We start from the raw sequence: 72,089 nt of genomic DNA on the forward strand, positions 1-72,089 counted from the left end.
CGAGGACTGTACACCGTCTTGGATCGCTTCGATTTCATGGAAGTAACTGTTTCTTTGCCGCCCGTAATCTTTACAAAACTCCGTGGCAAGCGGTGAGATTATTTTTCACTTTCGTGGCGAGCAGTTAACTTTGATGATTAAAAGTCAGGTTTAAATGGCTCTAAGCACTATGGAACCTAACATCTGAGGTCATCAGTCCCCTAGATTTACAACTACTTAAACCTAACTAACCTAAGGACATGACACAAAAACCATGCCCGAGGCAGGATTCGAACTTGCGACCGCAGCAGCAGCGCGGTTCCGGATTGAAGCGCCTAGAACCGCACGACCACAGCGGCCGGCTAAACGTGAGGGCGACAGACCATTTTACTTGGAACTTACCACTGCCACCTCTGAACTGCTAACAGTGCTCTTCCTGATGAGGACATTATTATTATTAACAGGAATATAATTATGTTTGTGCATGTGAACTTTTACTGAATATATTAATCAGTTGGAACTCAAATGTTTTATTTATAATCATAATTCCTGATCCCGCTGAGTAAATAGCTTGTAGGAACATTTCATTTCAGTGAGAACAAGAAGAATGTGGACTTGAAGACTGAAAATTATGGTCAGTATATTCTCAATCGCTTTCTGGCTGACCGCAAAATTATTTTTAAGCTCTTCTAAATACGGCGGCTATACTCCTTAATTAGAATCCACTAACCGCCCCACAACTGGATTTCCTGTATTGGTTTTCTATCCACAAATCACCCATATTTTACATTACTTGGTGTTTTAAATTAGAATTTACTTTTACGTACAGTACCTCCCCCTCTTTCACGCTTCGCCCTTCAATGAACTAAGCCCAAATTAGCTTTTGTTAGCTTTTCGGATATCACCACCAATGCGGTTTTCCTTATGGCTGCTTGCATAGGCCTCTAGTTAGTTCTGTGTTCCTAACAGCTATGCCCACATAGCTGGCAGTTGATAATATGGTATGTTTCTTCTGGTACTTACGTACATTTTCGCACACTTTGTAGGAGCTATTTTATTAACCCTCCACCAAATACTCGTTTTATTTGGTCTTAGGGAAACTTTCACAGACGTTTGTAGCGGGTTTTAATTTATCAGTAACAGGAAGGACGGCGAGAGGCTTGAGGACAGCATAAAATAATGTTATAGACACTATTTATGTTAGTTCATAATGCACAGGACTTTTCTTCTCCATATAGCAATAATTACTATGCCAGTGAAATAATTGTAAGATTTTTCCTTTCTAATTCCTGTTTAGATCACCTAAGGATGTGCATAGATTGGCGTGATACCGGTTGTGGTTCTACAGCTACGACTTTTTGCCTTCTTATAAAGATGTGGACATTTGGTAATTCATAATAATATGTTGAAACTTTAATTCCGAAGGGGATTGTAAGTAGAGAGTAAAAAAAAAAAAAAGGAAGATTACGAGAAATAGTATGTAAATATAAAGTAGGAGACAGATACTGACAAGGGAAATTTCGGATACAGTTGTATACGGAGCTTGTATCAGTCATAAGAAACAATTGATTTAAGAATGAAATAAGGTCCTGTACGCTCAAGACACCTGGAAAGTGTCATAGAGTGAAAAGTCGTAATATAGAGATTTTAGTGGAAAGTTTGAGTTGCTATGCATTTGCAGAGGTAGATGTCGACACTGACCACACTGTATTAGTTACAAAATGTAGATTAAAATGCTAGAGATTGGAAAGGAAAGTTAGAAATTAACGGTCTGGTACCTGGGCACGCTGAGACAACCTTAAATTGTTAAGAGTGGTTAAATACGCCGTCCTGTGTGTTCAATGATTTTTCACAACGTGCAGTTCCTACCGTGTTATGTATCTTCAACATGTACTCAAGTCCTATAGTATGACAACTGGTCCATGAGACCAGAAGTACGTTTTTCTGTTGGTGACATTTCACAAACAGATCACACATTTTTTAACATTTCAAAATTAACTTTGGAATGAATATAGACCCGAAATAATGACTGTGTAAAGTAAATGAACAATTAACAATCAAATGGGGGAAATTTATTTCAAAAAAAGTTTAGTTGTCCACCCTGAAATTTAATTTCTTCCCCAATTTATTCTTTGGCTTCCTTTACTACTTGCTCAATGTACATGTTGAATAGCATCGGGGATGGGCTACAACACTATCTTACTCCCTTTTTAACTACTAAATCTCTTACATGTCTTTCGACTCTTACAACTAGCGTCTGGTTTCCGTACAAGTTGTATATTAACTTTCGCCCGCTGTATTTAACCGATTCTACCTTCAGAATTACAAAGAGTATATTCGAGTCAACATTGTCAAAATCTGTCTCTAAATCTACACAAGCTGTAAACATTGGTTTGCCTTTCCTTAAGCTACCATCTAAGATAAGTCGAAGAGTCAGTACTGACTCGCATGTTCCAACATTTCTCCGGAACTCAGACTGATCTTACTCTCTGCCAGCTTCTACCAGTTAATTTTCCACTTTTCTGTAAACAATTCGTGTCACTATTTTGCAACCGTGAGTTACTAAACTGACAGCTGGGTAATATTAATACACGTCAGGTTCTGCTTACTTTAGAATTGTAATTATTACATTCTTTTTGAAGTCTGAAGGCATTTCCCCTATCTCATACATCCTGCACACCTGGTGGACCAGTATCGTCATAGCTACCTCCCGCAAGTACACACATCAAAAAAGTTTTGCACCCCGGTTCCGAGAACTCCTGAAGATAGACGTTGACTGTAGATATTGTATCAAAGACATATGCCATTTGACTGTTCAGAGATGTCACTAAACCCGCCCAAAGATGTAAACAACCATGCATGAACAGCGCCTATTAGACGGAGGAGGTCCGACAAGCCGATCAGTTCCAGTCATTCCACCGGGAAGGAGGTATACGGCTAGAGTTGTCTGTAGATCAACCATGAATAGACAGTCAATACCGCGGTTCGATCGCGTCCGCATTGTTACTTTGTGTCAGGAACGGCTCTCAACAAGGGAAGTGGCCAGGCGTCTCGGAGTGAACCAAAGCGATGTGGTTCGGACATGGAGGAGATACAGAGATAGGAACTGTCGATGACATGCCTCACTCAGGCCGCCCAAGAGCTACTACTGCAGTGGATGACCGCTTCCTACGGATTATGGCTCGGAGGAACAGTAACGCCACCATGATGAATAATGTTTCTCGTGCACCCACAGGACGTCGTGTTACGACTCAAACTGTGTGCAATAGGCTGCATGATGCGCAACTTCACTCCTGACGTCCTTAGCGAGGTCCATCTTTGCAACCACGACACCATGCAGCGCGGTACAGATTGGCCCAACAACATGCCGAATGGACCGCTCAGGACTGGCATCAAGTTCTCTTCACCGATGAGTGTCGCGTATACCTTCAAAATGGTTCAATTGACTCTAATCACTATGGGACTTAACATCTGAGGTAATCAGTCCCCTGGGCTTGGAACTACTTAAACCTAACTAACCTACGGACATCACACATATCCGTGCCCGAGGCAGGATTCAAACCTGTGACCGTAGCAGCAGCGCGGTTTCGGACTGAAGCGCCTACCGGTCGCGCGTATATCTTCAACCAGACAATCGCCGGAGACGTGTTTGTTGGCAACACGGTCAGGCTGAACGCCTTAGACACTCCGTCGAGCGAGTGCAGCAAGGTTGAGGTCCCCTGCTGTTTTGGGGTGGCGTTATGTGGGGCCGACGTACACCGCTGGTTGTTCAAATTCAAATGGCTCTGAGCACTATGGGACTTAACATCTATGGTCATCAATCCCCTAGAACTTAGAACTACTTAAACCTAACTAACCTAAGGACAGCACACAACACCCAGCCATCACGAGGCAGAGAAAATCCCTGACCCCGCCGGGAATCGAACCCGGGAACCCGGGCGTGGGAAGCGAGAACGCTACCGCTGGTTGTCTTGGAAGGCGCCGTAACGGCTGTACGATACGTGAATGCCATCCTCAGACCGATATTGAAACCATATCGGCAGCATATTGGCGAGGCATTCGTCTTCATCGACGACAATTCGCACCCCCATCGTAGACATCTTGTGAATGACGTCTTTCAGGATAACGCCATGTTCTCCAGACATGAACCGTATCGAGCATGCCCGGGATAGATTGAAAAGGACTGTTTATGGAAGACGTGACCAACCAATCACTTTGAGGGATCTACGACGAATCGGCTTTGAGGAGTGGGACAATCTGGACCAACAGTACCTTGATGAACTTGCGGATAGTTTGCCACAACGAATACAGGCATGCATCAATGCAAGAGGATGTGCTCCAGGGTGTTAGCGGTACCGATGTGGGCCACCACCTCTGAAGGTCTCGCTGTTTGGTAGTACAACATGCAATGTGTGGTTTTCATGAACCACAAAAAGTGCGGAAATGATTTTTATGTTGCTCTCTATTCCAGTTTTCTGTAAAGGTTCCGGAACTGTCGGAACCGAGGTGATGCAAAACGTTTTTGAAGTGTGTATATCAGCTGCTGTAAGGGGCTTGTTTTCCCTTAGGTCTTGTACCGAGGCCGTATATGAAAGCAAAAGTAATGGATAATTAATATAGACCAAAAAAGTGGAAGTTTTTGAAATGTGATGCTGGAGAATAATGCCGAAGATTATATCGGTTGGTTGAGTAGCTAATGGAGGCGTACTGAATCAAACTGGGCCGAAAAGAGCCGTATGGCCCAATAAGGAAAGTACACGTAAACAGGATACATTTGAGTCATCAAAGAATATTAACTTGGCAGTGAAGGAAAGTTTGGGACGTAAAAGCTATAGAGTTGGACCACTACAGTAAGCAGCTTACGCATGTAGAAAATAGCACACAATGGTTTCCTATGTATCTGAAATTCAATGCTTCCGATCAGCACGTTTTTCCGGTTTATACTTTGATCTGTGACACATAACCTCGTAATCATGAAACCATTCAAATACTGAGCATTATAGAGGGGTAGGTAGAGCGTCTCCTATTGGGAATTCGAAGAGATACAAGGAAGTAAACAAGTAGGTCATAGAACAGACTGGAGTAGAAAACGTAATTTATGACAGCAATGAAAATAAAATGAAGGTGACCTGGAGATTTATATAGAATAATGATTGGCAGATAGTCCAGAGAAGGCCTTTAATTGTTTTCAGAAAATAAGAAAAAAACTAGCGACATCATAATGGAGGTGGGTAGATAAGTTAGAAAAAAAAGCAGAAGTAACATAAATAAATACAGCTAAATGTATGGAAAAGTCTTGATGAGGCATTTATACAGCACTGGATGGGAAATGACAGTGATGATAATCATGATAACTTGCATCTGCACATTCAGTGCAGTAAACCACTTGAAGGCAGATACTTTCTGATATTTAACCAGCAGACAAGTTAGCAGTTGCCATTATTAGGTGATTATTAATATTCTGATTTCTTTTTAACCGGATCCTAGGTAGGTTTCAAGAGTTGAAGTATGTTATGAACTACGTCGTTTCGATAAACTCGAGCAGTAGCGTTCTCGCTTCCGGCGCCCGGGTTCCCGAGTTCGATTCCCGGCGGGGTCAGGGATTTTCTCTGCCTCGTGATGACTGGATGTTGTGTGATGTCCTTAGGTTAGTTAGGTTTAAGTAGTTCTAAGTTCTAGGGGACTGATGACCTCAGAAGTTAAGTCCCATAGTGCTCAGAGCCATTTTTTTTCATAAACTCGAACACGGCATCAGGAAATGAGCGTTGTTTTCTGCGACGTCGCTGAAAACCAGAAGATTTCGCAAATTTAGTCATAATGAATTACGGAAACACATTTTTCTATTGCTTCGTTGAATGTATGTCTGGAATTGTTTACTTTCTTTTAAAAATCATTTATTCGTGAAGCACACCTGCCTGACCTACTCACTCAGACTTGAGACATGCCTGATTTACGTACTCATAATATCAAACGATCGGTTCCGGCTGTGGCCTCTACGGCAACGCTTAATTTAGATTTACAAGCAGTCTATAGAGCAATTATAGCCGCTGTTGCCTGCCCCCATTCACAGAGGTTCTTAATAGCTGTAGCAACTACTGCCGCTGTAGTACGCATAATCCTGTTTCCATCGTTTACCATTCTAGGCTGAGTTTGCACATGTAACATGTCTCCTCAAACAATTACTCATGTTTCGTCTTCCTATGCATATCATCGGAACTTAGTAGCTGGAGCATGTGCAAGTATTACAGCATTTTCTTTAAGCTGGTATTAACTGTTCCCACTATACTGTTTTTCCTGAGAAGCGTCATTATGATGCGAACCTAGTAGTAGTAGTAACCCTATACACCCGTGGTGGATCACTTTCAGAAGGATACTGAACATGTCATGGTATTGCAGTTTAAAATCAAACAAGTTAAAAACGTTGTCAATATACACAGGAATTTACATTTTAAAAGGTCTGGTTTCATAAGGATGCGACTAGTCGTCGGCCATGGCCTTATAGTAGGAACGATCCTGGCATTGGCTTGAAGTAATTTAGGGAAACCGTGGAAGCCCTAAATTAGGATGGCCGGATGCAGATCGAAGACTCCATAATCCTGAATACAAGGCTAGTCTGTTTAAATCTGAGCATCCTCAAATGGTTTATCCACAGTAAACAATATTTTTTTACACAGAAGTTATTTCATAATGTAAAACGTTAGTGCTATCTGGCATTTCATTTCTCATTACCAGACACTGCGAACACTAACATACACAGTACACAAACTATTGCATAATGTGACTTTATACATCAAGACCACAGCGAAACTGTTTTGTTCCCTTTTTCAATCCCGTAGACTCCCATCTTCTTGCCTGAAAGCTGAGTCTCAAAAGCCTGCGCCTAGGGCGTACATTGCCGGCCGAAGTGGCCGTGCGGTTCCAGGCGCTGCAGTCTGGAACCGCGAGACCGCTACGGTCGCAGGTTCGAATCCTGCCTCGGGCATGGATGTGTGTGATGTCCTTAGGTTAGTTAGGTTTAATTAGTTCTAAGTTCTAGGGGACTAATGACCTCAGAAGTTGAGTCCCATGGTGCTCAGAGCCATTTTTAGGGGGTACATTACTCAATCTCGCAACAGCAACAGGAGGCAGCCGCAGTTAAACTGAAAGCCATTGAGCCCCCAAAGGGAGGTCGTGGACCGAGCTGACAGGCAAGAGTGCCGTCAATACCTAGGCATTCTCACCAACCCGTCCGGTGCGCCTCACGCTACCGCCTCCCTCACCCTCCAGCCCTCCTATTGGTGGGCAGAGGGCGCTTCAGTGGGGTCTCGTCGTCAGCGATACTCAATTACGCAACATAGTGGCCCTGTTCAGCTGTACTACCGTGGGATCATGTTCACGTGGAGATAGCGGGGGCGTTATGCAAAACATCCGGTACTATGCCTAGCCAGGCTCAGCCACTGTCCTACCAAAGAGGCACCACCGTATGTCAAATAAAAGACAATTAAAATAGAGAATTCGAAAAAAATTTGGAAACCGGCTTTTCCTCTCAATAAAACTGCTTACCTCGCACATTACCTACCTCTTCCGTGAGAGCTACAAATTATAGAACTGGATCCTAATGTCAATTACTCTCCCAGAAAAATCTGACGACTTCTACGGTAATATGGGACCTTAGAAACTTTTGGGGAATTAAATTATAACAAATCATTTACAAGGGGAATTGTTTACAAGTCACAGAATTGATTAAGTTTATTTGGTTTTGACATTTGTGAAAGTCACGAGTAGAATGGCCACATACAACTTGTTACAAAATCAAATAAAATGAAGCAAACTGAAAGAGAAGTGGTCCTCTGAGCTGAGTTTTGATGCGGGATTGCTCGAGGCGGGCAGACGCACAGTGGCCTTAGAGCGCGCGGCAGGGCTCGGGCGCCGCCGTGTGGGCGTGCAGTCGAAACCGACAGTGGTGGTGCTGCAGTAGCGGGGAAGGGGGGGGGGGCGTCGGCAGCCTCGGTGAGTACGCCTGGCGGATTGTAGGCGGCTTCAATACTCAAGGACGCGGTTCGCATCAGTGGAGGGCCCACGGAAGAATTCAGGGCGCGGAACCATTTAAAAAATAGCATTAGAAGAGTTAGTTGTAACATAAATGCCACGTGATGGCTTTGTTGAAGAAATGAAAATAATGTGACTGTAGTTTACAAAACTGTATAATCATCTACGTTTCTTAATAAAAACTGCAAGATAATCGTTGTCCCTGATACGTAGAACATTTAATGTTCAAATACAAATATTATTCGATACACAATTATCCACTATAGTGACACTGCATGACTCCAAGGTAAGACACAAAACTTAACTAATTAAAAGGAACATCAATGTAATAACACAAAACTTTAATCTCTGCGTCGTAACACAAGGGAGGCGCATTCCTGAAGCGTTCCTAGGTATATACGTGATATTTGCTGTTCGGATATTGGTTGCGTCGGGTTTAAGAAATTCACAATAGCCAAGGGTATAATAGCTCTATTCAATACGGCAAACAAGGATTACAGTTACAAGGAAAGTTTTAGCGCTGGGAATAGTCACTCGGTGCCTGTAATCTGTATCGTTCATTCAATGACACTTGAAACTGCGCGATCAAGAGTGAATTGTCCGTGTTCTTTAGCTAATAATTTGTTAAAGTCGAGTCTTAGAATTGTTGGGTAATACCGGCAATCTGTCTGGGTTTGGTAACACAGTAGGTACTTCAGGCAGGTATAACACAAAAATGTTTAAACAATAACCCACAGCTATATGTGACGAACCGGTAGGTCTGGGACAAGAATGTAGACTGATAGCAAATCAAAACTACTAACATGGGTTATGGCACAAAGTATGACACACTGTTTCCGACAGGGACGAACCAAGGTTCGTGTATCGTACGGACGGTACGAGGGGTAGGAGTGGTTTTAGTATCTTCTAGGAATAGTGTGACTTCACAGTTCCTTACCCCAGTAGTAAATGATAGCGTAGAACACGTTCCTTAATTGGTGTGTGTACAGGACTGAAAGGCATTAAGAGATATCGCCGCATGTTTGTCTGAGGATGTGTTTCTGGGTGGACATTTGCATTAGCGACAATAAATAAAAAGAAATGTTAGTGAGCGTTTGCAAGAACAATTCAGCGGGTAATAAGTTAGGGCTAAGTTTTTGTTGTAAAGTTAGCTGAAGAATAGCATGCAATGTAAGAGCATGTAACCGGGTTGCGAGGGTGTTACACGATTTTGTAGTGCCTTAGTTACCTCTAGGTAGCGGTTAGGTTTGACAGTTCCTGGTGCATAGTAAGCAATTCATGGTGGATTGAATTCCTCAATTCTTCATATTGTATTAGTTCAGTAGCTGCACTACTAATTTGTCTGATGGTAGACACAAGATTGTCATCGATATGTGCAAGCCTCACATGTTGGCGTACAAGGGTTTCATGGTTTTGGGTAGCAAAGGAAGTGACTTGTCGGAGAGTTTTATCCCAACGACCAACATCGGCTTGGTCGGGGGAGCCGAATATTGTTTTCAGAGCACCACCACCCGCGCTGAACCAAGCTCGCTTGGTGTGTTGCAGCGGAAAGGCCTCCGAAATACTTCGCAATTGTTGGGTGGGGGGGGGGGTAATGTCCCATAAGGTACGAGGCGTTCCGCTTCGGTCTGACCTTCACAACAATGTTTCACACGCCATTGATTGATTGGTAATTTTTTTTAGCACTACTTCTTCTTCTTATAAACCGGGTAAATCCAGGTCACCTACTGTACTGACTTGGTGAGACGTGTACAGTACATTATGCAAATGCTCAAACATTAAACCCGATGACAATGGATGGTATTGGAAAGGTGGTGCACTCGCATCACTAGTAAGAAGAGCAAACACATTACAGCACCTCATGGTAAGGATCGGTGGCAACTGATTAGTGCTCGATGGTACTGTGGTACTGAAGTGTCTCGGTGAATGTGGTTATCATTTGTTTGCAAGGCTTTAATAGCAGCGCCATCTAATACTAGCCGAGGTGCCTATAATAATACACATCGTAATTTATTAGGACGAATAAGTTCTAGCACTGTTTCTGTTTATCAGCTAAACTACTGGCCATTACAATTACTACGCCACGAAGATGACGTGCTAGAGACGCGAAAATTAACCGACAGAAAGAAGATGCTATGATATGCAAATGATTAGCTTTTCAGAGCATTCACACAATGTTGGTGCCGGTGGTGACACCTAAAACGTGCTGACATGAAGAAAGTTTCCAACCGATTTCTCATACACAAACAGCAGTTGACCGGCGTTGCCTGATGAAACGTTGTTGGGATGCCTCGTGTAAGGAGGAGAAATGCGTACCGTCACGTTTCCGACTTTGATAAAGATCGGATTGTAGCCTATCGCGATTTCGGTTTATCGTATCGCGACATTGCTGCTCGCGTTGGTCGAGATCCAATAACTGTTAGCAGAATATGGAATTGGTGTGTTCAGGAGGGTAATACGGAACTCCGTGCTGGATCCCAACGGCTTCGTATCACTAGCAGTCGAGATGACAGGCATCTTATCCCCATGGCTGTAACGGATCGTGCAGCCACGTCTCGATCCCTGAGTCAATAGACGGGGACGTTTGGAAGACAACAACCATCTGCACGAATAGTTCGACGACGTTTGCGGCAGCATGGACTATCAGCTCGGAGACCATGACTGCGGTTACCCTTGACGCTGCATCACAGACAGTAGCGCCTGCGATGGTGTACTCAACGACGAACCTGGGTGCACGAATGGCAAAACGTCATTTTTCCGGATGAATACAGGTTCTGTTTACAACATCATGATGGTACCATCCGTATCTGGCGGCATCGCTTTGAACGCACATTGGAAGCGTGTATTGCCGGCCGGAGTGGCCGAGCGGTTCTAGGCACTGCAGTCTGGAACCGAGCGACCGCTACGGTCGCAGGTTCGAATCCTGCCTCGGGCATGGATGTGCGTGATGTCCTTAGGTTAGTTAGGTTAAAGTAGTTCTAAGTTCAATGGTTCTGATGACCTCAGAAGTTAAGTCCCATAGTGCTCAGACCCATTTGAACCATTTTTTGAAGCGTGTATTCGTCATCGCCATGCTGGCGTATCACCCGGCGTGATGGTATGGGGTGCTATTGGTTACACGTCTCGATCACCTCTTGTTCGCTTTGACGGCACTTTGAACTGTGGACGTTACATTTCAGATGTGTTACGACCCGTGGCTCTACTCTTCATTCGATACCTGCGAAACCCTACATTTCAGCAGGATAATGCACGGCCGCATGTTGCAGGTCCTGTACGGGCCTTTCTGGATACAGAAAATATTCGGCTGCTGTCCTGGCCAGCACATTCTCCAGATCTCTCACCAACTGAAAACGTCTGGTCAACGGTGGCCGAGCAACTGGCTCGTCACAATACCCCAGTCACTGCTCTTGATGAACTGTGGTATCGTGTTGAAGCTGCATGGGCTGCTGTACCTGTACACGTCAACTAAGCTCTGTTTGACTCAATACCCAGCCGTATCAAGGCCGTTATAACGGCTAGAGGTGGTTGTTCTGGGTACTGATTTCTCAGGCTCTATGCACCCAGCTTGCCTGAAAATGTAATCACATGTCAGTTGTAGTATAATATATTTGTCCAATGGATACCCGTTTATCATCTGCGTTTCTTATTGGAGTAGCAATTTTAATGGTCAGTAGTGTAATAACGCAAAAGTTATATTCACTTCATAATTGGTAGCAGGAAGCATGTTGGCAGATAGTTCCCTGTATCTCGTTGAACGAAATGATGAAGTATGATATGTGGAATGCGACAGCGTGAAACGTCGAATTTGGACAACAGCCCATGGAATGTGACATGTTCACATGCGTAACGATAATACTTCGCGTCAACACAGAAGTGGAATAAGGGGAAAAATAAGACGAACTGTGCGGTAATTAATGCTTACGAGTCACAAGAGCTGGTGTTCTTGTGGAAACAGGTCCAACCAGGCACCTGGAATCGCTTATCTTACGACCGATGCATTCGGTCACCAAAATCGATCCGGCGGCGAAAAGTGCTGATTCGGAATGGCAAGTAACGGAAGAAATCCAAGCAGGCTCAGCTGCAAGATTGGGTGTACAATCAGACAATAGTGTATATTTCCTAATAGTGGCTAGGAGAGATGAAGCAGGCTAATACATGTAGTTCAGCAAAATGAATACCAGGTGTAGCATGGGAACACACACATAGTGTGAATATTAGGGTTCTAAGTAATAAGGCATAGCCGATAATTGCCGAACGACACTACAAGGTATAGTAGATTAAATTCAAATGGCACTCCCACTTCACACTGCAGTCGGTTTTGCGGAGGGTCTGGCAGAGGTGTAATTTATTGCACGGCAGAACAGTACCAAAATTAGTCAAGAAGGAAAATGTGTGACACCACGTTAACATATAATTGTCCTGAGAAACGGAAAGCACAAAACTGAAGGCACGTGTCGCACCAAAACAATAGAGAAACCTAAGGGGCAAGACTATGAGCGTATGCGAACACATCGAGCCTTGCGCATGAATAGAGGGCGCCTGTATACAGCTGAAGACCGCCTAGCGCATTCCGTATGTAGATAAGAGACACGGCGTGTGTATAGGAGGCCCAGTGTGGGCCACAAAGAAAGGATTTTCTTCCTAGAGCTGCCCGAACACTTAGTGACTGATCATCGATACGTGTTTTGTTCTTTAAAACATCGGTCGTCTGCTTGCTTGACAGACGGAGAGGTCGCCCATGTCTTGCGATAAACAAGGGTGAAACTAAGTATGAAATACCGCTACAAGGGAGGATCAATATCTCGTTGTTGTTGGATCGAAAATATGAGATATATTACGTATTGTCGAAGCGACTCAGTCCATATTATCTTGGCCTGGCTGCTCCTCGACACAAGAAGGCGGTACAGAATAGAATTGGTGGGAGGGTAGGAAATACTGCAGCAGCATGCAGTTACTGGTACCCACCAGCTTTTCACCTGCAGAATGTTCCCCCACATATCGACCAGCAAACGCTGTGTCATCGAAATTGACCATTCACGTAATACCATGCGTCATTGTCACTCAGTGACGTTACAGTAAGTTGATAGATCCCATACGGTGCCTTCAGTGCAGTAATGTTATTAATGGGATCACACTTCATAGACTTCCCTTGTCACAGAAAACTACAGCCAGTTCTTATGGAAATAAACTACACTAACTCATGCTCAGTTTGAATTGTTGCAACAACCCATATGAAAGTGCAACACGGTAATTCGCGTTAGGGTGCGCGTGTTTCATTTCAAATCCAACACCCTAACAAGTAATGTGCTACCACAATGGGAGATAGTAAATCATTGTATCAGTTACAGCAAGGAAAGTGACAAAGTTAGAGGGAAGCTTTTCCCTTACAGTGTTATTTGCAAATGATCAAATAAGAGTTGACACTTTCTACCTACGTTTATCAAAACATGTACACTCGTATTGAGCAATACCTAGCCGCCTTAAGGCAGTTACTGTCATTAATTGTCAGCATACACGTGACACAAAATATACTTAAGTCTATGGCCAAACTTAGAGTGAGGAGAAAACTGTCACTCTTTGTATAACAAAATCATATAATCTAACATACACAAATGCAAAAACAGCAAGGCGGAGCTGAAAAATTTTATACTAAACATAATAATCATTATTAGTAGCCACAGCAGCAGTGGACATAGTCAGCTCTCCCATTATTAATTCTGATGCAATTTCCTCTTACCTGATGCTTCTCAAACAGTCGAACTTGTGAAAGTACTTTGAAAATGTCTGGCTCCCACGAGGGGACTGACTGACAGATTTACATTTCGTGTTATTATTGCTTATCAGTAAAGAAAAACTGTTTCACTGTATCTGTTTAAACGATTACTAGCTCTCTCATACGCTTCCTTATGAAATCTCTTTTTAACGTCAATGTAACTGAGTCAGGTTGCCTCTCTTTCAGACGTTAATAATCGTGTGTTTTCGAAGTTCAATTGATGGTGCTCAACTTACCTGCGATTATAACAAACGGCTGAGCTGAATCAACGACTCTCGTAGGCAGCGTCGACAGTCCTTCGGTGACGCACTTACCTGTATAGATCGGGAATTTCATAGTGGTGCGACGAATAATGGGTTGTGCTGGGTTCATTTGGGGGAAAAGACCAAACAGCGAGGTCATCGGTCTCATCGGATTAGGGAAGGATGGGGAAGGAAGTCGGCCGTGCCCTATCGAAGGAACCATCCCGGCATTTACCTGAAGCGATTTAGGGAAATCTCGGAAAACCTAAATCAGGATCAACGGGCGAGGGATTGAACCGTCGTTCTCCCGAGTGTGAGTCCAGTGTGCTAACCACTGCACCAATAATAGGAACTCAGTAATAAACATAATATGCAATGCGGCTTCTTAAAGTAGTATTATACTGACTTGTTTCATAACGTATAAGTTACATCTACCTTTAGGCGAATAAATCAAAATGAATTGGCTCACAATATCTAGTTCGTGTTCAAGTGTAAAGTGTATCATGATGATAATAATACCATAAAACTCACTATTGGTTTTATGTGTATTACTGAAACATGTGTTTCATCCTCAGTATTTGCAGTAGTTACGTAACTCTTGCGTCATACTGTACGATGTAATAGGACAGAATGTACAAATGCAAAGAGTATCTCCAATGTTGTGGTACACAATACTAATCACCAAAAATTTGCAACAGCTTTGGTACTTTTTTTGATGGTTAAAGGTCGATTATGTCTCCAGATGCATTATTCCAGTGTGTTGTGCAAGTGTTCTTTTCTTCAAAAGGTCGATTTAAACCGGCGTGATTGCCCGGTAGGGATTGCGTAATTGCGGCGTGTAAGAGGCAGGCTCAAAGACTGTAAAATCTCCTTAGTCGTGGTTCTTCCCAGTATATCCGGTGTAGGTACTCCAAGCTGCCTAGGGATAAGCATGTTAAGAGGGAATGTCGCGTCACTTGAGTGTTAAATCGTGTACAATGACTCGTATTGGCGGAGTTTATAAAGTCTATTGCACTGGGTCGCCAGTGTGATTTACAGAGCCTTGCTCGTGGCGCAGTGTGTTGTTCATCGGCGCTCGGTATGTGCGATCTCAGCAGCGTTTGAAGCGGTGCGTCACTGCGGCTCCACAGGCAGCTGTTACGATGAATATTCACAGCTAATAGGCGGCAATATTCCGTCTCATTAGGCGACATCAACACCCATATTGATTCCCAGTACGCGCAGGAGGCGTACATGTAATACCTGTTTATGCTAATATGAAACATATTCAATCAATGGCTTCGTAGAGCCAATACTCAAAACTACTTCTGGAAGTTTAGATTTTCTGAATGAAACTAATAATTACACAATCTATTTCACCTTGGTCTTATGGTGAAATTAAGGACGGTAGTCGGGAATATGTATTGCTCGGATGGCAGCTTGAATAAGATTTCACATAACCGTAATTTTATTTGCAATGCTGTTAAGGGTCCAATATTTCATGCATGAATCGGATGTTGGCTTATCTTCCTCCTAGCTGACGAGTCACGAAGACACACATAGTAGCAGGGCACTTGCTACTGTATAGACCTACGCTACGATGGTAATTAAGACAATCCAAGCCAACTGGAGGAGTGGCATTCAGGTGTCTTAGCCGGGCAGACAAAATTATGTTTAGCCATCAACTAAATTGACCACAGTATCAACGGCGAAATCAAATTATTTGTGGAACCCAATAAAATCTTTCCGAGAATTATGGCTAGTGGACACTATTATGCAAAAGCCCATTCTCAAAAGAATGCTGAACATTGCAAGAAATGGGATACGATACGATACGTCTGGCTCTCGGCACGAGTCGTGCTCATATAGCCAAACTGTAAGGCGACCGCTCGCGATAAGCTCGAAATCTAGGTTCGAGTCCCGGTCCGGCACAAATTATCACTGTCGCCATTCCATTATACAGCTGACGGTTGTCCATATTCGCAACTGCGAATACATTTCACGTATTCCGGGAAATGAGTCAGGAAAAGTTTATTTGGTATATGACAGTGGTAAAAGGTATTGATTTGATGACTGTCTGTCGACTATTGTTCTAAATGCGTGATCAGTTCATCATTAAATCTTGGCATTTTACTGTTTCTTTTCCATTATTGTCGAAGAAGAACCTTACGATGTAACTGTAGTGGGATCGAAGTCATGTTTTTTCCTATTGTATGGCAGTATTAGGAATGAATTGGATGGAATGAGTAAAAGGCTGTGTCGCACTTTGTTTATCTCGTAGTCGCACACGTGCAATTTTAGGACGTGGCAGAACAGACACGCACTGTCTATTGTGCCGCGATTGGCTACGTTCCGCGCGACGTTTACAAGCTTCGCGATGGCCGCGGTGCAATGGAAAAGAGCAGAAGCCGTGCAACACAAATTCGTGCTCGGTGTGACGTATCTGTACGACGTCCCTCAACGATATTTATTTGTATTCTCAGCTTATAACAAGATTGCTGTGGCCTAACGGGATAACATTACTGCGTTTTCTAGGCAATTCATGGAGGCAGAGCGCGAACACATGTTTCTCGTAATATTCCTTATGATACTGTAGTGCATCTCTCGGCACTAGCGAAAATAAACTTACATTGATTTACTCCTTAGTTCAGAAACACGTTCCCGTTATTGCAAGAACACAGATTACTAAGTGTGGAAAATATGATCAAGACTAATTCCGTGCAAAACAACTTGTTAAAAGAGTGTTAAATGGTTGCAGTTGCGTCACCTACTTCAGAATCGATTTCCTAAATAACTTCAACATTGCAATTACTTTATATAGTATTAGTTGTTTCAATGATTGTACTTAAATTAATTGTCAGTGTTCCTGACTGAAGTTGCTATTTAGATGTGGCTGTCAGCTTAATCAATTAATGAAAAATCCTAATTCAGCAGTGTAATCTTATTTTCTCAATGTTCTAGATTTTGCAAGAGGTCATTGCTTAACTGTGCAGTAGATTCACTGAGAATGAATAGCTAAGTGTGCCATGGTATAGTGTCAAGCTTCCTATATATCAGCGGAACCAATGTGAAAGCTCAACATCCTGCCTTCCTGGATGAGTCTTATTCAACCACTTCATTACAATAAATTCGTTGGGTGTCACGGAGAATTGCACAAAAACACAAAGATGGTAGACTTCCTAGCATAAAGTAATTCATATCCTTTCCGTGTACACAGACACTTGAGTGAGGCTGGTATAGAACGTAAGTGTTCTTGTCGAATTATTTACTACTAAGCAGTCGTTAAAGGTCGATTAAATCTCCAAATGCATTATTCCAGTGTGTTGTGCTAGTGTTCTTTTGTTCAAAAGATCGATTTAAGCCGGCGTGATTGCCGATAAGGATTGCATAATTGCGGCGCATAAGGGGCAGGCTCGAAGTCCGTAAAATCTCCTTAGTCGTCGTTTCTCCCAGTGTATCCGGTGTAGGTACTCCACCCCGTGATATTTGAGCAACTTGCTTATATTCATCAACTCTATCTAATATCGGTCTGTCACAAAATTGTATTGTGTTCTATTCAAAGTCATTTAGACCAAGCGGCAAAAACGAAGTTAAACTTGTAAAAACCAATCTCTCTAAGTAGAGAGCTTTGATACACACAATCTACGTTATTCATAGCATTCATAGCATAGCATAGCATTCATAGCATTCATAGCATAGCATTCTTAGCATTCATAACAGTTTCTATCCGTTTGACTCGATAGCTAATGTTCTCATAAGCCTAATAGTACCTTCACAGTTTTTTTCGACTGCTTGATACAAATTGCCACAGTTGTAACAGATTCTACTATTCAGTAGATCATCACTTTACTCATTTTCTCCTTTAAAACAACATAATTCATTTTCCAGTGGTCTACTTACTAATCTCTAACGTAACAACTTATTCTACAGTACAGCACACATGTGTGTAATAAAGTGGCGCAAGCATCTTCTTCCATCATTTTGAGGGGCGGCATGTGTCTCTATTGGAAATAAATCTGTCAATCTGATACTCGTTTATAAAAAAAATTCAAATAACAGTGCAGATTTGTACTCCTGATTTCCTTATACCTGTAAATAATTATTCATCACATTTTTATACTCTACTATAAATCTGACAATGTATTTTCTCCTCTGTTTACAAAACAAACTTAGTCCCTAGACCTTAGGCCATAGGTGCGCCAACACTTTAGAGACCAAATTATTTCCATAAGTTGTAGAGTTTTTATGAACACCTTACTGGGTTAAGGAACCATTCATAAAATCATAGTTTAAATCTTAAAAGTGAGAGTTTAGCCTAAGAGTATAAAAAAATTAGTGGGAACTATTGTTCGCAACGAACTCTGGAGTAACTTCTCTTGATAATTTTAAAAAAAGTGTATATCCGTTTTTTAGTACAAAAAGCATGTTAAACATTACATTTATATTAGTATTTGTTCATATTGTCCTTAGAGTTCACTAAGGTGATGTACTATGGAACTTAGAGAAGCATGGTGCTACACACAAAGGTACCCGACAGTTGCTGCACATTAGTTTTGTTCTTTTCTTTGTTCTTGATGCTTCATTGGCTACATCTTGTGTTTGTTGTACCTTTTGTAGGCAAATGAGTTCCAACTTTCTTCAGACGAACTTCATCTGGCACTCCAGACCTGTCCCCTTTCTGAGGTTTGAAAATGAACAGGCCTTCCTCTTCGCTTATGACCTGAGATTCCAGAGATAAGCTGCCTCGCCAAGTGCAATCTAAATGTTAGTTGGTCAGCTTCTGTCTTCTGTAGCTTCCACATAATGTAGGAATTGACAGCTGCCAAATCTACAAGAAAGAAAAACAGTCTGTGCCACCACTTCCATGAACGATAGCCTACAGCATACCGTTCACGCAGGTGATCAAATCTATCCACTCCTCCCATTATTTTATTATACTCTGCCACAGCCAATGGGCAGAATACTTACTTCACTTCTGCTTCCATCTTTGTTTCTTCTCAAAAGAGTTGTAATGTGTTTGGATTGTGGTAATTTGAAACTATACAAACAGGTTTGCTATCCTGCCACTTCACTGCAGCAACACATGACCTGACAGAAAATTCGAATTCTCCCCTGCTAAGTGTAGAAATTTTTTTCAGCATATCTGTGAAGTATTTGGTGACTCAAAATCAGCATCAGAGTCAGCATCGATATCTGAATCTTCTACATCTTCTGGTAAAGCATACAAAATTCTGAAAACATCTTCTGCCATCAGTCCAGGCATTCTAAACAATAAGAAACAAACAATAACTACGATGCCAATTACGCAGCCATATGCATTGCACTTCACCCAAGTTCAGTGGGAAAAATAATTCCCACTAACTTACCTTGTAATATTTAAGTCATTTTCAGGAAATCCAGCAAATATACACGAATACTATCACCCTCACAAATGTAAAAGTAGATAAATACAACACAAGTCACTTCACACGCAAAAGGAAAGCACACTGTACAAAAAACGCTGTGGCGGTCGAAACAGTGGCTCGTTTTCACATGGAAACTGCGCTTCTGCATTGATTGACTATCAAGGTAGAAATACAACCGCTTTCGCACACCCGTTGACAATTTACATGTAGTTAGCATCCTCTAACAGAGCTGACAGCACAAGTTAGAAGTGGGAACACGGGGTACCACTGAACTTACAGCGAAAACAAATAAGTGGGCCCTATAGTTCCCACTGGTCACTAAAGGGTTGGTGTAGCGAGGAACTTGTGGCTTGTGGCTTCTCCTTCTTTTTCTTTACTTTTTAGACTGCCTTGTAGGAAGCGTACCCAGTTGATTCGTGCATACGGCTGTTTCACGCCGAAGCGACATAACCGACATATTTATATCAGTCTGTATGAGCCTTTCCCACGTAATAAGACAGCGTTCGAAAGATCCTCTCGGGACTAATGACCTCAGCAGTTAAGTCCCATAAGATTTCACACACATTTGAACATTTTTTGAAAGATCCTCTTATGGACGCGTTCGAGGCAGTCGTTACCTTGCGGATGAAAGGGTGTTGTGCGCCATTTCTTAACTGTTGACAGTTTACATACACTGTTCTTGTACAAATAGGGAAGACATAAAGTTGGAACCTTGTTCAGTTAATATAGCGTCAGGGGTTCTGAACGGGAGAACCAGTGACTGACATAGGAGCAATGACCGTTTCGGCGGTCATATCCGCAAGTGGTACCAGAGTGAAGTACCGAGAAAAGTGATCAAGAATAGAAAAGATTTACTTTTTTTGGGCACTTTGTGAAAAGAGGTGACAGTGTCTAAAGCGACGATTTGGATTGTTTTAGTCCGCAGCTCGTGGTCGTGCGGTACCGTTCTCGCTTCCCACGCCCGGGTTCCCGGTTCGATTCCCGGCGGGGTCAGGGATTTTTTCTGCCGTATGATGACTGGGTGTTGTGTGCTGTCCTTCGGTTAGTTAGGTTTAAGTAGTTCTAAGTCCTAGGGGACTGATGACCATAGATGTTAAGTCCCATAGTGCTCAGAGCCATCTGAACCATTTTTTAAATCGCTTTTTAGCCTCTAGCAACACGGTGCAGACTGAAATTATTTACCCTGGAAGTGGCCTCCTCGTGGTTGTTCCAGCTTGTGTCCCAAAGTCATCAGGTCTAGCAATGGGGCGTAGCTAGCGGATAAAGAGTCGTGGACGTAGACGAAGGTGATTGGCCCATATGAGGCTACTGACAGGGGTAGAGTATGTATCGGCATCGGAAGCTGTCAAAGACAAGATACTGTTAGGTCTGAGCGGAGAATATCTGCAGTGGCTCTGCGTAACTTGGTTGTGACGAGGCCCCACCTACACTCATGAAGAGAACTAAGGCAGTGCCGCATAAGCAAACTCACTACTGTGGCGGACTGCGGTCTCGCACCCTGCTATATCAGCAATATTCCAGCCCACGCAGCAGGATTTCATAGGCAGCTAGCTTGCCTGTCTTGCCACGGATTTTCAAGCCTGCACGAAAGGGTGTTGCAGCAACACTATAGCGGCACCATCTACATTTAATTTAACAGTGTGGTTTACCCTTATGAAATTGAGACAGTTCACCCAGAGTAATTCATTTCCATCAGCCAATCAGTAACAAATTCTTGACATTTGTTTTCTTTATGTTCAGTGTAGCTCTGTTACATACTGACCAATAGTAAGAATCCTTGAACGTGTCATTTGCTTTCTCTGCAAGCAGTTTTCTTGTTTCCTCAGTCGCTATAATATTGCTTTCATTAGCAAGGAAAATTGTTCTCACAAATAACACGAATAGCAAAGTCATTTATCTATATAGGAGCAGTAGTGGTCCTAATATACCCTGATGACCTCCTGTGTTAATGAACTGTGGATCTCACAATTTTTTACGTAGGATTTAGCGTCATTTGATGCTTGAGTTATGTCTACACTTCGTACACTATCAGCTGTGTATGACTCGGATTAGTCATTAGCTACGCTCCTTAATCCTAATTATTGCATCCTATTTAGTAGAATATTATGTTGAACAATACCAAAAATCTTAAAAAGTTCTAAGAATACGCCCGTGACACACTCATCCTCATCAACAGCAGAAACTACCTCTTTTGTGCTGAGTAGTGGTTTCGAGTACGCTGCTATGATAGTTAAATGTAGTGCTATGCTATTATCTGTGACTTCATATTGTGCTCTTAGTTGTGATAAAAATAGAAGGTGAGAGTGGTGGAGTAACATTTAATTTTTACAAAACGGAGTACATTAATGATTTAGCACATTACTTAGACCGTAGATAGATTCAACCACAGAAATAATTTAAAAATTAAAAATAATAATTATCCTTCACATGAAGGAAAATCGTACTATTTTAGAGTTATTTCACTTTTAACATCTCTGTTTTAGGAAGCGTTTCACTTTACGTAGAAAACTTTCTTGTATCTCAAATTTGTTCCTATTTCTGAATGAGTAAATTCAGTATTGCTATCTGCATCAGCAAGCGCCAAAAATCGCCACATGAAGAGCACCTGGCTTCAGTACGACCGTAGCCCAATTCTGAAAAACGTTCCTCCCTTACTAATAGTTTCACATTATCATTATTGTTGTTTTGTTTTTTCGAGTAGGATATTGACATCCTACAGAAGCTATTGTCCTTTTTACAGTTAAAATTAGTGACGCCAACTTATAAACATCAGTTATTATTCTATCTGAATACCTGCTCCATAATTAACACACTATCTGCTAGAAAAGTCTGTCTATGAAATCTTCAAGAGATTAAACTACAAAAAATTTATTGTTGAGGTAGACAAAACGCAGGATCCATTACGAATTTTTGTTATTTTTCTTCATTTGCAGGAAAAGGAAAGATAGGACTGCGCAATTGGTACTTACAGCGATCAACAAGAACTGTGAATTGCAACTCTGTTACAACCAACGTTAAAAGTGTTCATGTTCATACTTACAGATTCACTCAACAGTAAGAGAAAATCATAAAATTGTTGCATCGCTGACAAAGATAAAACGAACAGTTCTTGCTGATTGTTTACGGACCTCTTTGTTCCCTTGAGGTACTGTTTATAGTACCGAAAACATATTTTCTAATACTCGATAACAATTAAGACATCACCTATGTAAAAGAAAATTTTTTAAAGCGTCGCTAGTTGGAAACATAGTGACTCTAAAAGTTTCCCAAGCGAAGTGATGTTCCGTCAATTTTCAGGCATACCATATTTCGCCTACAAAGCTTACAGACGACTTTCATGACCAAGTTTGTAGCATTTCCAAGCGAAATATTGGAAGCAGAGTGCGTCATTACTTTGTTGTGCATCAGAAAATTTACTAAACAGTAGAAAAAAATTGAGATATACTTGGTGGTGGTGGTGGTTAGTGTTTAACGTCCCGTCGACAACGAGGTCATTAGAGACGGAGCGCAAGCTCGGGTTAGGGAAGGATTGGGAAGGAAATCGGCCGTGCCCTTTCAAAGGAACCATCCCGGCATTTGCCTGAAACGATTTAGGGAAATCACGGAAAACCTAAATCAGGATGGCCGGAGACGGGATTGAACCGTCGTCCTCCCGAATGCGAGTCCAGTGTGCCAACCACTGCGCCACCTCGCTCGGTGAGATATACTTACAAAAGTAAGATAATACATGGTTGAGTCCGTTCGAAGTTCAATCAGACACATTTTCAAAGAAATGAACTAATGAGTAATAGCATTCTCTCTCTTTTACTCACATAATAACACTATTTCCACTTCAACGTCTATATCTCTAGCGCCCCGTAATGACTGTTAAATTTATCAAGTGTTAGACGAATTTTGCATTCGCTATTCCTTCCCCTAAATCGTTTAGATGAACGAAAACAAAATTGTGAGCCAGTAGTGGATTTCTTGGCGGCGGCCAGCGGAGCGAAACTGTCTTCTCTTTATCTAAAACGATTCTAGGAAAGCCGCGAGATCGTGCAGACGTTGGCGGAGAGTAGCCGTCAGCTAACTGCTGCTACCTGCAAGAAGCTCTCGCAAGTTCATATGACATGCGATAGCCATATAAACTCTGCAGAAGGCTTCGCGGCTATGGACTACGTTCCAAATGTGCAGAAGCATACAATCAAACAGATGAATATACTCACGGAATGCTGGTGGGTAAGTGAAGCATAGCTAGCGTACCGCGAAGCGTCGGAACTGGGTAGCCTTGTATTGAGTACGTGAAAAATTCGTGCACCAAACCAGAACGACTTTTTCTGTCCCGTACGACAGACTAGTGTTCTCTCTATGTCGATTGTCGGTAGAGGGCGTCAACGCACGTGTAGATCACATTGTCACGTTACACAGTGCTGGTACACTGGTCGCTATACAGTAACCTTTCATTACTTTGAATTGTATTATATTTCTTCATTTCACAAACATTTTGACATATTGTTATTACTTTGTGAAACAGTTCAGACAGCATAACTAATTCCCTTCAGCCTGTCAGTAAGGATTACGCATGAAGAATATGACTCATATTGCATCCAAGGTAAGGCTCGCCTAACAAATAACTTCATAGTGAGTTTCGCAGCATGTGAAGCATAGCGTTGTTTTCATCGACGGGAGAACAAACGAATAAAAATCTGTAGTAGTAATAATTTGTCGGTGACCTCCGGAACGCAATCTGTAGAGGGGATTTTGTGATAGCTGAGATTTTTCTTTTTGCAGCAACGTATGCAATTGCAGATTGTAACAAAACTATACCGACAAACTTAAAGAACTTATAAAGGGCGCATTGAAAAAGATCGAAAAAGACGTAGAGAATGGGAACCCATGTACGGAACTGACCAATGACGTTATACAGAGTAAAATTTATTGTTATAGCCCCCCCCCCCCTACTTCTAGCCAATCCTCCACCCCCGGCTACTTCTTGGTAACAAAGCTTGAGATTGAATGGTGACAAGCTGACCAACTCCATGTGTTCTCGCAATGGAGCTGACAGCGTTCAGGACGTTAGACAGTATCAAAAACATTTATTTCTGTTACAACGCTGGAAAGAGCGCTAGGCCGCAATGTCAGTAGTGTAAAACCTTACATTTGCTGTCACACAAGTTGCAGCCATTCACCCATGTGCACTTGACAGCAAAAAAAGTGGGTCACGCCTGAATTCCAACGTGTAGGCTACACCTGAATGTATGCAGCCAACATAGCATACCTGTGTTGCACATTGTTGCAACCCTCCACAGTACAGTCGTTGTAAGGTACACAATGGGTACCCCTAGAGACTACTAGAGAACACCGGTCTTTATGACAGTCCGTCCAGACGTAAAGAAACACCACGATAGTACAGAAGAGATCAGACAGTCCTTAACGTTTGTAAACTAAACTTAATTACAATAAGTGACATTTCAAATGTTATGGGACAACTAGTTTTGTCACATAAATCGTTCAGTAATCCTTTGGCACAATTAAATATTTGAGACAGTACATGGATTTATAAAGTTGTATGGCAATTGGAAACAAGTTCTTTGCTGTCTAAAAGGTTTACCTAATACATACTGAACGCCATTCAACGTTCAAGGGGTAGTGGTTTCGCATCAACTTTATGGAATACTAAGCAGTTAAAAGAAAACGTGATTAACAGCGCCAACCACTCTACGGAAATCCCATCATTAACAGCGAATCACAAGTAATATCATGGTTCACATTACTCATCAACAGTTACTTTTACACGAAGTTTTACTTTAAATGACATGACCAACGTCTCCTTTCTAGATCTGGATGCAAACCCAGAACGTAAAGCTATTGTTAACCAAGCAAAGCTTTGTGCCTTATCGAGACTCGATCACTAGGCAGAAAGAGACGTCAAATATTGACGTTTTCACCAGTATCAGTTATCAATTCCCAACTTGAACGTAAATGACAATAATGTTTGTACGAAAGCAGGAATCCTAACATGACAATTACCTTCTTGGTAATTAACCTCGAAAGACGTTGTACAGTGTTGCATTGTCAAGGTATAAAGGATGCACATGTTTAAAATTAAAATGCTATCATGTAATGCTGGGGACAAGGATGCGAACCCAGCACCTAATCGGATTGTTGAATAAGTACGTAAAATGAGAATGTAGATATCACAGTTTGTCAGCAGTAGTGGGGTGGGAACCTTAAATGATGAATGAAGTTGTATTGCCTGACCGGGATTCGAACCCGGCGAATACCGCCGTCGTTGTCTAGCCAGGAACAGACGATAAATGTCCAATGTTGGTCCACCATCAGCGAGATGTGCACACGTTTAACTAGGAATTAGGTGACGAAAACATCTATGCTGACTGAGAGTCGAAAGCCGCACACATAGTTATGAAGACACATTATAATCAACTTAATATAGTAGTAGCTAGGAGTAGCACGTTTAGTTGCAAAAGTTAAGGCCTTTCTCATCCCTAGTAACGTGTTGCCTGCGATAGCATGATGTTAATTTACAAGTGGATTGACTGCCGTAAAGAGCAATATTCTCCAGTAGTCGTGTATCATTGAGATGCAAATGAAGTGCCTCAGCAGAAAGTAATTTCCGTCGTGCAGCACGTATTGTTTCAGAGACACTGAGTACATGTTATAAGTGCACGAAACGTCTATTATATACTAAGTATATACTATTATTTGGAGAAGCCGCCGCCGAACCCGTTTACTTTTACATTCCGCTTAGTTGTAGTGGTTGAATACAGGCTTTCTTAAGGCTACATCTAATGCACAGCGCTTACAAGAAAATATAGTTTCCTGCGTCATGCTATTGCTAGCTAGGTGAAATTTTTGTGGTAGCTATGTTTAAAATGAATGTATTTTTGAAAGTATTGTTCGTCAAATATTTGAATAAATCGTCAACTGTGGGTGTGCCTGCACATGTTATAGCATAATACCTGTAGCTGCGTTAGTTGGTACTACAGACTTGGGTAGGTTAGGTGTAACTTTTTATCCTTCAAGGGGTGATCGTGGCCATGCGGCCCGGGTCTGTACTAGCCGGTCTGTACTAGCCGCGGCTCGCGAGCTACGGGCCAGCCAGGCTGGCCGAGGTGAGACGCAAGTGAGCGAGCTAGCGGTGGTGTTGGTGGCCAACAGCCCGGTACGAGCCAGCACGGCTGCGCTGCATGCCAGTGCCTCTGCCGCTCCGTTTGACGTAAGTATGTTTACCTCCTCTCCTGGAATCAGTATAAGAGCGGCAAGCAGAAATACACATCAGGCTGTCTGCCGTAATGGCTCACTGGGAGAGGTCTATTCGAGGTAGAGTCAAAGAACTTAGAACTACTTAAACCTAACTAACCTAAGGACATCAAACACCCATGCCCGAGGCAGGATTCTAACCATAGCGATCGCGCGGTTCCAGACTGCAGCGCATAGAACCGCTTGGCCACTCCGGCCGGCTGAGGTAGAGTCGTCGCTCTCATTGAGGAAGGAGGATGTTCCATCAGAGAAGCTGGCAGACGGTATGGCGTACCACATACCACTGCAACGAGATGGCGGAGGATTTGCCTTGAAAGAGGCACCACCAAAGGGCTCCTGGCTCAGGCAGGAAGCGAGTGATCTCACAGCTGGAAGACAGGGACCTAGAGTCCAGCAGCAGAGAAAATCCCTTTCTGAACGCGAAGCGGTTGCGGCGGGAGACCAACTTGCTCGGCTCCAGTGACACGATTCGCCGAAGACTGAGGGACGCTGGACTGCATGCACGACGATCCGCCGTGAAACAAGAGCTCAGCGAAAACAACGTTTTATACCGGCTAGCATTTGCGGAGCTCCATCTGAGGGCGTCGAGGGACAACGTCATTTTCACTGATGATAAGGTGTTTTCTACCAAAAAAATGGTTCAAATGGCTCTGAGCATTATGCGACTTAACTTCTGAGGTCATCAGTCGCCTAGAACTTAGAACTAATTAAACCTAACTAACGTAAGGACATCACACAAATCTATGTTTTCCACCATAACGACGGTCCACGAATCGTTTACAGGTCGCAAGGGACTCACCATCGACGCGAATATGTAACCACGACAAGACGAAGTGGTCGGCTATCTGTTACCTGCTAGGATTGGATTTCTGCGAGAGGGGCGCGAATTCTTCACAGGATACAAGGAACTCTGGACAGCGTGCAGTATGCCCACATATTGGAAAATGTGATGCTTCCGTCAGTGCGAATGGTGTACGCAGAAGGGGACGTCACATTGGAAGAGGACCATTCTCCCATTCACAAGTGTGCATTTCTTCAGCAGCGGTTCTTCACAATTGGCGTCAACGTCATGGACTGGCCGCCACGGGCGGCTGATATGAACTCTATGGAAAACATGTGGGCTGAGGTCGCCAGAACGTTAACAGAGAAGTGGCCACGAGACCAACTAACTACTGCGGACGCTCTTTGGGACTGCATCCTGGAAGCCTGGGAGGAAGTTGCTTCTTCAGGCTGTTACGTCCGACGACTTATACATTCTATGCCAAGACGCGTGATAGAAGTACGAAATAATGAAGGATTCTGGATAAAATATTAGAGTTCTTAAAACGTTTTAATATGTCTTCTTTTTCGTCATTTTTCCTCATTGGGAGCTAGTGGAAGATCGCGTGGCAACAGAAAAGACACAATTTGGGTTAGCTTTTCTTTGAGTTGCCCTTTTAATTCAAGTTGGATTCTTTTGAATATACAGTTTGTTAAGTATTCTATTTTGATTTATTTATACCCTGTCTACATACTTACAAACTAATCACCGTAGATGGACTCTGTCACAATAGCTTCTGTTATTTCAAATACGTCTCTCTCTTCCCCTCCATCCATGAATACACCCTCCGTCCTCCACACAATACGGAAACGATATCATAATATGTTTACTCGTCGCGCGGTATTAGCTGAGCGGTCTAGGGCGCTGCAGTCATGGACTGTGGTGCTGGTCCCGGCGGAGTTTGGAGACCTCCCTGGGGCATGGGTGTGTATGTTTGTCCTTAGGATAATTTAGGTTAAGTAGTGCGTAAGATTAGGGGCTGATGACCTTAGCAGTTGAGTCCCATAATATTTCACACACATTTGAACATTTATGTTTACTCGTTGTTAATATCTCTTCTATTCTCTCTCACACTCTCTCTCTCTCTCTCTGACACTATCGCAGCAAGTGCCTTTCTATTACACTCCCCCAAAACGTTGTAAACAAATCCGGCGGTTTCCAATGACGCTACATTTTCTCTTTTAATTGTTGCTGTCTTCACTCTCTATCATTCCTCTCAACACCTATTAAACCGTATTCTTTGATCTCCCCTTACCTATAACCCATTCTTCGTTCTGAGAACAGTCCTTCCTTATCTCTCGGTCCTAAGATAAGACGAACTGTGGCACAATCTAAGTAAGCAATACTTTGCAAGCATTTCACGCTTATATTTTGCACTTGTGCACTTCTATCCATTTCCAGATCCCGCCCTCCTTCCTGTTACCCCTCCCTTGACATCTGCATCTACATCTAAATGAATACTCTCCAATTCATAATTATGTGCTTGGCAGGGGGTTCTGTGGTCTGGTGGATTAAAGACTGCCGCCAACTTACATTTCGCAGAAAGACCACAAACATAATATAAGAGAGATTAGGGCTCGTACAGAGTCATATAGGCAGTCATTTTTCCCTCGTTCTGTTTGGGAGTGGAACAGGGAGAGAAGATGCTAGTTGTGGTACGAGGTATCCTCCGCCACGCACCGTATGGTGGATTGCGGACTATGTATGTAGATGTATATGTGTAGGTTAACATCTCACGTCAGTCGTACATTTGTAAAACACACAAGGAACTCACCTGCAGCCCTAGTAACGCCAAGTGCAGAACGCCAGTAAGCTCCGTGGTTCAATATCCGCAGTAAAGATAACATCCCTTCGCTGCCGACTGGGGCAGAGCGGCATTCGTTTGAGCTGTGACAGATGTAGAAACCCCGGAAGGCAGAGACTCTGTCACCAACAAGGCGTCGTAAACTAGAAAACGTATTTCATTTAATGAACCAATGGCCATGTAAGTTCACGATGCTCTTACTTCATTTGAAACTGAGACGTTGAAAATTGTGGTGCTGGACTGGGATTCGAATTCGATTTCACTGGGTTCCCCAAGACTGCCAACTCTTCTAGGCCTCCTCGAAAGGCACCTATCTGGTTTCGAATCCTGATCAGCAAAAAATATTCATTATTTCATTTCAAGCCCCGGCATGTGTACTCCGAACTACTGGTGAAAAATAGTTGCATTTTCAACGTCTCTTGTGCGTTGTCAGCTGTAACGTGTTCGTTTCAACTCACAACCACATAATGAGATTTTTTTCACAAAATTACAGGATCAAACGTTTCCTTACATCTCTTCAAGTTCAAACATTCCTCCCCATCCTACTGGTGAAAACGGATTTGGGTTTGACGTTGTGTACGTTGTGATCACCAACGACGACATGTTGTGGGTTCAACTTCTAGCCAGCAGAGTATTTTCCATCACATCATTGAAAGTACAAACATGCCATTCCTAGCTATTATTGGAAAAGAATTTGATAGTTAAAGTGTCTTCATGACCACGTGTGCGGGGTTAGAATTCCATTCAGCATAGAACTTTTCGTCGCCTGATGTCTAGCTAAACATGCGCCCATCTCGCTACTGGTGAACCAACAATAGCTATTTATCGTCTGTTCCTGGCTAGAAAACGACGGTGCTAGATGCTGGGATCGAATCCCAGTCAGGCAAAAACAATTCTATCGTCAATTAAGGTTCCAGCATTTCGCGATTGTTGAAAACATTCGATATTTAACTTCTTATTTTATGTATAGTCTTGCTCAAAAGTATCCGAACGATCTGAATTGCATTTCACCTCATTCCCATGCAACCTACATAACGCAGCTGTCTAGCAGGTCCTCTAATCACTCCATGGTACAGTCGTTTGACTAGTGAAAATGGTTCCAACAAGTCACCACTAGAAAACACTGCTCTGTATCGCAATAACTCAAGACGTAAAATAATAAAATGTTATCACAAATATCAGGAAACACCTCATCACAGATAGGACTGTCCTTAAGGCTTGTAATCTCACATTTGTTCCAATAAATGACATACCTGAAATGTTAGCACTCTCATTATTACGTCAGATAGGCAATGCACGTAGTAAGTTCGTCGTATTCGTGACTTCCTCTTCAAAGTAACATACCATACTTGTTATTTAACACAAAATGTCATTAAAAATTTACGTTACTCACAGGCAGCTAGTTGAGAATTTGTATTCAAATGACACGACACGATGAACCGCCTCTTTCTGCATATGGATTCAAACCCAGGTCATGCAGGCTAGGCCGCGGTAGCCGTGCGCTTCTAGGCACTTCAGTCTGGAACGGCGTGACTGCTTCGGTCGCAGGTTCGAATCCTGTCTCGGGCATGGATGTGTGTGATGTCCTTAGGTTAGTTAGGTTTAAGTAGTTCTAGGTTCTAGGGGATTGATGACCTCAGATGTTGAGTCCCATAGTGCTCAGAGCCATTTGATCGAATCATGCAGGCTAAGATTTCGTGTCTGACGGAAATTATCATTCATTCCTGACTAGGCATAAAGAGAGTGAGATACCTTATTTTTGGACAGTATCAGTTAGCAAATATCAACTTTAAATTACATAACGTAACCTTTTTAACGGACGCGAATTCCAACCCAGCATCTATTACCCCTGTTAACGAACTACGAGAGACGTTAAATATTGCTACTTCACAAGCAACTTACTTGAAATGCAGTCAGGTAAAGCTTTGTGTTGGACAGGGATTCGAACCCAGAACCTAATCGGATTGTTATCGAAGCACAATCAACTTTGACATATCGGATTATCTCGGTAGTAACTAGATGTATTAATTGAAATGACAAGAAGAAACATTAATTTTTTCCTTCCCAGGACTCCAAACCGGCACATATCACTGTTTTATTCTAGGGAAAAAGGAACGTTAAGTATGGGTTTGTTACATCAGCAGCGACACGTGAGCATGTTTGAACTAGAAATAATATGAGGAAGAGTTCAGTGCTGACTGGGAATCGAACCCCACACACATCGTTTCAACATACAAACAGACGTCAGCTACCGAATTTTTCTCCACCAGCAACTCGGAATAACATCCTTGAACTTACAGTAATCTGCCGGCCGCGGTGGTCTAGCGGTTCTGGCGCTGCAGTCCGGAACCGCGGGACTGCTACGGTCGCAGGTTCGAATCCTGCCTCGGGCATGGATGTGTGTGATGTCCTTAGGTTAGTTAGGTTTCAGTAGTTCTAAGTTCTAGGGGATTTATGACCTAAGATGTTGAGACCCATAATGCTCAGAGCCATTTGAACCATTTTTTACAGTAATCTCGCAAATAGTTCTGCGTCTCACTGGGAGTCAAAAACGTCAGATATCATTAGTGTTGACAAGGAATGAAAATGCATTAAAAATAAAAATAATTATCCACCAGCACATAGGTGTTCTCATGCTAGAGCTTGATAATACAAAGTGAAAACTTTAGTGCTGGGCCAGGATTCCAATCCATTCATGCGCAATATGTGGAGATGTTGAGGAATCTGCAGTTGTAGTCGAGCTGTATTGTCACGAAGGGATCAAATTCCGCGTTAAGGGCGGTCTGAGTTGCATTCCCAGTTCAGAACCAATTTTATCGACATACAAAAGCTCAAATAAAAGATGGAATAAGTGTCCTGTGACCATACACAGGGTTTGTTTCATCACCAGAACTAAATAACTAGTATAAGAAAGGTTACTGGTGATAGAGTTTCTACATGTCGCCAATCCTTACTTTTTTATGGTTCCACATAAAGTCTACTTGGTAGAAAAAAAAATGGTTCAAATGGCTCTGAGCACTATGGGACTTAAGATCTGTGGTCATCAGTCCCCTATAACTTAGAACTACTTAAACCTAACTAACGTAAGGACATCACACACATCCATGCCCGAGGCAGGATTCGAACCTGCGACCGTAGCAGTCACGCGGTTCCGGACTGAGCGCCTAGAACCGCTAGCCCACCGCGGCCGGCTACTTGGTAGAGAAGGAATATTATGTTTAATGTGATTTTCAGACAACAATGCCATTATACCTTCCTCACTTGAAGTAGCCAGAAGTGAATAGAATCTGCCTCTCCCTATTAATAAAACATCAGCAGAAGTTGGAATCGAACCCAGACCATCATCATATAAAACTATCATCAGTCCAACAGACCACCAAAACCTCTTCTCTACGACTCATTTCTCTATCATAACACCGTTGCGGCATACAAGATGAGAATTCTGAGACACAGGCTCCTTGTAGTGGTTTGCAGGATGTTCAGTACATTCATTTACTTGGTTGACCGAATCGCCATGAACTAGCTGCCTTGCCTACCCAGTGCATTTATTCGACTCTGTGTTTTAATCACCGAAATAAAATAACGTAACTGCCACCTACACAGAACTCCAACAGTGTAGGATGCAGAAATTTAAATAGGAAGTGTTCCTTTGCATTTGAGCTACTCTATTGCGCTGTTTGTTGAAACTATCGTGCAGTGCAAAAGAAATGCTGTAACTGTCTGTCTCTCAGAAGTCTAGATCCGGCCATATGCGTTATCTCACAGCACTTTGGAATGCGGAAGTTCTGGAGGAACTGTTGTTCACTTCCAGAGGTGCTGTAGCTGCGTCACAGCTAGTAGCGTAACGGTAAGCGTCGCGCACTGTTGGTAAGACGTCGTGTGTTCTATTACATTAAAACGCAATTCTACTGTTTGCTGAAGTTATCAATTTAATGGAATTTTGAACATAAGTCTCTTCACTTCTCAACCCAAAATATTTGGAAGTGGAAAAAAGGCTAACTTCTGTGTCATTTTGTTCTTTTCAGGTTTAATAGACGGCCAGGCAGCAGATGCGTCTCGTGGCTGTTGTACTATGTATGGGGAGAGCGCATCGTGCCGAAATAGTCAGAAAAGTATTTTCTACATTAGCTGTCTTCTGGTAGTGGTATTTTATTCTTCTTCAAACCTTGTTTGACAGCTTTAACTCAGACCAAGTTTTCTACATGCATGTAATTAATAAACTGTATGTGCATTGTCAGACTGTTACACATAACATCAGAGAATTCGCATATATCGTTGATGATTAATTTCTCTCTTTTGTTTAGTATTGTTTCAACAATACTAAAAGAAACCTTACGAAAATTGTGCACTGTATTGTAAGAAATGAAATATAACTACCCACGATAACCTTACAACGAAAGTCTGTTTTAGCAAAACTGAGTATCTGTACACAAGCGTGCCTCTATCTGCACGGATTAGTAAAATACTACTCACTTAGATTTCTATTGGGTCTGTGTTTAAATGGTATGCTGTGTCATACTCAACAGGTATGCAAATGTGGCATTTCATAAATAAAGTTACGTATTCCTAGAAACACAAAATTTTCTTGTCAGCAGAGGAAAGATGCGCTACCTGTTGTGCATCATTGTAAGTTTTTCACCGTTGCACTTTGAGCTGAATGTATTTTCTTGCGATTTGCTAACCAATTTATTTCCTTCATATTTATCACCCCGGCATGGGAGTTTTAAGTGAAGAACATTATTGAATTTCGTATCGTTGACGTTCGATTCGAATTTCTTCAGAGACGCTTGTATTGTATAGCAGCTTGGCAGTTAGAAAGCCAAGATCTACGACCATTAACACAACTTACTGAGTCGAGCTGCCAAGAGGATTTGATGTGTAAAGGTTTTCTTCTGATTTTGTTAGAGAATTTTTTCTGGGAATTCGCAGCTCCATGAAATAATACACAAAAGAAGGTCGCACGCGCTGCCCCTACCACAGTTAGAACTGACGATTCTCTTAACCGTTGGAACACGAGACAGGGGCGGAACCACAGGGCTATGGACACACTGCTGCCAGCATGCCACTCTCATCATGGTATTGGTCGATCAGCCTCATAACGCATCGTGAAAGACATTAAAAGTTGTCACTTATGTGAAGAATAGCATTTCCTTAGCCAAAAACTGGAAATTTCTGTCTCATTGTCTTAATTTACGTGAGGATTATATACCACGAGTCATTCAAATGGAAAGGGAATATCAAGTGAATTTAGCGAGTCAGTTTTGTACCATACACGGAAGTGACTGCACTGTCACAGTGGTGCCAAATGTTTGTGACGATGTTGCCAATTCTCAGCTGTGCTAGTAACAGCTCTGTAGCGTTATAGGAAGAGAATCCTGTGCTTGTGTCGTAGGAGGATACGGAGAGGAGGCGCGGGATTTGGTTAATATGCAGCCTTTTCTCCTACCAGCTGTGTCAAACATTCAGGTGTGTAATCTTCCATCACGATTACAGTTTCCCACAACATATATACGAATAAAACACTTACGTTGTTACTTTGTTACAAAAGATTATTTCAGTACAATAAAAAGTCTTTGGAAATCTACTTTGCCAACCTGTCACGAAAAGTAAGATAACACTTTGCACCTCGAAACCGATTGCATCTATGTGCAGTCTTGTGATCATACAAGTAGAATTTCATGAAATGCACGAGAATGTAGAAAAATGTTGGCGCGAATGGAACCTGTAAGAAACACATTTACCTAATGTTTCTGTACCACGTAATAATCAATTCATTTGATAATTCAGAAGAGAAGAAACTAAAAATTAGGCTCATTAAGACAGAAACTAAAGTGCATATGCGGGCACTGTGCAGATCTGCGCTTTTTCATCTTCAGATCTATACAAATAATGTATACTAACCAGCGTATTCTTTGCTTTCGTAATGTTTCTCTCTTGTTTAGTCTTCTTATGATGAACTGGATCCACACCCATGAGTCTGAATTTTTCTTTGTATCCTTCCATCTAATATCTTTGTGTGTTATTGTTCGGTGTTCAAAAAGCAAAATATTATCCCTGCTCCCACGAGGTATTAAAATGAGGTAGCAAGAAGGCTAACGAATTATAATCAAAACACAGTGAGACGCCAATTTGTCTGTCGTCATACTGTTAAGTGGGCAGAATTAGTTGGGTGTTATTGTCGTCTTCTCTTATTGAGATTTTCATATTACCCTGACACAAGACGCCGAGATAAATGTGTATATTCTCCGTGACGAAATATCCCACATTCCATTCATCCTGATCCATTCGTTACGTGCATCGGCGACAATGAGTAATAGGAAAGCTGTTGTGGGGTGACGAATAACAATAACAATGGTAGTAATACAAATCAATAATCAAGGACTTTTACTGCATTACAGACGACTAACAAAATAACCAAGAATGGCTGAGTGTTTAATTGGCCCACTGAGTAGGTGTTCTTACCAATTTGTTACTGAATTCTGTTCTAGTTGTTTGCAGAGAGAAAACAAAGAACCCCGTAGCCATACATATCGCTAGTACGAGTTATTACGTATCAACTATCCTTGCTTTACATCACGAGATGAACATGGCGTCACTGAGCTGATATTTGAAATACATTTCTGTTTTCTCACTCTGTTCCTCTCTCTCTTTTTATTTTTATTTTTATTTTTTGAGGAATGCATCGAGAAGCGCGATAATAAGCAAGTAGGCATATAACCTGTTTACAGTTATTATCATCGGGATACATAATGCCAAAATACAACTTTTAAATGTGTTATTGCGTAATTCGAGTTATTGACAGTCTATTCGTGAGCTTGCTTCCATTCAGTAGGGTGAAACCTATCACAGAAGCAAGCAAAACACAAATATTTCTTGCACCATGCGCAACACGTAAACGAAATTTCGCTGCACTGACGTTTTGTCCGATATATTGCACGGAAAACATATCTGATTCATGTTGCTAAATACAGCTCTATCAGATATCAATTTGGATGCGTACCAAGTGTATAAAAAGTATATCTTGAAATACGCAGAAAGGCCCATATAGGTATTCGACTGAAACATCACCATGACCAAAATTGTAACTGCGGTCGACAGCATCGTCGTCTACCACCTTGACAACTCGAACGGTGACAGTGCTCGGCTGGTTTCTTACGTTTACTGGTATTAAAGCTACAGCATGAAAACACAAAAATGTTAATAACCCGAAGATCATTAGTTTTGGAACCAATAGAAAGTAAAGCAGTCATTAGTCGCAAAAGTGGTTTGAACACCACAGTGCTTTAATAGGCACGGTCTTGTTGGAGGTGGTATGCTGTTGCTTTCATCCAACCTTTCAGTTGACTTACCCAGTTAATAGGGGAACCTACAGTTTTACGTGGCTTTCGGACCACAGTGCAACTCGGCATTTTTCACATCAACAAACAGTGCCCCAGGGGAAATATGTGTAAAACGGCACAGAAAAATCGTAGGACTGGTGAGGGATCTAACCTGAGACCTTCGTATCCATAGTCTTGCTCTTTATCACCTTGCCACCATGCACCCAACACTGTGGTTTCTGCTTGCCATTAAAATTAAGGATCTCTCGTTTGTGCCTGCGTTGGCACTTCCGTGTCCCTTAGGAGACCTTACCTTTGGGATTACCCTCGTATACGTGTGTGTAAACGCCTTCCAATGCCCATTCAAGGAAAACAAGGATACATGGTCTAGCTTAAATATTAGAAATACACTTCAGTTTGAGGATGAACGCAGACTTAGGCTGATAATCATTTTGAATATTTATCAGTACTGTACCTATTGGTGTGAAACTCGTTTTCTACCAATGATTCCCACAGCTACAGGAACACTACTTTAATACCTTTTAGACAAAATACTTACGCAGTGCTATCAGACGAAAAGATCAACCTGACACAAGCTGTGGGAAGTTTGTTTTACAACTTCCGTACCAGGATAAAGAGCTTTTCCTATTTGAGATGTCTGTGAACGTTGCTGCATAAGACGATTTAAGAAGAAACTAAACTCCTTCAGCTACGCCAATGTTCTAAGAAATCGTGTTAACGGCACTATATCGTGGTTAGTAAATCGTTTACAGCCGTTTTCTGCCGCATTTCGCTGGTTCGAAGGCAAAGAGCTTACTGACAAATTTCACAGAAGGAAAAGGGGGACGAAATGTCTCCCACTGGAAGGGCATGTTGCTTTACTTAAATGATTACAAAATTGGGTAAAACGAACAATGAGGTCGTCAGTATAAGCACATTACTGATGTCAATATGACATGATAAAGGGCCCGTTTAGGTCAAGCATATGGTACACAGAAGTGGAAGAGAGAGCACCACTAAATTCTACAATCCGTATACATTGCATACACACAAAAATTACTGTTACAGTGTACTTATGGAGCCCAATGAGTGAACTGCATATTTTCCGGTAAGAAAGAGCACTGGCAAACAGTCTTCGCTACATTGGGTTACTTAAACTGGCGTCACTTTGAGCTAGAATTTATGGCCAGCGACTAAGTGTAAAGACAGTGAGTCGGATGCGGGTTTTGCAACTGTGAAATACTTTCCTTACATTATGGAAGCGAATATTAAATTTGAACTAATATTGTGAAAATTTTGGACTTGGATAGCTTAGAATTAAAATCTTTCTGTTTATTGCAAAGGAAAACAATTGATTTTCTAAAACATTCCCTGTCATACACAACTTTGGCTTTTGGTTTGGCAGTATTCGACAGCACTTTCTAGGCGCAAGTAAGTGAAGAAAGGCGGCGCGTTTTCGATATCAAGTAACGTCTTCATCAATTACTTTAGTTTTAATGTGATCTACGAGTAATTGCATTAACATGAAAAGGATTCCGTAGACAAGGAAAGAACTTGTTCTTGGGCAACTATGTAACACCCCACCCGTCACTTAGCTGGTTTTAGCGTGTGTTCACCCCAACTAATTGACTAACAGATCAACAGAGAGTGCAAAACTGCCGCAATATCGGATAACGCAAAAAAATTAATATGGCCCTGTGACTCCTGATTGAACTGCGGTGGCAGAATTGACATTAATTTATTCAGAATTGATCAATTTTAATTAAAAAGGGGTGCACATTGATGTTATATTCAGCTATTGAACACCAGATGCAAATGTTGAACCTAAAATTAATTAAGAAAGTGACTTGGGATTTCAACTACTTGATTGAAAACAGATGCAGTCGATTAGCACAAATTTATTTTAACTCCCGACCTTCAATCATCACATTACAAGACTCTCCTATCAGGCCGTGGTAATAAATTGCGTTTGCGTGGAGTAAAGCGCGATAACTCAAAAGTAACTCCTATCGACTGACCCAGGCGTAATGCGAAGTGCGAGAAGAATTCTACAATACACGGCCATGAAACCCTCGTAAAAACTTTGGCCACGTGATCCAACAAATTAATCAGTGGCCAGAGCGGACGCAATATCACCGAATACAGCGTGGCGGAGCGGCGTCGTTGTGTGGACGTCGGCCGACCTCGTGGTGCTGCAAGGCTGCGCTCGTCTATTCACCTCTAGCTATCTTGCTCAGTAGATAGCTGAACCAAAACTTCCTATCTCCAAGCAATCGTTCTGTTTGCTAAGTCCTATACTGCAGAGATGCTCACTCTTTCTCAGGCAAGCTGAGTAAAGAACGCCACGTCCGCACTCTAGACAAACTGGGAACCGAAGACCTCTGCGGAGACTTCTCACAGTCCGCTCTTCGCCTCGGTTTCCCCTCCAGCAAAATCACTTACTTCCTTCGCCTGAGATGACATGACCCAAAAAATGTACTTGTCTTCCTCCAAAACCGGACTTTTTTATATTTACCGTCACCTCATGTTTTCTTAATTTGGAGATCACTTCTCCTAGAACATTGTTGTGAGATTCCCATGTCTTTTCCGCAATGAGGATATCATCAACGTAACATGTTATTCTCTCCCTTAACCCTTCATCCAAAATTGTTCCTAATCCTCTTATAAATGCTGCAGACGAAATATTCAGGCCAAAGGGGAGTCTCTTAAATTGGTAGCATCTACCAAATGCGATGAACGCCGTGTATCTTCTACATTTTGGATCCAACTCGATTTGCCAGAAGCTGGATTTCAAATCCCGAGAGGAAAACACCGAAATTCCATGGAATTTCTAGAGCAACTCATCGAGCCTCTCGGGTCTGTCGGTTTCCGGAACTATGATCGTATTGATCTTACACAAGTCGAATTTCCCCGTTCCTTTTATCTACGATCCTGAGGGGGCTGTTGTATTGTGACTTTGCTGGCTCTATCACGTCCTCCCTCTGCATCCGCTGGAGTTCGATAAAAACATGATCCCGGTACGCACACGGAATCGGGTACTGCGGTACTCGAAACGGTTTGTACCTCTTTACGTGAAATTTATATTGATAGCCCTTTATGGAGCCAGTCTTGGGGAGAAAAACTTCAATATTCCTTCTTAGCACATTGTCTAACCCTTCTTTGTCTGCATCTCTTATGACCTTTATGCCCTGCAATTTCTCGCTTATTTCCTTATGTATTTCTACTAACTGTGCTTCTTTCGAAGTACTATCTCGATTGTCCTGTCCGCCGTCGGCTTCACCTGTTGACTCCTCCTGGTTTGGAAACTGTAGTCTGAGACAGCTCTTTTGTACCTGCCCTGGGATTGCCTGTTCATCGAAACGAAGATGGAATGACAAAAAGATTAGCAGTCAACTGATGTCCCTGACATTCGAATTCTAAACGTGTCTGTTCAGATATTTCTATACTCTTTCCAAGTAATGCACCCCTGACCTTCGTCTTTTCTGTGGCAAAAGTCGGTGGGTTCAGCACATTCTTACATGTCTTAAATACCTCTTCTGAGATCGCTGAAAGCTGGATTCCACTATCAATTATAGCGGCCACCGTTAAGTCACCTATTTTGATTTTGACTACTGGGTATATTTCTTTAATTTGTTGCCCTTCCTTTTCTTCGAGGAGTAACTCGGTGACATCCTCGTATTCTATAATGTTTATGTTACCGACTAGTTCCGAGGTTACGGACGTTTTGCAACTCCTGTCCGCGCTCTGGTCTAGTCATTCGTAATCCTGCCCGTTAAGGTGAGATGGACCAGGCTTCGGAGGGCGGACTTCGACCTCTTCCTGGTTGTTATTTTGGTAACCATTATTCCTGTTCCTTCCCGATTGCTGATTACCGCCCCAAGTCCTTCGTAATTTATTATGTTGCACCGGAGAGTGTCGCTCATCTTCCGTGTACTTTCTTTTCGAGCTGCCATTACTCTTATCTTGATTGTGGCCGTTGTAGTTCGGCACTGGCCTACTATCCCACTGAGGTCCATTATTGCGACGGTTGTTATTTTGTTCACGCTGTCGGCGTTTCTCCCGCGCCTGTTCCTCTTAAAATGCGAATTCCAGTTCGCGCAAAATGCCATTAAATAGCTCATTATCGCTACCACAACGACCGGCAAGGGATTGTTGATACGAGATCGGAAGTTTCATGTAGCATAATCTGATGATCTCCACACCGCTACATGGGTTGTCTAGGTACTGGTTCCTTTTTGTTATATTTTCAAAAAATTTGACAGGACTCCGGTACCCTGCCCCTTCCATATCTCTGGACATCATAATTTCTTGTTTGATCCTTTCTTGGGTTTCTTTACACCAATACTTGCCGAAGAAGGCATTTTCGAATTCTTCGAACGAGACGCTCGTCTTCGCTACATTTCTCATGTACTCAGCGGTCGCGCCCTCCATATGGGAGCACACAAAATCCAGCTGGTACATCAATGGCCAGTGTGGGGCCAAAGATAACTCGAATTGTCCCATAAAAGTTTTTGGATGCAAGCTATTACCTTCGTCCTTGTAGTGAAGGAACTTTCGGACTGATACAAAATGCTTGAAGTCAAACCGGTCATCATTCTAGTTATCATTTCGGCCGGTCTTACGATTCGTATGAACTTCGGGACGTGGACTAATTCGTTCCGACACGCTATCGTCATCTCTCCCCCTCTGTATTTTCGACAGTTGTTCGGTACATCTAATCAGCTGACAGCAATTGTGCTCACTAGACTGCTGCGCGCTGTCCGTGTTTACCTCGGTCGTTGCCTCAGAGCTGTGAATGAAGGCGTGGCTCCCGTTGCTTATAGTGTCAACTTTGTCACACCGTGAAGCGGTTATCTGTGTCCCGGCAAGTGACGGTTCAGTCGACGCAGTAATTACACCCTTCTCTTTTCCTGATGTCTCTGTAATGAAACGTTTTACCTCGTCCTCTAAATTTCTTTTTAATATCGCCACCTCCTATTTCTACATCTCGTTAGGCCCTATGTCCGGTTGCTCTTGTTGCTTTTCTTCAACACGTTTTGTCCGGCTTTGTAGCCTTGATAACATGACCTTTCCTACTTTTGCCGTGCTTTGCGTGGAGTCCCGAGTTTCTCTCGCTATTTTCCTTGCACCTTTCGCAATTAATTTGGCTTCAATTGCCGTTCGTTTGATGATGGCAATCTCTTTCTCTATTTTGACGCCGAGATTCTTTACCTCCTCTTTTACTTCCTTATGTACTTCTGTGAGCCTATAGTTCAGCTCCAAATTCGCCTTTTTAATTTCGGAATTAAGGTTGTCTTTCAGCTCCGAATTCGCCTTTTTAATTTCGGCATTAAGGTTGTCTTTCAGCTCCGAATTTTTTTTAAATTTCGGCATTAAGGTTGTCTTTCAGCTCCGAATTCGTCTTTTTAATTACAGCATTAAGGTTGGCGCTCTGCTGTATGTTCACCGTTTGCATCTGTTGCAATAGGTCCGTAATGTTTTTGATAGTAGCCGCATTTTGATCCTCGTCCTTTTGTGGTTGAAAATGCAACTCTTCTCCACTGTTCTGAGGAACCCTTCGATATCTAGACAAGTACCGTCTCCGCGCTCCCGTCGGATCACTTGTGAATGAATCGTTTGATAATGGTCGGACACCGTTTTGTTCCAACACACTCTGGCTTCTTAGGCTGGATCTTCCATACTTATGGATTAATCCTGTACTCCATGCGTCCCCGAGCCCTCAGTATCACAGCCTGAACCAACGTCCTTGCTATTCAGCGGACTAAACCAGTCGTGAGACGCAGTTTCAGGAAGTTGCAACTCATGTTCGTCACGCTCATCGGTAGAGCTTTCCCTACTATCACCCATGTTCTCCCGAGTAACAGTCTGATTATATTCTGCCGTTGTCTTGGCTTTTCCCCTCGTTATCATTTCCACTTTTATGTTACACGAAAACTCAAAACCTAGGTACCCCTTACACTCAATAATTAAATAACACAAAACATATATCAGGACACAAATCAGCATCGGCTGATTACGGCACTGCACATCATAAGTACTCCAACAACTCACAAATACAATGCAGAGGCACCTATAAATGTCAATTTTAAAGGACAGCACATGAAGAAGACAATGTAACTTGTTGTAACTAATGCTACCCGTTTTTCAATTAAAAATGGTTAAGCAATGGATCACGTGGAAAAATTTCCTTTTTTTAAGACTACTTCCTAGCAAATCCCAAAGTATCGTATCCTGGCATGGGTCAGCCATATGTAACACCCACCCGTCACTTAGCTGGTTTTTGCGTGTGTTCACCCCAACTAATTGACGAACAGATCAACAGAGAGTGCAAAACTGCCGCAATATCGGATAACGCAAAAAAAAGTAATATGGCCCTGTGACTCCTGATTGAACTGCGGTGGCAGTGTTGACATTAATTTATTCAGAATTGATCAATTTTAATTAAAAAGGGGTGCACATTGATGTTATATTCAGCTACTGAACACCAGATGCAAATGTTGAACCTAAAATTAATTAAGAAAGTGACTTGGGATTTCAACTACTTGATTGAAAACAGATGCATTCGATTAGCACAAGTTTATTTTAACTCCCGACCTTCAATCATCACATTACAAGACTCTCCTATCAGGCCGTGGTAATAAATTGCGTTTGCGTGGAGTAAAGCGCGATAACTCAAAAGTAACTCCTATCGACTGACCCAGGCGTAATGCAGAGTGCGAGAAGAATTCTACAATACACGGCACATGAAACCCTTGTAAAAACTTTGCCCACGTGATCCAACAAATTAATCAGTGGCCGGAGTGGACGCAATATCACCGAATACAGCGTGGCGGAGCGGCGTCGTTGTGTGGACGTCGGCCGACCTCGTGGTGCTGCAAGGCTGCGCTCGTCTATTCACCTCTAGCTATCTTGCTCAGTAGATAGCTGAACCAAAACTTCCTATCTCCAAGCACTCGTTCCGTTTGCTAAGTCCTAAACTGCAGAGATGCTCACTCTTTCTCGAGCAAGCTGAGTAAACAACGCCACGTCCGCACTCTAGACAAGCTGGGAACCGAAGACCTCTACGGAGACTTCTCACAGTCCGCTCTTCGCCTCGGTTTCCCCTCCAGCAAAATCACTTACGCCAATTGCAGCGCAATTCGCGTTAATTATGCGTCGCTTCCCAGCGCTGACCAATGCCTGCTCTGGGAAGTGAACAAATTCCCACAAAATTTCCCTTCGTCTCAACTTCTGCTATATAGCTCCTCCCAGGCCACCCATCAAGGTTAGCGTCTGCACAAACACCAAGTTTTCCAGAATTCTGGCTCCCAGGAGAGTATTTCAAAATCCTTGGTCCTACGTTCCCATCGGAGGCAGGCGTATTTCATTCTGTCGCTTTTCACCTTATTTGCTTCAGACTCTGCAGATCGTGATTTCAGCGTGAAGTTGCTATAGTCACGAACATGCATATTTTGACCTCTGTTGATCGTTCCACCGTAGCTTTGTGCGGCTTTCTCGCATGTGGTGTACAAGTTCTCTGTCTGCTTCCCGGTACAGCAGCATGGGGTTGAGGTCAACCACCCATGCTGTGACTCATCTTAAGGCGGCTGGAGGCCACGCACCGTTACTGCTTTCTCAGAGCTTGAGCCGCCCTAAGCTGCCTATTGTCGCTTCCCTGAGCCGCTCCTCCGGCGGCCACGATTAATTCTGAGTACTTCCCTGGGGTAAACTAGCCTCCAGTAAATCGACACATTTCCACAAAGTTTTCATGTCGTGTGAATTACTTTAAAACCATCACCTGACATTAATTATTCCAATATGTCCATACTATACCCTCTACAAGATGCATTGTGTCTTGTCAGTCATTTTTGTTCAGCCGTACTGTTCGCTCATCGTGAGTTAGGTGATCTTTAATGACTTCATGTAAGGGGTATTGTTCTTGCCATCTTACAACTACATCTATAATGACCAAAAGGACTTAAATGATTTTCAAGCACATGTGTTCCAGCAGCGGTATGAAGAAAATAATAGTAATAATCACGGTGATAATCGAATTATCCGGTAACTTCACACTTAACAGTTGATTTTCTCGAACTAAGATATTTCCTGAATTAGTGAAAATTTCAAAATGGCTTCAAATCGAGGCTATGACGCCTAGAAGAGTGTTTAAATCCTGCTGACATGAGAATAGCATAATCTCCACGTCAGAACATTGCTTCTACTTAACCATTTAATAGACTCGCATTTTTTTCCACCGTGACTAGTTTTGTAAGCTAAGCACATCATCCATTACAGCACACTCCTGGGGCTGGGAAATGTGGCCACAGTGGTCTGGTGGAACGAACTATCACAAGTGCAATGCGTGGGTTCAGGCATTTACTTTTAAGAGGCACAAACAGATTTACTTTACCTCCGGTAACCTCAAGAGAAAGCTGTTATAATCCAGAATCCGCATTAACCATCACGTTCCTTCATTGCAAACTGGGCAGAGCCGGTTTACATTGAAAAATGACATAGGTGGAGGTCAGGGTAAATAGAAATACTGTCGCCAGTAAACTTACTTACATTAGAAAGTTTTATTTTGTTTGATGAACTGATAGCCGTCTAAAGGAACAGGGCTCTTATTTTACTTGTACTTGATTGAACTAGAGACGTTGAACTGTGATTCGAATTTGTATCTCCTCTTTCGGGGATCTGAATCTCTCGGAATAGTATAGTTCAATCATTTCATTCCTTTTCCCAAGACTGCAGTCTTCTCTAGATCTCCTCCAAAGGTAAATATGTGGGTCCGAATCCTGATCCAGTACAAAAATATTCATAATTTCATTTCAAGCCCTATCACGTGCACACCGGCCTGCTAGTGAAAATTAACGTGCATTTTTAATGTCTGTTTATGTTGCCAACAATTTCTGGACAAACACGCACACATCTTACTGTTGGTGAGTAAGCAATTGAAACTTAAGCAATATTCGTGGACAATAAAGAAGAACGATAGGAGTGCGGTTAGATTGTCGCTCAGGCACAAAAATTTGGGTAATTATTTTAGATTCAAACACCTAGCAGCTGGCAAAAAACCGATATCTAACATTTGATTTTACTTAGTTAACAATCCTATTACGTCTTGGGTTCGTATCTCCGTCGCAGAACTTCACATCATGCGCTTCATCTTTAAATGCATACACACTTCGTTACTTCTGAATTGATGTATATCAGACATCTTTCACGGTTAGTTAACAGGGATAAAAGGGTCTTGATAGGAGTCCCGGTTTATTACAAAAACTGTTGTCTTTTATTTTCAAGTTTAGATTTGGTTACTGATATAGGCGAAAATTTCGGTACTTCATGACTCTTCATGGATAGTCAGCAATAAGATATGATTAGATTAGATTAGATTAATACTTGTTACATAGATAATGAATACGACATTTCGTAACGATGTGGAACGAGTCATTTTAATAAAAGATTTCTTTACAACAATTTTTTACCCTCTCTCTCTCTCTCTCTCTCTCTCTCTCTCACACACACACACACACACATATTCTCTTTTTATTTTTATTTGTTTGTTGTGCTCGACTATCGGCGAAGCACGAAAACGTCCGTGAATGAGTTTCTTAGTTTTGAGTACAGTTACGAAAGAAATATAAAAACAACTATGAGAGTTACTGATTTATGATGCTTAGTAGCAGTCAGTTCTGAGTATTATTAGTAACTAAGCTCCAGTCGCTAAACCTAGCTACAGAAATGCGAATCAGACGCATCACGTATTCCAGGCCGTAGCAGCCGCGTCTTTGAGGCGCCAGCTATGGTCACTTCCCAGCCCACTGTAGGATCACATTGGTTCGTCTTCTTCCTGCTAATAATGTGACTGAGATTTGGCAACAACGCAAGGTATTTTTGCCAACTCTGTGATCGACGAGTTACTTCCTGGTGTGCAAGGAAATATGCCTCAAAGTTCATTTGATTTCTCGTGTCATTTCCATTGAATAATCTAGGTTGTTGTCGCTTGAGGTGTAACAGAAGATTGTAAATTTACGGTTTTCAGCCCAGCAAAGTCATTGAACGTGGCAATCGCAACTAATCTCGTCCTGTAAATATCGGTTTACGAGTTCTAGCCACTATTGGCCGTGTAAGAGGAACGGGAAAACCTTATCTATCCGCTAGCTCTGTGTTGTCGTGCTGACCTGTCGAAAACTGACTGATATGGTTCGCGGTTCCACCCTCGCTGAATGTAACGTTTTTATCCCTTCTGTGTAAGAGCTGCAAGCAGTCAGATCAACCATCGATAAGCAAATCGCAAGAAAATACTTTCAGCTCATAGTGCAATGGTGAAAAACTTACATTGCTGCACAACAGGTAACGCCTCTTTCTGCTGCTGACAAGCCGAATTTGGGTTTCCAGGAATACGTAACTTTATTTATGAAATGCCACATTTGCATACCTGTTGGGTATGACACAGCATACCATTTAAACACAGACCCATTCGAAATCTAAGTGAGAAGTATTTTACTAATTCGTGCAGATAGAGGCACGCTTGTGTACAGATACTCAGTTTTGTTAAAACAAACTTTCGTTGTAAGGTTATCGTGGGGAATTTTATTTCGTTTTTTATAATACAGTGCACAGTTCTCGTAAGGTTTCTTTTAGTATTGTTAAAACAATATTGCCCGCATCTCGTGGTCGTGCGGTAGCGTTCTCGCTTCCCACACCCGGGTTCCCGGGTTCGATTCCCGGCGGGGTCAGGGATTTTCTCTGCCTCGTGATGGCTGGGTGTTGTGTGCTGTCCTTAGGTTAGTTAGGTTTAAGTAGTTCTAAGTTCTAGGGGACTTATGACCACAGCAGTTGAGTCCCATAGTGCTCAGAGCCATTTGAACCATTTTTTTTGTTAAAACAATACTAAACATGAGAGAGACATTAATCATCAACGATACATGCGAATTCGCCGATGTTATCCGTAACAGTCTGACAATGCACATGGAGTTTATTGATTACATGCTTGTAGAAAACTTGTTCTGAGTTAAAGCTGTCAAACAAGGTTTGAACAAGAATAAAATGCCACTACCAGACGACAGCTAATGTAGAAAATACTTCTCTGACTATTTTGGCACGATGCGCTCTCCCCATACATAATACAAAAGCTTCGAGACGCATCTGCTGCCTGGCTCTATATTAAACCTGCAAAGAACAAAATGGCGCAGAAGTTACCCTTTTTACCACATGCAAATATTTTGGGTTGGGAAGTGAGGAGACTTATGTTCAAAGTTCCATTAAATTGATAACTTCAGCAGACAGCAGAATTGCGTTTTAATGTAATAGAACACGCGACGTCTTATCAACAGTGCGCGATGCTTACCGTTACGGTACTAGCTGTGACGTAGCTACAGCACCTCTGGAAGTGAACAACAGTTCCTCCAGAACTTCCGCATTCCAAAGTGCTGTGAGATAATGCATATGGCCGGATCTAGACTTCTGAGAGACAGACAGTTACAGCATTTCTTTTGCACTTCACGATTGTTTCAACAAAGAGATAGCGCAATAGAGTAGCTCAAATGGAAAGGAACACTTCCTATTTAAATTTCTGCATCCTACACTGTCGGAAGTTCTGTGTAGGTGGCAGTTACGTTATTTTATTTCGGTGATTAAAAAACAGAGTCGAATAAATGCACTGGGTAGGCAAGGCAGCTAGTTCATGGCGATTCGGTCAACCAAGTAAATGAATGTACTGAACATCCTGCAAACCACTACAGGGAGCCTGTGTGTCAGACTTCTTGTATGCCGCAACGGTGTTATGATAGAGAAATGAGTCGTAGAGAAGAGGTTTTGGTGGTCTGTTGGACTGATGATAGTTTAGTATGATGATGGTCTGGGTTCGATTCCAATGTCTCCAGATGTTTTTTTTTATACGGAGAGGCAGATTCTATTCTCTTCTGGCTACGTCAAGTGAAGAAGGTATAGTGGCATTGTGGTCTGAAAATCACATTAAACATGATATTCCTTTTCTACCAAGTAGACGTTAGGTGGAACCACAATAAAGTAAGGAGTGGCGACATGTAGAAACTCTGTCAGCAGTAACCTTTCTTATACTAATTATTTATTTCTAGTGACGAAACAAACCCTGCTTATGGTCACAGGACACTTATTCCATCTTTTATTTGAGCTTCTGTATGTCGATAAAATTGGTTCTGAACTGGGAATGCAACTCAGACCGCCCTTAACGCGGAATTTGATCCCGTCAAGACAATACAGCTCGACTACAACTTGTTGTTTGTTCAATACTGCAGATTCCTCAACATCTCCACATATTGCGCATGAACGGGTTGGAATCCTGGCCCAGCACTAAAGTTTTCACTTTGTATTATCAAGCTCTAGCATGAGAACACCTATCTGCTGGTGGATAATAATTTTTATTTTTAATGCATTTTCTTTCCTTGTGAACACTAACGATATCTGACGTTTTTGACTCCCAGTGAGACGCAGAACTATTTGCGAGATCACTGTAAGTTCAAGGATGTTATTCCGAGCTCAAAATGGTTCAAATGGCTCTGAGCACTATGGGACTTAACAGCTGTGGTCATCAGTCCCCTAGAACTTAGAACTACTTAAACGTAACTAACCTAAGGACATCACACACATCCATGCCCGAGGCAGGATTCGAACCTGCGACCGTAGCAGTCACGCGGTTCCGGACTGCGCCTAGAACCGCGAGACCACCGCGGCTGTGTGGGGTTCGATTCCCAGACAGCATTGAACTCTTCCTCATATTATTCCTAGTTCAAACGTGCTCCCGGGTCGCTGCTGATGTAACAAACACACATTTAACGTTCCTTTTTCTCTAGAATAAATCAGTGATATGTGCCGGTTTGGAGTCAAATAATGGTTCAAATGGCTCTGAGCACTATGGGACTCAACATCTTAGGTCATAAGTCCCCTAGAACTTAGAACTCCTTAAACCTAACTAACCTAAGGACATCACACACACCCATGCCCGAGGCAGGATTCGAACCTGCGACCGTAGCAGTCCCGCGGTTCCGGACTGCAGCGCCAGAACCGCTAGATCACCGCGGCCGGCCCCGGTTTGGGGTCCTGAGAAGGAAAAAATTAATGTTTCGTCTCATCATTTCAGTTAATACATTCAGCTACTGCCGAGAAAATCCGATATGTCAAAGTTGATTGTGCTTCGATAACAATCCGGTTAGGTTCTGGGTTCGAATCCCTGTCCAACATAAAGCTTTACCACACTGCAATTCAAGTAAGTTACTTGTGAAGAAGCAGTATTTAACATCTCTCGTAGATCCTTAACAGGGACAATAGATGCTGGGTAGGAATTCGCGTCCATTAAAAATGTTTAAGTTATGTAATTTAAAGTTGATATTTGTTAACTGGTACTGTCTAAATTCGAGGTATATCACTCTCTTTATGCCTAGTCAAGAATGACTGTTAATTTCCGTCAGTCACGAAATCTTAGTTTGCATGACCTGGGCTTGAATCCATATGCAGAACGAGGCGGTTCGTCGTGACATCCGAAGTTCATACATATTCTCAACTAGCTGCTAGTGAATAACGTAAATTTTTAATGACATTTTGTGTTAAATAACATGTATGATATGTTACTTTGAAGAGGAAATCATGAATACGAAGAACTTACTACGTGCATTACCTAACTGACGTAATAATGAGAGTGATAACATTTCAGGTATGTCAGTTATTGCAATAAATGCTAGCGTACAAGCCTTAAGGACAGTCTTATCTGTGATGAGGTTTTCCGTGATATTTTTAGTATCGTGGTATTCCTTTACACCTTGAGTTATTGCGATACAGAGCAGTGTTTTCTAGTGGAGACTTGTTGGAACCATTTTCAATAGTCAAACGACTGTATCAAGGATCGATTAGAGAACCTGCTAGACAGCTGCGTTATGTGGGTTGCTTGGGATTCAAGCGAAATGCAATCCAGGTCGTTCGGATAGTTTTGGGCATGATTTTACTTCTGTTAACAATCCGATTAGGTGCTGGGTTCGCATCCCAGTCACAAGCTTTATATGATAGCATTTCAATTTTAAACATGAGCATACCTTGTTCCTTGTGAATGACACCATATTAAACGTCGTTGGGGGTAGTTACCAGGACGGTAACTTTTATGACAGGATTCCCAGTTTAGTACAAACATTTTCGTCATTTATTTTGAGGATGTCAATTGATAAATGGTACTGGTGCAAACGTCTATACCTCACGTCTCTTTATGCCTAGTGATCGGGTCTCAATAAGGCACAAACAAAGCTTAGCTTAGTTAGCAACGGCTATAGGTGCTGGGTTTGAATCCAGGTCCAGAATAACGACGTTGGTCATGTCATTTAAAGTTCCAGTTTGTGTACACGTAGCTGTTGATGTATTACGAGAACAATGATATTACTGGTGATTCGCTGTTAATGTTGAGATTGCCTTAGAGTGCTTGCTGCCGTTAATCGTGTTTTTCTGCTGGTTCGTCCAATATCCAGTTTCCAGAACCACTCGCCGTTGAGCGACCTTCAGCACGTGGATGTAAAACCTTTTAGAGAGCGAAAAACTTTTTTCTAATTGCCATATAGCTTCGTAACTCCATATATTGTCTCAAGTATTAATTTTGACTAAGGATTACTGTACGATATATGTAAAATAATCCGTTTTCTCAGAACAATTTGGAATGTCACTTGTAGTAAATAAGGTTAGTTTATGAGTGTTATGGGGTGTCTCATCGCTAAGAACGTGTTTTCTAATATGTTTTGTATGACGATATTAGTTGACACTTAGGCTGACTGCCATAAAGACCTTTGGTCTCTTAGTAGTCACTTGCGGTACCCTTTGTGTGTAGTCAAACGACTGTACCCCACGGGGCTTTGGTGTTTAGAGGACCTGCAACACAGCTACGTTATGTTGGTTGTATTCGGCAGTGACCCACTTTTTATGCTGTCAAGTGTACCTTTGACACCTTGTACCATCTTTTGATGACATTCCCGAACATTGGTTCTTCATCTCAATTTGTTCCTCAAGACACCAACTACAAAATCCCTTGCAGGTTGTCGGGAGCGTTTTGTTACATCCTATGTTTCCTATTACCACTGCACTAAGGCTATATACACTCCTGGAAATGGAAAAAAGAACACATTGACACCGGTGTGTCAGACCCACCATACTTGCTCCGGACACTGCGAGAGGGCTGTACAAGCAATGATCACACGCACGGCACAGCGGACACACCAGGAACCGCGGTGTTGGCCGTCGAATGGCGCTAGCTGCGCAGCATTTGTGCACCGCCGCCGTCAGTGTCAGCCAGTTTGCCGTGGCATACGGAGCTCCATCGCAGTCTTTAACACTGGTAGCATGCCGCGACAGCGTGGACGTGAACCGTATGTGCAGTTGACGGACTTTGAGCGAGGGCGTGTAGTGGGCATGCGGGAGGCCGGGTGGACGTACCGCCGAATTGCTCAACACGTGGGGCGTGAGGTCTCCACAGTACATCGATGTTGTCGCCTGTGGTCGGCGGAAGGTGCACGTGCCCGTCGACCTGGGACCGGACCGCAGCGACGCACGGATGCACGCCAAGACCGTAGGATCCTACGCAGTGCCGTAGGGGACCGCACCGCCACTTCCCAGCAAATTAGGGACACTGTTGCTCCTGGGGTATCGGCGAGGACCATTCGCAACCGTCTCCATGAAGCTGGGCTACGGTCCCGCACACCGTTAGGCCGTCTTCCGCTCACGCCCCAACATCGTGCAGCCCGCCTCCAGTGGTGTCGCGACAGGCGTGAATGGAGGGACGAATGGAGATGTGTCGTCTTCAGCGATGAGAGTCGCTTCTGCCTTGGTGCCAATGATGGTCGTATGCATGTTTGGCGCCGTGCAGGTGAGCGCCACAATCAGGACCGCATACGACCGAGGCACACAGGGCCAACACCCGGCATCATGGTGTGGGGAGCGATCTCCTACACTGGCCGTACACCACTGGTGATCGTCGAGGGGACACTGAATAGTGCACAGTACATCGAAACCGTCATCGAACCCATCGTTCTACCATTCCTAGACCGGCAAGGGAACTTGCTGTTCCAACAGGACAATGCACGTCCGCATGTATCCCGTGCCACCCAACGTGCTCTAGAAGGTGTAAGTCAACTACCCTGGCCAGCAAGATCTCCGGATCTGTCCCCCATTGAGCATGTTTGGGACTGGATGAAGCGTCGTCTCACGCGGTCTGCACGTCCAGCACGAACGCTGGTCCAACTGAGGCGCCAAGTGGAAATGGCATGGCAAGCCGTTCCACAGGACTACATCCAGCATCTCTACGATCGTCTCCATGGGAGAATAGCAGCCTGCATTGCTGCGAAAGGTGGATATACACTGTACTAGTGCCGACATTGTGCATGCTCTGTTGCCTGTGTCTATGTGCCTGTGGTTCTGTCAGTGTGATCATGTGATGTATCTGACCCCAGGAATGTGTCAATAAGGTTTCCCCTTCCTGGGACAATGAATTCACGGTGTTCTTATTTCAATTTCCAGGAGTGTATATTGCAGTTCATGTCGTAAGCCCACCTCCACCCCCACCCCCACACACACCCAGTTTCCACACTTTGGACAGTTTGAGTGTGTCGCACGCAGTCAGGGACTATTGTGTGAACCTACGAGGCAGTTCGAGTATCTCGCACGCAGTCAGGGACTACTGTGTGGACCTACGATTACAATTGGCCCGTATCTGTCTAATGGTGTGTCGCACATCCTTAAAATAAACTCCTTCAAAAGAAGCCAGATAGATATTGTATATGTAACACAGCAAGATATGAAGTAGTATTCTTCAGCTGATAAACATGCACAATTGAATGTAAATTAGATCGAATAAAGTCACTGAAGCTTAAGTTATTGAATAATATGTGGTATATTGAAATATTCACTGTCAAGTAAATACTCTATTTTAATCCACACAATGTTACTAAGTGTCAACAAACTAGCTGGACCTTAAATTATAACCTAGAACTACCTTAATTACTTATATGAATGCGTGGTGTCTGTTCTTGTACATTTACTCTCGATCTGTAGCGGGAATGTAGAATAAGCGAGCATGGAGAACATGCGCAGGAACTGCGGATGAGTGACGCTGGGTGGGAATGTGAAATGGCCGGTGAGCGTGTCGAGGTATTCCGCGGATTTGCGATTAACACTGTGTCCAGGTGGCACAGTAGTTGAAGCATCTACCTCGTAAGCAGGGGATCCCGGGTTCGAGTCCCAGTCTGGCACACATTATCGGTCGCCGCTGCTGATCCCGCATGAAGTTCCGATGCAGCTGATATTAGTTCCTTTCCTTTCTTCCTCCTTCACTATCAACTTAATTACTGTTCCCAGATGAAAATACAACAAGGCAAGTGTTATCTAAACTCTCAATTAAAATTCTTCACTTAGTAACCCAAAATCCTGTTAACGTTTAATCCAAAGAAGATCTTTCACCTCAATTGGATCAAACCAAAAACGAACTAGTGTAATATGGCGAGCGCACAACTCGCTGTTAAAGCATCAAACTAGTCCACCAAGAGCAGTCACGGTGACACCAAAAGTTTATTCATAGTCCGAGAAAACACCTAACGAGTAATCAGATCCACTGACTGTAATTTGGCTTCACTGAGCAGAATATGAGGAAGATGATGGCTGCACCGGACGTCACCTACCTCGACCGCTTTCGACCTCACATAATATCCCCAGGACAATGCAAATGACTGATGCTTGAATACATAAATGTTACTGCAGTCAAAAATACTCAGGAAACTCATTATAAACTCTACATTAAGGTTCAAATGGTTGGTTCAAATGGCTCTGAGCACTATGGGACTCAACATCTTAGGTCATAAGTCCCCTAGAACTTAGAACTACTTAAACCTAACTAACCTAAGGACATCACACACACCCATGCCCGAGGCAGGATTCGAACCTGCGACCGTAGCAGTCCCGCGGTTCCGGACTGCAACGCCAGAACCGCTAGACCACCGCGGCCGGCCTACATTAAGGAAATGCCAGTGTGTGCAGCTTATCCTCATTCAGCACAAAGTATTTTAAGTTCATCTTTACTGTTATCAACAATAAAGAACTGCATCATACGACGTAAATTCACTGAAATCTTAGTCTAGAAGGAAATATTTCACATCTATATCAGTTTAGAACCAACTTTCACGTAGTGTAATTTTTTTTAATGAAGGGTGTAATTTATTAATTGTGGCTGTTGTCATTATTATCCTGATAAGGAAGACCTTTAATTCTACATCGTCAAGTTCGTAGACTTAAAAACTGCGTTTGTAGGAACGGGAGGAAACTATTCAGAAATACTGTGAAGCCTCTAACATTTCATATCTGTTTCCTAGTGTGAATACCTGTTCAGTAATCAGCTGTTGATAACTAATCAGTCAGGTTACAGAGAACTTGTAATTCTTATCAGTTCAATAATTCCCTTTAACGGAGTGCGCATCAGTATCTTACTTGTAATATGCAGCACGTCTCTAAGGGACCATTAGTGTAAATATAGCAATTACAGTGGACATGAAACAAAAGATATCGACGCTAAAATTGCGTATGTCTTCGATGATACACTTTGTAGAAACGGGGTTGAATATTTTCGGTAATCTCCATCTCAGCATGCATCTTACGGTACGACATACTTCTGTTATGTACAAAGTTTCCCCTTTGGTTATAATATGAGAGCCCGTTAATCTAGCCTGTGTAACGTTATCTCCGGTCATAACGAGCCTGGCTCTAGCTCACGCTAAGCTCCGTACCTTCAGTCATGTCTCCAGAGGCGCTATCTCCTTACATGGCAGGAGCCTCGTAACTAGCAACACGAAACCACTACTAGAAAATTCAAAATTATTTTTCTTGCTCAAGTGTAGGTACAGAAATCTTCTTCAACTGGATATAAAACGTTATGGAATTACCTACTAAACATAGAATTACGGCGTAAAGGCTCACAACTTGAAGGGAGAAAAACATGGATTAATCGTAGTCTCTTACAGACCGAAATGCTGAAACTCAAAGATATTACTACGAGTGATTGAAAGATTGCAGTCAGTTTATTTCATCTCTTACAGTCATAAAATTTTAGTGAACAGCTTTTGAGGAAATGTTGAAAACATTACACAGAGAACTCTAATTACATAATCGTTTATTGCGATCCAAATCTTTAAGATATGTGTTATCAGTAAAGATATTCCTTATATTAGTATTCCATCATTTTCAATTCCTGTCATGACTCTCCCTAATAGCGTATATCACCCGCTATAGATGTCCGTTGATGAGAGCATATATGTGTCAGTGCACATACTCCATGAGACACCGAAAGTTCTGGTGTTTCATTCTGGTCTACAAATGTTCAACCGCTCGCCAACGTTCACAGATTTATTCGTAGTTGGGAGCAAGGTATGTGCCCCATCTACTTTCAACTCGATTAACTTCTGGTGAACTTGGTGGCTACGTACGCGATTTCACGGCCACTGACTCTCCCTCAAACAATTCTCACCATTCTACTTCCACATTTACATCTACATGGAGACTATGCAAATCACATTTAAGTGCCTGGCAGGGGGTTCATCGAACCATCTTCACAATTCTCTATTATTCCAGTCTCGTATAGCGTGCGGAAAGAACGAACACCTGTATCGTCTCGTACGAACTATGATTTCACTTATTTTATCGTGATGATCGTTTCTCCCTATGTAGTTCTGTGTCTTCAAAATATTTTAGCTTTCCGAGGATAAAGTTGTTGATTGGAATTTTATGAGAGGATTCCGTCGCAACGAAAAACGCCATTCGTTTAATGATGTCCAGCCCAAATACTGTATCATTTCAGTGACTCTCTCTCAAATATTTCGTGATAATACAAAACGTGCTGCCCCTCTTTGTACATTTTCGAAGTACTCCGTCAGTCCTATCTGGTAAGGATCCCACACCGCGAAGCAGTATTCTAAAAGAGGACGGACAAGCGTAGTGTAGGCAGTCTCCTTAGTAGATCTGTTACATTTTCTAAGTGTCCTGCCAATAAAACGTAGTCTTTGGTTAGCCTTCCCCACAATATTATCTACGTGTTCCTTCCAATTTAAGTTGTTCGTATTTGTAATTCCTATGTATTCAGTTGAATTTACGGCCTTTTGATTTGACTGACTTACCGTCTAACCGAAGTTTAATTAATTCCTTTTAGCACTCATGTGGATGACCGCACACTCTTCATTATTTAGGGCCAACTGCCAGTTTTATCACGATTCAGATACCTTTTCTAAATCATTTTGCAATTTTTTTTATCTTCTGATGACTTTATTAGTCGATAAACGACAGCGTCATCTGCAAACAACCTAAGACGGCTGCTCACATTGTCTCCCAAATCGTTTATATAGATAAGGAACAGAAAAGGGCCTATAAAACTACCTTGGGGAATGCCACAAATCACTTCTCTGTTACTCGATGACTTTCCGCCAGTTACTACTAACTATGATCTTTCTGACAGGATATCACAAATCCAGTCGCATAACTGAGACGATATTCCATAAGCACGCAATTTCACTACGAGCAACTTTTGTGGTACATCTACATCTACATCTACATGATTACTCTGTAATTCACATTTAAGTGCTTGGCAGAGGGTTCATCGAACCACAATCATACTATCTCCCTACCATTCCACTCCCGAACAGCGGGAGGGAAAAACGAATACCTAAACGTTTCTGTTCGAGCTCTGATTTCTCTTATTTTACACTCCTGGAAATGGAAAAAAGAACACATTGACACCGGTGTGTCAGACCCACCATACTTGCTCCGGACACTGCGAGAGGGCTGTACAAGCAATGATCACACGCACGGCACAGCGGACACACCAGGAACCGCGGTGTTGGCCGTCGAATGGCGCTAGCTGCGCAGCATTTGTGCACCGCCGCCGTCAGTGTCAGCCAGTTTGCCGTGGCATACGGAGCTCCATCGCAGTCTTTAACACTGGTAGCATGCCGCGACAGCGTGGACGTGAACCGTATGTGCAGTTGACGGACTTTGAGCGAGGGCGTATAGTGGGCATGCGGGAGGCCGAGTGGACGTACCGCCGAATTGCTCAACACGTGGGGCGTGAGGTCTCCACAGTACATCGATGTTGTCGCCAGTGGTCGGCGGAAGGTGCACGTGCCCGTCGATCTGGGACCGGACCGCAGCGACGCACGGATGCACGCCAAGACCGTAGGATCCTACGCAGTGCCGTAGGGGACCGCACCGCCACTTCCCAGCAAATTAGGGACACTGTTGCTCCTGGGGTATCGGCGAGGAGCATTCGCAACCGTCTCCATGAAGCTGGGCTACGGTCCCGCACACCGTTAGGCCGTCTTCCGATCACGCCCCAACATCGTGCAGCCCGCCTCCAGTGGTGTCGCGACAGGCGTGAATGGAGGGACGAATGGAGATGTGTCGTCTTCAGCGATGAGAGTCGCTTCTGCCTTGGTGCCAATGATGGTCGTATGCGTATTTGGCGCCGTGCAGGTGAGCGCCACAATCAGGACCGCATACGACCGAGGCACACAGGGCCAACACCCGCCATCATGGTGTGGGGAGCGATCTTCTACACTGGCCGTACACCACTGGTGATTGTCGAGGGGACAATGAATAGTGCACAGTACATCGAAACCGTCATCGAACCCATCGTTCTACCATTCCTAGACCGGCAAGGGAACTTGCTGTTCCAACAGGACAATGCACGTCCGCATGTATCCCGTGCCACCCAACGTGCTCTAGAAGGTGTAAGTCAACTACCCTGGCCAGCAAGATCTCCGGATCTGTCCCCCATTGAGCATGTTTGGGACTGGATGAAGCGTCGTCTCACGCGGTCTGCACGTCCAGCACGAACGCTGGTCCAACTGAGGCGCCAGGTGGAAATGGCATGGCAAGCCGTTCCACAGGACTACATCCAGCATCTCTACGATCGTCTCCATGGGAGAACAGCAGCCTGCATTGCTGCGAAAGGTGGATATACACTGTACTAGTGCCGACATTGTGCATGCTCTGTTGCCTGTGTCTATGTGCCTGTGGTTCTGTCAGTGTGATCATGTGATGTATCTGTCCCCAGGAATGTGTCAATAAAGTTTCCCCTTCCTGGGACAATGAATTCACGGTGTTCTTATTTCAATTTCCAGGAGTGTATTTTGATGATCATTCCTACCTATGTAGGTTGGGCTCAACAAAATATTTTCGCATTCGGAAGAGAAAGTTGGTGACTGATATTTCGTAAATAGATCTCGCCGCGACGAAAAACGTCTTTGCTTTAATGACTTCCACCCCAACACGCGTATCATATCTGCCACACTCTCTCCCCTATTACGTGAAAATACAAAACGAGCTGCCCTTTTTTGCACCCTTTCGATGTCCTCCGTCAATCCCACCTGGTAAGGATCCCACACCGCGCAGCAATATTCTAACAGAGGACGAACGAGTGTAGTGTAAGCTGTCTCTTTAGTGTCCTGCCAATGAAACGCAACCTTTGGCTCGCCTTCCCCACAATATTATCTATGTGGTCTTTCCAACTGAAGTTGTTCTTAATTTTTACACCCATGTACTTAGTTGAATTGACAGCTTTGAGAATTATACTATTTATCGAGTAATTGAATTCCAACGGATTTCTTTTGGAACTTATGTGGATCACCTCACACTTTTCGTTATTTAGCGTCAACTGCCGCCTGCCACACCATACAGCAATCTTTTCTAAATCGCTTTGCAACTGATACTGGTCTTCGGATGACCTTAGTAGACCGTAAATTACAGCATCATCTGCGAACAACCTAAGAGAACTGCTCAAATTGTCACCCAGGACATTTATGTAGATCAGGAACAGCAGAGGTCCCAGGACGCTTCCCTGGGGAACACCTGATATCACTTCAGCTTTACTCGATGATTTGCCGTCTATTACTACGAACTGCGACCTTTCTGACAGGAAATCACGAATCCAGTCTCACAACTGAGACGATACCCCATAGGCCCGCAGGTTGATTAGAGGTCGCTTGTGAGGAACGGTGTCAAAAGATTTCCGGAAATCTAGAAATACGGAATCAACTTGAGATCCCCTATCGATAGCGGCCATTTCTTCGTGCGAATAAAGAGGTAGCTGCGTTGAACAAGAACGATGTTTTCTGAAACCATGCTGATTACGTAGGAAAATATCGTTCCCTTCCAGGTGATTCATAATGTTTGAATACATTATATGCTCCAAAACCCTACTGCAAACCGACGTCAATTATATAAGTCTGTAGTTCGATGGATTACTCCTACTACCCTTCGGAACACTGGTGCGACCTGCGCAATTTTCCAATCTGCAGGTACAGATCTATCGGTGAGCGAGCGGTTGTATATGATTGCTAAGTAGGGAGCTATTGTATCAGCGTAATCTGAAAGTAACCTAATCGGTATACAATCTGGAACTGAAGACTTGCCCAAGCGATTTGAGTTGCTTAGCAACCTCTAAGGTATCTACTTGTAAGAAACTCATGCTAGCAGCTTTTCGTGTTTCAAATTCTTGAATATTCCATTCGTCTTCCCTGGTGAAGGAATTTCGGAAAACTGCGTTCAATAACTCTGCTTTAGCGTCACAGTCGTCGGTAACAGTACCATCGGCACTGCGCAGCGAAGGTATTGACTGCGTCTTGCCGCTTATGTACTTTACATACGACCAGAATTTCTTCGGATTTTCTACCAAATTTCGAGACAATGTTTTGTTGTGGAACCTATTAAAGGTATCTCGCATTGAAGTCCGTGCCAAACTTCGCGCGTCTGCAAATTTTAGCAAATCTTCGGGATTTTGCGTTCTTCTGAACTTCGCATGCTTTTTCCGTTGCCTCTGCAACAGCGTTCGGACCTGTTTTTGTACCATGGGGGATTAGTTCCATCTCTTACCAATTTATGAGGTATGAATCTCTCAATTGCTGTTGCTACTATATCTTTGAATTTGAGCCACATCTCGTCTACATTTACATAGTCAGTTCGGAGGCTTCTAGTGACACTTTATCCACTTTTTTAAATAAAATTATTTTGCATTTGTTTCTGGTGGATTTGGAAGAAACGGTATTGAGCCTAGCTACAACGACCTTGTGATCACTAATCCCTGTATCAGTCATGATGCTCTCTATTAGCTCTGGATTGTTTGTGGCTAAGAGTTCAAGTGTGTTTTCGCAACCATTTACAATTCGCGTGGGTTCGTGGACTAACTGCTAGAAATAATTTTCGGAGAAAGCATTTAGGACAATCTCGGAAGACGTTTTCTGCCTACCACCGGTTCTGAACAAGTATTTGCGCCAACATATTGAGGGAAGGTTGAAGTCCCCACCAACTATAACCGTATGAGTGGGGTATTTATTTGTTACAAAACTCAAATTTTCTCTGAACTGTTCAGCAACTATATAATCTGAGTCTGGGGATCGGTAGAAGGAGCCAATTAATAACTTAGTTCGGATGTTAAGTATAATCTCCACCCATACCAATTCGCACGGAGTATCTACTTCGACTTCACTACAAAATAAACCACTACTGACAGACACAAACACTCCACCACGAATTCTGCCTAATCTATCTTTCCTGAACACCGTCTGAGACTTCGTAAAAATTTCTGCAAAACTTATTTCAGGCTTTAGCCAGCTTTCTGTACCTACAACGATCTCAGCTTCTGTGCTTTCTATTAGCGCTTGAAGCTCAGGGACTTTCCCAGCACAACTACAACAATTTACAACTACAACTCCGACTGCTAATTGATCCAAGCACGTCCTGTATTTGCCACGTACCCTTTGAGATTGCAGCCCACCCCGTACTTTCTTGAGGCCTTCTAACCTAGAAAACCGCCCAGTCGACGCCACACAGCCTCCGCTACCCGTGTAGCCGCCAGCTGAGTTTAGTGAACTAAATGGTTCAAAAGGCTTTGCGCACTATGGCACTTAACTTCTAAGGTCATCAGTCCCCTAGAACTTAGAACTAGTTAAACCTAAGTAACCTAAGGATATCACACACATCCATGCCCGAGGCAGGATTCGAACCTGCGACCGTAGCGGTCGCGCGGTTCCAGACTGTAGCGCCTAGAACCGCTCGGCCACCACGACCGGCTGTAGTGAACTCCTGACCTATTCGGCGGAACCCGAAACCCCACCACCCTATGGTGCAAGTCAAGGAATCTGCAGCCAACACGGTCGCAAAACCGTCTGAGCCCCTGATTCAGACCTTCCACCCAGCTCTGCACCAAAGATCCGCAGTCGGTTCTGTCAACGATGCTGGAGATGGTGAGCTCTGCCTTCATCTCGTAAGCAAGACCGGCAGCCTTTACCAAATCAGATAGCCGCTGGAATCCAGAGAGAATTTTCTCAGATCCAAAGCTACACACGTCATTAGTGCCGACATGTGCCACCACCTGCAGCTGGCTGCACCCTGTGCTCTTCATGGCATCCGGAAGGACCCTTTCCACATCAGGAATGACTCCACCTGGAATGCACACGGAGTGCCCACTGGATTTCTTCCCCTCCTTAGCCGCCATATCCCTAAGGGGCCCCATTACGCGCTTAACATTGGAGCTCCCAACTACCAATAAGCCCACCCTCTACGATTGCCCGGACCTTGAAGGCTGAGAATCATCCTTTGAAACAGGGCAGGCAGCCGCATCTGGCTCAGCCAGAGACAGTACCTGAAACCTGTTTGTCAGACGCAGCGGGGAGGCTTTCTGATCAGCCTCTGGGGACGTCTTTCGCTGCCTGCCACGCCTTGGAACAACCTCCCAATCAACTACAGGCGAGGGCTCAGCCCCACTGCGGGCAGCAACCGGAGCAACCACAGCGGCAGTCCGATCTGGGGACAGACGGGACGAGGTTGACATCCCCGTGATATCTAAGTCCGGCTCCCCATTGACAACAGCCTCAAGCTGCGCGACCGAAGTCAGCGCCGCCTGCAGCTGTGAGCGAAGGTATGCCAACTCAGCCCTCATCCGAACACAGCAATCACAGTCCCTGTCCATTCTAATCGATGTTGAACAACAGTTACTGAAACAAGAGTCCGTGCCTAGATAACACAAGGGAAACACGCAAAGAATGTATGATCTAACCTGTACAAATGCCTAGCGACAGCGTTACAATATGCCTGAATTTACGAGTACAGTAACTAAAACTCGAAATTACACTTACTATACGAAACTATGTAACAAATAAGTGAGCTAGGAGTATACGACTTGCTGCTGGCAGCTGCTTATCCAACGGCGGCAGGGAGCACACTGGCTGTGACCAACCGACACTGGCCGTTCAAAACAAAAACAGAAGACAAACGACTACGCGAATTTACACTATTCAGGTACTAAAGTGCGATGCTACAACTCTCAAATACTATAATAAGCCCGAAATTTATGAATTAAACAATGCAAGTACCCAGAAACACGCAAAGAAATTAAGAATTAAACTATGTAACAAATAAGTGAGCTAGGGGTATACGACTTGCTGTTGGCAGCCGCTTATCCAACGGCGGCAGGGAGCAAAAGCCTTCCGAAATTCAAAAATACAGAATCGATCTACAATCCCTTGTCAGTAGCACTCAACACTTCATGCGAATAAAGAGCTAGTTGTGTTTCACAAGAACGATGTTTTCGAAACCCATGTTGAATGTGTGGTCAATAGACCGTTTTCTTCGAGGTAATTCATAATGTTCGAACACAATATATGTTCCAGAATCCTGCTGCATCTCAAAGTTAATAATATAGGCCTGTAATTTAGTAGATTACTCCTACAACCTTTCTTGAATATTGGTGTGACCTGTGCAACTTTCCAGTCCTTCAGTACGGATCTTTCATCGAGTGAATGGTTGTATATGATTTTTAAGTATGGAGCTAATGCATCAGCATACTCCGAAAGGAACCTAATTGGTATAGAGTCTGGACCAGAAGATTTGCTTTTATTAAGTGATTTAAGTCGCTTCACTAATCCGAGGATACTTACTTCTACGTTACTCATCTTGGCAGCTGTTCTCGAATCGAATTCTGGAATATTTACTTCGTCTTCTTTTGTGAAGGCATTTCGGAAGGCTGTGTTTACTAACTCTTCTTTGGCAGCACTGTCTTTGATAGTTCTTCGATAGGATCTCTATTGCTATCGCGCAGAGAAGGCATTCATTTTTTCTTGCCGCTAACACGTTTCATATACGACCAGAATCTCTTTGGATTTTCTCCCAGGTTTCGAGACAAAGTTTCGTTGTGGAAACTGTTATAAGCATTTAACATTGAATCCGTGCTGAATTTCGGGATTCTGTAAAAGATCGCCAATCTTGGGAATTTTGGACCTGTTTGAATTTGGCAAGTTTGTTTCGTTGTTTCTGCTAAAGTGTTCTGACCCGTTTTGTGTACCAAGAAGGATATGCTCCGTTGTTTGTTAATTAATTTTTGTATAAATCTCTCTATTGCAGGCGATACCATTTCTTTGAATTCAAGCCACATCTGGTCTACACTTATATTATTAATTTGGAAGGAGTGGAGATTGTCTCTCAGGAAGGCGTCAAGTGAATTTTTATGTGCTTTTTAGAATAGGTATATTTTTCGTTTATTTTTGGAGAATTTTAGGGTTACAATTTTCAATCTCGTTACAGCAACCCTGTGTTCACTAATCCCTGTATCCGTTTTGATGCTCATTGTTAACTCAGGATTATTTTTTGCAAAGAGATCAAGTGTGTTTTCACAACCGTTTACTATTCGCGTGGGCCCATGAACTAACTGCTTTAAATAATTTTAAGAGAATACGTTCAGCGCAGTTTCGGATTATGTTTGTTGCATACCTCCGATATTAAAGATGTATTTACGCCAACATATCGAGGGTAAATTGAAGTCACCACCAACTACAATCGTATGAGTCGAGTACGTGTTTGAAATGAAGCTTCAGTTTTCTTGAATATTTCAGAAACTGCATCATTTGAATTGGGAGGTCAGTACAAGGATCCAATTATTATTTTATTTCGGGTGGCAAAAATGACCTCTGCCCATACTAACTCACAGGAACTATCTGCTTCAACTTCACGACTAGATAAACTACTTCTAATACCAACAAACACGCCACCACCAACCGTGTTTAGCCTATCATTTCGGAACACCGTTAGGTTATTCGCAAAAATTTCGGCTGTGCTTATCTCCGGCTTTAGCCAGCTTTCAGTGCCTATAACGATTTGAGCATCAGTGCTTTCTATTAGCGCTTGGAACTCTGGTACTTCCCCAACACATCTACGACAATTTACAACTGTTATACCGATGGTTCCTGTATCTACGTTCTTCCTGTGCTCGGCCTGCACCCTTTGTGACTGAAGCCCTTCTTGTGTTTTCCCGAGACACTCTAGCGTAAGAAACCGCCCAGTCCACGCCACACAGCCCCTGTTACCCGCGTAGCCGCCTCCTGTGTGTAGTGGACACCTGACCTATCCAGCGGAACCCGAAACCCAACCACCATGTATACTAGGTAGCTGTCGCACGCGGTTTTTGTGAACATGTTATTGGCATTCTACAGAAAATGTTTTTAAGTTTACAGGGTGTTACAGAAAGGTACGGCCAAACTTTCAGGAAACATTCCTCACACACAAAGAAAGAAAATAAGTTATGTGGACATGTGTCCGGAAACGCTTACTTTCCATGTAAGAGCTCATTTTATTACTTCTCTTCAAATCACATTAATCATGTAATGGAAACACACAGCAACAGAACGTACCAGCGTGACTTCAAACACTTTGTTACAGGAAATGTTCAAAATGTCCTCCGTTAGCGAGGATACATGCATCCACGCTCCGTCGCATGGAATCCCTGATGCGCTGATGCAGCCCTGGAGAATGGCGTATTGTATCACAGCCGTCCACAATACGAGCACGAAGAATCTTTGCATTTGGTACCGGGGTTGCGTAGACAAGAGCTTTCAAATGCCCCCATAAATGAAAGTCAAGAGGGTTGAGGTCAGGAGAGCGTGGAGGCCATGGAATCGGTCCGCCTCTACCAATCCATCGGTCACCGAATCTGTTGTTGAGAAGCGTACGAACACTTCGACTGAAATGTGCACGAGCTCCATCATGCATGAACCACATGTTATGTCGTACTTGTAAAGGCACATGTTCTAGCAGCACAGGTAGAGTAAGTATCCCGTATGAAATCATGATAACGTGCTCCATTGAGCGTAGGTGGAAGAACATGGGGCCCAATCAAGACATCACCAACAACGCCTGCCCAAACGTTCACAGAAAATCCGTGTTGATGACGTGATTGCACAATCACACAAGCACCGAAGTCAACATTACCTTCCTTCAATTGGGCCAACTGGCGGTGAATCGAGGAAGTACAGTACATACTGACGAAACTACAATGAGCTCTAACATGGAAATTAGGCGTTTCGGGACACATGTCCCAATAATATCTTTTCTTTATTTGTGTATGAGCAATGTTTCCTGAAAGTTTGGCCGTACCTTTTTGTAACACCCTGTGTAGTGGAGAAAGCATGACGTTATGAGTATCATCTATTTTCAAAATTTTGGTATTTCGTGTCTCAGTTCTAGCGTTGCTGTGGGTTTTCCTATGAAATACCCAGTTTCGTGGTTCCTTCTTCTCCTTCCTCATTTTCCTCTTCCTCTTCACCCTTCTTCCTGTGATACGATCAAGTAGTTTACTCCGAACTTTCCGCAAATTGTAATACAGTACTAAAAGCAAGAAACATGTCAGCTACTCAATTCATCGTCAACAAAACCACCCAAGAACTGTTAGTGCGTCAAGCACTACCGTTGATCACTCATACAACTAGCAAAGAAGAAGAAAACAGTGATTCTGGTTTCACATACACGCCAGACAGTTTCAACCCGGTGGAAATTTGTATAATCACTATGTGCTTTCGGCTGCTGCACGTAGAATAAAGGGATCACATGGAATAGTGCGAAGTCACGCTCGCACACAGTTTTTGCGCACAGACTATTGCGCACTGGCGAATGTCTGGGACATTCCAGCTGGGGGAAGACTTAAAGCAGATGTACACCTTTCGTCGGTTCTGTTAGTTCGTTACTATATTTTACAACCACTGATGGTTGAAAAATTCAATTTCTCTTACACATTCACATTCATCTTTGCATTATTATGGCCGAGTGATATAATGTGAAAAACACGGATTTTGTTCCTGATTATCGTGTATTTACTTGTTTGTAGTTTGTTAACTCCAAAGACCATCAAGACAGAGTGAAACTAAATGATTATCTACAGTTCTTCACAAATAAGTAGAACCTGTAAACAACAAATGCTACACTAAACAAAATGTAATTCCATGTGTAAATCGAAGGGAGATCACTGTCAGCTTTAGCGGGACATTGAGCGGATACAGTGGCGACGAGCGAAAATGTGTACCGGACCCAGATTCGAAGCCCGGATTTCGTGTTCGCTACACAGGTGCGACAACCACTGCTCCATCCGGGACACAGCGTTTTCGCAACTGCATGGACTCTGTCGGTACGCCTCACGGCCGATCGACATTTCCAGCGAGCGCAGCCTATCCGCAGTCCCTGTCCATTATACTCTGCTTCGCTATTTAGAGAGTCCCACAGGAGGTGGGACGTATTTGTGCATTCTCATTGAAGAAAGTAGATCCGTTGCCCAGCCACGCTTATCAGTTATCTGAATGCGGAACGTCTGTTCCTTCGGAAGAACAGACACCACGCCGATCAAGCAGCTGTGAAACATTATACGTAAATTGCAGGGGGATCACTGCTATCAACTGCAGCGGAACATTAAGCGGAATCAGCAGCGATGACAGAAAATGTGCACCGGACCGAATTCTAACCCAGGATCTTCTGCTTACTAGGCAGGTGTGGTAACCATTGCGCCATCCGGGACACCGTGTTATCGCAACTGCACGAACTATCTCGGTACACCTCAAGGCCGAAACACACTCCCATCAAGCGCCACCTATCCGTAGGTCCTGTCCATTAAAGAACAGACACTGCACATTCAAATATCTGATAAGCCTCGCTGGGCAATGGATCCTTTTTCTTCAGTGCGAATGCACAAATACTTCTGACTTCCTGTGGAATCTCTAAGTAGCGAACAGGAGTGTAATGGACAGGGACTGCGGATAGGTGGCGCCCGATAGGAGTATGAATCGGCCGTGTGGCGTACCGAGGTAGTCCGTTCAGTTGCAATAACACTGTGTCCCGAATGGTGCAGGCCGGCCGTAGTGGCCGTGTGGTTCTAGGGGCTACAGTCTGGAACCGTGTGACCGCTATGGTCGAAGGTTCGAATCCTGCCTTGGGCATGGATGTATGTGACATCCTTAGGTTAGTTAGGTTTAAGTAGTTCTAAGTTCTAGGGGACTGATGACCACAGCAGTTAAGTCCCAAAGTGCTCAGAGCCATTTGAACCATTTGAACCGAATGGTGCACTGGTTACCTCACGTACCTATTAAGCATGAAATCCCGGATTCGAATCGTGGACCGGGACACATTTTCGTTCGTCGCCGCTGATGGCAGTTATCCCCCTTCGATTTACAGATAGGATTTCACAGCAGCTGGATTTGGGTGATGTCTGTTCTTTCGAAGGAACAGACACTACGCATTCAAATAAAATGTAATTCGCTTGTAGGCCCGCTGAATAAACGACGAATACATGTCGAATGTCTGCACTCATTCATGTGCGGAAGACGTCTTTGATATTTTCCGAGGCTCAGATGTTCTGACAAATTGAGACCGACTTCATCCATCTTTCCACCTCCCCACGCCACCAACACACACACACACACACACACACACACACACACACACACATATATATATATATATATATATATATATATATATATATACAGGGTGAGTCACCTAACATTACCGCTGGATATATTTCGTAAACCACATCAAATACTGACGACTCGATTCCACAGACCGAACGTGAGGAGAGGGTCTAGTGTAATTGGTTAATACAAACCATAAAAAAATGCGCGGAAGTATGTTTTTTAACACAAACCTACGTTTTTTTAAATGGAACCCCGTTAGTTTTGTCAGCACATCTGCACATATAAACAAATACGTAATCAGTGCCGTTTGTTGAATTATAAAATGTTAATTAAATCCAGAGATATTGAAACCTAAAGTTGACGCTTGAGTACCACTCCTCCGCTGTTCGATCGTGTGTATCGGAGAGCACCGAATTACATAGGGATCCAAGGGGAACGGTGATGGACCTTAGGTACAGAAGAGACTGGAACAGCACATTACGTCCACATGCTAACACCTTTTTATTGGTCTTTTTCACTGACGCACATGTACATTACCATGAGGGGTGAGGTACACGTACATACGTGGTTTCCGTTTTCAATTACGGAGTGGAATAGAGTGTGTCCCGACATGTCAGGCCAATAGATGTTCAATGTGGTGGCCATCATTTGCTGCACACAATTGCAATCTCTGGCGTAATGAATGTCGTACACGCCGCTGTACATCTGGTGTAATGTCGCCGCAGGCTGCCACAACACGCTGTTTCATATCCTATGGGGTTGTAGGCACATCACGGTACACATTCTCCTTTTACGTACCCCACAGAAAGAAGTCCAGAGGTGTAAGATCAGGAGAACGGGCTGGCCAATTTATGCGTCCTCCACGTCCTATGAAACGCCTGTCGAACATCATGTCAAGGGTCAGCCTAGTGTTAATTTCGGAATGTGCAGGTGCACCACCATGCTGATACCACATACGTCGACGCGTTTCCAATGGGACATTTTCGAGTAACGTTGGCAGATCATTCTGTAGAAACGCGATGTATGTTGCAGCTGTTTGGGCCCCTGCAATGAAGTGAGGACCAATGAGGTGGTCGCCAATGATTCCGCACCATACATTTACAGTCCACGGTCGCTGTCGCTCTACCTGTCTGAGCCGGCGAGGATTGTCCACGGACCAGTAATGCATGTTCCGTAGATTCACTGCCCCGTGGTTTGTGAAACCCGCTTCATCGGTAAACAGGTAGAACTGCAACGCATTCTCTGTTAATGCCCATTGACAGAATTCCACTCGATGATTAAAGTCATCACCATATAATTGCTGATGTAGCGACATATGAAACGGGTGAAAGCGGTGACGATGCAGTATGCGCATGACACTACTTTGACTCAGTCCACCGGCTCTCGCAATGTCCCGTGTACTCATGTGTGGGTTCATGGCAACAGCAGCTAACACACCAACTGCACCCGCTTCTCCTGTGACGGGCCTGTTACGGACCCATTTGCGTGCTACGACCATACCTGTTGCATACAGTTGTCGGTAGATGTTCTGTAATGTGCGGTACGTTGGATGCTCTCTGTCCGGGTACCGTTCTGCATACACCCTGCAGGCTTCAGCTGCATTTCGTCGACACTCGCCATAGATGAGTATCATCTCCGCCTTTTCAGAGTTCGAATACACCATGGTCACAGTTCCTACAACACTACACTATCACAGACGTCTGGTAACACGATGTACTACAGTTGGTCTGCGTGCGGAGACGAATGCAGAATAACAATAGCAGCAAGCGCTACATGTGGACATTGCGACAGCTAGACCTAACCACAACAGTGCACTACAGCGACACTCGTAAACACGGTCGTCATCGTAAACATGTCCCTGCAGATGCTGCTCGCCGACCGTGGCCCGTGTTTGTTACAACACGCAATTGAACGTCGGAGATTTCAAGCGTCAACTTTAGGTTACAATATCTCCGGATGTAATTAACATTTTACAATGCAACAAACGGCACTGATTACGTATTTCTTTATATGTTCAGGTGTGCTAACAAAACTAGCGTGGTTCCATTTAAAAAAACGTAGGTTTGTGTTAAAAAACATACTTCCGTGCATTTTTGTATGGTTTGTATTAAACAATTACACTAGCCCCTCTCCTCACGTTCGGTCTGTGGAATCGGTTCGTCAGTATTTGATGTGGTTTACGAAATATATCAAGCGGTAACGTTAGGTGACTCACCCTATATATATATATATATATATATATATATATATATATATATATAGGGTGATACAAAAAGGTACGGCCAAACGTTCAGGAAACATTCTTCACACACAAATAAAGAATAGATGTTATGTGGACATGTGTCCGGAAACGCTTAATTTCCATGTTAGAGCTCATTTTAGTTTCGTCAGTATGTACTGTACTTCCTCGATTTACCGCCAGTTGGCCCAATTGAAGGAAGGTAATGTTGACTTCGGTGCTTGTGTTGACATGCGACTCATTGCTCTACAGTACTAGCATCAAGCACATCAGTACGTAGCATCAACAGGTTAGTGTTCACCACGAACGTGGTTTTACAGTCAGTGCAATGTTTACAAATGCGGAGTTGGCAGTTGCCCATTTGATGTATGGATTAGCACGGGGCAATAGCCGTGGCGCGGTACGTTTGTATCGAGACAGATTTCCAGAACGAAGGTGTTCCGACAAAAAGATGTTCGAAGCAATTGATCGGCGTCTTAGGGAGCGCGGAACATTCCAGCCTATGACTCGCGACTGGGGAAGACCTAGAACGACGAGGACACCTGCAATGGACGAGGCAATTCTGCGTACAGTTGACGATAACCCTAATGTTAGCGTCAGAGAAGTTGCTGCTGTACAAGGTAACGTTGACCACGACACTGTATGGAGAGTGCTACGGGAGAACCAGTTGTTTCCGTACCATGTACAGCGTGTGCAGGCACTATCAGCAGCTGATTAGCCTCCACGGGTACACTTCTGCGAATGGTTCATCCAACAATGTGTCAATCCTCATTTCAGTGCAAATGTTCGCTTTACGGATGAGGTTTCATTCCAACGTGATCAAATTGTAAATTTTCATAATCAACATGTGTGGGCTGACGAGAATCCGCACGCAATTGTGCAATCACGTCATCAACACAGATTTTCTGTGAACGTTTGGGCAGGCGTTGTTGGTGATGTCTTAATTGGGCCCCATGTTCTTCCACCTACGCTCAATGGAGCACGTTATCATGATTTCATACGGGATACTTACTCTACCTGTGCTGCTAGAACATGTGCCTTTACAAGTACGACACAACATGTGGTTCATGCACGATGGAGCTCGTGCACATTTCAGTCGAAGTGTTCGTACGCTTCTCAACAACAGATTCGGTGACCGATGGATTGGTAGAGGCGGACCAATTCCATGGCCTCCACGCTCTCCTGACCTCAACCCTCTTGACTTTCATTTATGGGGGCATTTGAAAGCTCTTGTCTACGAAACCCCAGTAGCAAATGTAGAGACTCTTCGTGCTCGTATTGTGGACGGCTGTGATACAATACGCCATGCTCCAGGGCTGCATCAGCGCATCAGGGATTCCATGCGACGGAAGGTGGATGCCTGTATCCTCGCTAACGGAGGACGTTTTGAACATTTCCTGTAACAAAGTGTTTGAAGTCTCGCTGGTAGGTTCTGTTGCTGTGTGTTTCCATTACATGATTAATGTGATTCGAAGAGAAGTAATAAAATGAGCTCTTACATG

The sequence above is a fragment of the Schistocerca cancellata genome, chromosome 4 (assembly GCF_023864275.1).
Source record: "Schistocerca cancellata isolate TAMUIC-IGC-003103 chromosome 4, iqSchCanc2.1, whole genome shotgun sequence".
In the NCBI taxonomy this organism is placed as follows: Eukaryota; Metazoa; Arthropoda; class Insecta; order Orthoptera; family Acrididae; genus Schistocerca; species Schistocerca cancellata.